We start from the raw sequence: 72089 nt of genomic DNA on the forward strand, positions 1-72089 counted from the left end.
GTGGGTTGCCATGCCCTCCTCCAGGGGATCTTCCAGACCCAGGGATTGAATTACTCTTTCCTGTCTCTTACATTGGCAAGCAGGATCCTTACCACCAGGGAAGCCCTGAGGCATTTTACAGGGTGGGAATTAAAGGAATACAAACTCCCTCTTTGGGCTTCTCTGGTGGTTCAGACGGGAAGAATCCACCTGCAATGTGAGAGACCTGGGTTCAGTCCCTGCGTTGGGAAGATCCCCTGGAGGAGGGCATGGCAACCCACTCCAGTATTCTGGCCTGGAGAATCCCTATGAACAGAGGAACCTAGCAGGCTATAAGTCCATGGGGTCACAGAGTCAGACACGACTGAGCAACTAAGCACAAAGTCCCTCTTTCATCTAATTTCCTATGGGAGTCTCTGGTGAGTAAACCCAAATGCAAGCCAGCAATCAGGGGAAATATTTATGTGGCTCATCTTAGGCTAGACTGTACATACCCATTCTCTGAAAAGGCTGGTGGCTTGTCTGTCATTTCTTCAGTGTATTGTAGTGAAAACTGAATTTACAACTTCCTTGAAATTAGGTCTAGCCTGCAAGGAGATCCAACTAGTCAATCACAAAGGAAATCAGTCCTGAATATTCACTGGAAGGACTGGTGCTGAAGCTGAAACTCCAATACTTTGGCCACCTGATGCGAAGAACTGACTCATTTGAAAAGACCCTGATAAAAGATGCTGGGAAAGATTGAGGGCAGGAGGAGAAGGGTACAACAGAGGATGAGATGGTTGGGTGGCATCACCAACTTGATGGACGTGAGTTTGAGTAAGCTCTGGGAGTTGGTGATGGCCAAGGGAAGCCTGGCATGCTGCAGTCCATGGGGTTGCAGAGTTGGACACGACTGAGCGACTGAACTGAAATTAAGAGTCCTCTTGCTTATTTAACTTATATGCAGAGTACATAATGAGAAACGCTAGGCTGGAAGAAGCACAAGCTGGAATCAAGATTGCCGGGAGAGATATCAATAACCTCAGATATGCAGATGACACCACCCTTATGGCAGAAAGTGAAGAGGAACTAAAAAGCCTCTTGATGAAAGAGGAGAGTGAAAGTTTGCTTAAAGTTCAACATTCAGAAAACCAAGATCATGGCATCTGGTCCCATCACTTCATGGGAAATAGATGGAGAAACAGTGGCTGACTATTTTTTGGGGCTCCAAAATCACTGCAGATGGTGATTGCAGCCATGAAATTAAGACGCTTACTCCTTGGAAGGAAAGTTATGACCAACCTAGATAGCATATTCAAAAGCAGAGACGTTACTTTGCCAACAAAGGTCCGTCTAGTCAAGGCTATGGTTTTTCCACTAGTCATGTATGGATGTGAGAGTTGGACTGTGAAGAAAGCTGAACGCTAAAGAATTGATGCTTTTGATCTGTGGTGTTGGAGAAGACTCTTGAGAGTCCCTTGAACTGCAAGGAGATCCAACCAGTCCATTCTAAAGATCAGTCCTGGGTGTTCTTTGGAAGGAATGATGCTAAAGCTGAAACTCCAGTAGTTTGACCACCTCATGCAGAGTTGACTCATTGGAAAAGACTCTGATGCTGGGAGGGATTCGGGGGCAGGAGTTAGAAGGGGACGACAGAGGATGAGATGGCTGGATGGCGTCTCCAACTCGATGGACCCAAGTTTGAGTGAACTCTGGGAGTTGGTGATGGACAGGGAGGCCTGGCGTGCTGTGATTCATGCGGTCGCAGAGTCGGACATGACCAAGCCACTGAACTGAACTTGTTCTTTTCTAAAGCTATTATGGCAGTTTGCCTTTCCACATGCATTTTACAATCAGCTTTTGTCATAAAGCTTGCTGGGGTTGACTGGAAGGAAACAGGGAACCTATAGATGAAATTGGGGAATGGACAAGAGAGCTGTAGTACATGGATTGGAAGACTGTATCTTCAGGCCTGATTTCTCTCATCAGCGTATCTTGCAGTTTTCAGCATACAAGTCTTGCACATACCTTGTTACACCAGTCTTTTGGGTGTACGGGTGAGGATGTTGGGTACAGCTTTGTCTGCTTTTCTCCAATTATTTAGGTCTTTTTTCTTTCATCAGAATTTCTAGTACTCAGAATACAAATTCCATTCACTAATTTTTGGGGGCAGGTTCTGAACAATTCTAGGGGGTAATCACTGGCAGTTCTCCAACAGACTGTGGACCAACATCTCTCTCCTTTCTCCTTTCCTGTTCCGTTTGCTTAGGCTATGAAAAGTTAAATGCAAATGGTGAGACAGCCTTAGGGCTGGACAAAGGTGCTCTCAGATTTTATTGAACTGGGCTCAGAGGAGTAGTGCTGAGTCTTCTTGCTTTTCAGAATGAGTCATTCAACTAAAAATGACTTCAAGATTGAACAGCTGCTGCTAAAGACACACCACACACATTTGGAGTTCCAGTGGGCTTTTATTGAGATAAATTAACAAATCAAGATTTTATCCACCATCTTTTAAATTCAGCAGAGACTCTGGTCAATATATGTGTACATACAACATAAGACATTCCAACAAAAACACAGCCCTACTGGAACATTTGCCAATTAACAGAAAGCCAATTTTCCCATTCCCCAGATGGTTTCAAAATTGAGTCCCCACTGTTCACTTTTCAGTGGAACTGGTCCCTTGTGGCTAGGGACACTGGAATTCTATCCTGTTTTTACTAAACAAAAAATAACTTTTCTTCATTTTAATCTTGTTTCAAAAAAGGGAATAGTGACTTTGTTTTCTCCAAGCACCCCTCCCCAACCACCACTGGTTAAAATACAGTAGACTGTATCTTAATAGCCCAACCCTACCCCCTCCCTTGCCCTGCCCAGTACTGTCTACTGGAGAATTTAAATACACTTCTGTTGGAATCTGTCAGCTATGGAGGGGCACAGTCCAGGTGCCAGGCTAGCTCCCTCTGACCTCATGAACCTTTGGACACTTAACTCTTTACCCCAAAGATGAGTTTTTAGATCAGAAAGAAGTGGGTTTTCTTTGGAAGTTAAAAAACGAAACAAAACCCAAAAAACTAAAGGTATGAAGTACAACTACAGGCTCAAAAGGTCCACTAAAGTTCACCAAGAAGTTGACTACATCAGCTCCCATGAGGCCAAAAACTTTTGGCTTGACAAAGGTATTCTGACAGAAAAATGATTCCACAACAGCTTAAGATACACAGAATGCTGGGAAAAGTAGCAAATAAAAACATGGCTTAATTCCCAAGGATTTATTTCATCTTTTTGTTACTCATCTATAAGGTCAGGAGTGTGACTAAAGGCAGTTTCTGATGAGGTCATGAGCTTCCAAAGTGTTTCTAAATCCTTAGTGCAGATACCCTCCCTTTTGGGGCAAAGTAACCTCCCTCCCACCCTATTAAAAAATAAAAAAGAAAATAATTAAACCAAGTGATCAGAATGAGATGTTTTGGTTCCAACAATGTACACTCAAGGCTTTGTGCTGAGTTGTCTGGTTCTAATCCAAGCATGATGGTATCAAACACAAAGCACAAGGCAAAGGAAAGATGCTCCCATCTCATTCTGAAAACAAATATTGATAACCAATTGCCTCCCCCCTCCCCCCGCCCCTTGGGGCCAACCTATATTATGATGCTGGGACCAACTTGAAAATAATTTAGAGATTATATTTAGGTTTCTCTCCCCCTTACTTATTCCCATGGAAGATCATTTTAGAATAAATTTATTCCATTCCATTCCTAAGGGAAAAGGCAAAGTTACTCCATTGGAATGTAAGGAAGAGAGAGACAGCAAGCTGTGTAACAGTCCATAACTCATTACACGACTATATAAACCACTGGTTAAACCAGGAGCTGATTGTAATTTAAATATTAAAAATAAGGGGAGTAGTTTTTATCCAAATGAACCACCGGAAAAATATTACCATTACTTGAACACCCAATACTAATAAAATCAACTAATAGTAACAATGCTCCTTATTTTAAGGGGGAATTGAAGAAAAAAAAAAAAAAAGACTAGGCTTTGACCTAGTTCGTAGAGCATCTTTCCATTTAACAGTTCCTATTCAAGAGTCAAGCACCAAAACTGGACAGCTGCCTGTATAAGACTGTGTCCAATAGTGGTGTCCCAAATAGTTTTAAGTGCCACTCGTCATCAGAGGCTGTACTTCAGTAAAACTTTCAATTTAAAGTCTGTGCTTTTAGAGGGACCCATAGGCGCGTGGCACCAGGCAGAGCGCAGTCTGAGGATGGCGAAAGACTGCGCTGTCTGTTTAGTTACCCACTCTCTCTAGCGAGACACAGAATCGCTTATGAACTTTCCTTGTTTTTCTTCTACAATGAATGATCCCTCTTATCTCGCCAGAGATGGGGGGGGGGGGGGAAGAGAGCTGCATCAGTACAAGGGCAAGATTTTTTGGTCAAAAGTTGATGCCTTTTAAGTTCCCTCCCCCCACCCCTCCCTGGGAAAAGGTTACTTTCTTAATTAGGCCTTGCATTTAGTAACCTACATTGGCTGGAGACACAGTGTGGCTTGGGATACCAGATAAATGAGTTATTATTTTTTGGGTTTGTACTGTGCAGCTCTTGCTACAATTTTTAAGGAGTTAGGGCTATGTCTTATCAGGAGGCATCTGCAGGATTTTGATCCTCAAGGAATTTTGGAATTACAAATAATTTTGCTTAGAACTAGGCAGAGTCAAAAAAGCAACTTTGAATAACTGACTTCTTTATCCAGATGAGTTAAGCATGAAAGTTTATGTAAGACATATCCTGGAATATTTTAGGGTTTTAAAAGACAATGACAAATGGAAACCAATTTTTTTTTAATTTTTTCTTTTTTTCTTTTTTTTAATCCTAGATGCCTCCTGATTGACCTAGTATACTGGGTTAAAAGGGAATTAAAAACATTAAAAAAAAAGTTCACTGGTATTGATTCATCTCACTCCTTTTGCCTGGAGATCAGGCCAAACATCAAGCATGTTGGGAGGGGCACAATTTAAAGCAACACTATTGACTGTAAAGCATTTGCCAGCAATTTACAATGCAAAATGACAGATAATTCTTGTCACAAAGCAAGAGGATGGCAAGCAGCTTTCTGTAGCATGAAAGTTAACAGCTCTCAGGGGTCGCCCGTTCCTGCAAGTTTATGTATCAAGGTGGGCAGAGGGCAACACATAAAAGTACAGGAGGTGATCCACAGAAAGTAAGCCCCAGAACTGCTAAAATTACCAAAGCTGGTACTGGCTAATATTCTGAAATGCAAATCCATGCTTTATACATATACTGCTCAAAGACACTGCCGCTCAATCATATCCCCACACTGCAAGGCAAATTCTTTGTCCCCTTTTGCAGAGCTTGAAAAGTTTCTCAAACTTTTAAAAAAGGCTGGCGGGGAACAGTATCAGAGAGAACGTCTCAAAAAAAATAACATCTTGAATTATAGGTTTCTGAAGCTTCCTTGCTCTCTCTGTCAGGCCTACTCCAAAGGTACTATATGAGACAGTGTGGCAGCAGTGAACCCCCAACTTCTGGGTCTCTTTTCCAATGTAGGATTCCTGTAGAGGTCTGCTCTCTACAGTAAGAAGCCAAAATACTTTTTAGATTTAGTGTTGCGGAAAACTGAGCCCCTCTCATCTTTAGCTGCTCCCATAATCACTCTAATCCCCTTAATCCCAGCAACCTTCATCCAAAAAAAAAATATATATATATGTATATATATATATATATGAACCCAGAAAAAAAACCTATTTACAAAGTTTATACAAGTATACACACCCAATTTTCTATGGGACACGCTCTGCCACAGAGGAAAGAGGGTCAAAGGCTCTGACACGTCTACACATCAAGTGCCATAACCGCTAATGGAGGCGTATGTAAACCAGTCTTTAGTGTTCTGCTATAGAGCACAAAAGGCTTGTCATATGGCTCCTGCGATGATAGACTGCTCTTTCCTTTGGGAGCGATGATGTTGCATCTACTCAGCCCAGAAGAAATTTTCACTTGGGATTGTTTTTTTTTGTTAAATACATGTATTTACAGTGCGGATGAACTGCAGTTGCATATCAACTCCTCCACATAAAGAAAAAGAAAATGATGTTTAACATTACTAATACGTTTCATCTTCCAGCCCTGGGCTTGAGTATCGGGTAGAAAGGGAAGAGAGAGACTTCAACTTGAAACCAAAATGAAAAGACAAAAATTTTTAAAAGAAAGAAAAAAGAAAAAAAAATACTATTGTTGATTCCTTGGGCTGTGTCTAAAAGATGATATTCTGAATGGTCTCATAGCATAAGGCACTTCGCACAAATAAGTAATAAGCTCTTCAGGCTTAAAAACGGATGAGTAACCAGGGAGAAGTTGAAATGCACTCAAGAGTCAGCTGTTGGAGAATTCTGAAATCGTAGACAAGCTTGTGTTCATCAAGGTTCTTCTCTTTTTAGGGTTTCTCCCCTTCTTTCTCTTCCTTCTTTGTCCCCCCTTCCCCAGAAAAATTTTTTAAAAACCAGCAGTTAGTGCAACTAATGTTCAGTCAGCACACAGTGCAAACAAGTGGAACAAAAAAGGTAAATTCCTTTTCAGCTTTTCTCTTCACCAGTTTAAAAAAAGAAGAAATGTCTGAGCTCTCAAGTCTTCATAGTTCCAAAATAAAAGAAGATGAAAAACCCACAAAGAGAAGAGCATTCCCCCCAAAATCGATGTGTCACAGATCCAAACGAGCCTTCCATAGTTTGTCAAAGCCTACAGAAAACAGAAACCTAAAATTACCGCTGGTAAGCCATATAAACTAGGACACACACACAGGACACACACACGTGATGCACACGTGAAGCAGGCGCTCACAAATCCATCCCAAATGCTCTCCATAACAGCTTCTACTGAGCCTCTTTACACACTATACCATCAGCTCAGGATTAAGGAATTTCCGCTAGACATCCCAGAGACAGAATGAAATCCTAAAAGTACTGGTAGCAGGCAGTAGTCATCTGCAACAATTTTAAAAAGTTTTTTAAAATCCTGTATGAACTCAACAGCCTGTCAGTGTACTAGCATACATGAGCTAGTTTTTGTCCAAGAGTTGTGTGTTTGACAAGTAAATTAGGATAAAAAGGTTAAAGTGAAGAGTTAATCTGGAGACTCTAAAAATAATGGGTAAAATGTTCACTGCTAATTTGGAAACTATCATCTCTGAAATCAGATTTTCCTTACAGGAATATTGGCTGTTTTGGAGGGTTTTTTCCTATGTTAATTAAGCCTTGTTTTAAGCATTTCTTCCAGAGTCCTATAGTCAACAAAAGATGAAAAGGTGGATGCACGGGAGACCAGTGGCCATTTAAAGTAAGGCAGTTATCCTCACAACCTGATTATACCTTTAGCAATAAGGTTTTACAGATAATTGAACCTATTTAGGTACCCACTAGAAATTAAGAGTGAATGCTAATAGATGACTGAGTGATAAAGAGCAAAAATATTTTCATGTTCAAAATTGCTAATTCTTTTTTGCTTCTATTATTTTAGAAGTCTGAATTTGTCTTAAGTACTGTTCACATATATTACTTAGGAAGATGGCATTCAAGAACTGCATTTATGGATTCGCCAATAAGATCACTTCAACTGAGATACTTCCTGTTTACTGCCATTTATGTCAAGAAGTATTTCACCTTTTATTGCTAATTGTATATGGTAGGACATCACATTCCCCCTGGGGGAAAGAGGACCTTAATCTCCTTCCTTTAAACATTATGCTTACTTGGCTATTTTGTCAGGTACACACTTGCTTGTTAAGCTTTCTCATCTTCTACAGGCTCGCTGTGGTATTCTGCCACATACAGGCTCTTGTCAATGTTGCTCGGGATAGGTTTGATTTCTGTTCCCAGCTGCTCCTCAATACTTTTCAGGTTGAAGCGATCATCATATGTGATCAAGTTGATGGCTAAGCCAAGATGACCAAAGCGACCTAAGAAAAAACAATTCTAATTAATGAGTTAAATATGAGAGTCAATGTGCAAGCACTAGTCTGTAAGTGGCAAATCCACATAGGATTAATGTTTTTATTTAGTGCCACTCATTATTCACAGCCTAAAGTAACAGTGTCAAAAGTTGCCAAAATACACAGTATAAAATACAAACAGCAGAGTTACAAAAGTAAGGCTCTAATTTGTAAATCTTAAATTAGGCATCAGGTTATTTTAACTTAAAAAAAAAAATGTTCTGGAAGAATCAGAAATTGATATATCAAAAACCAAGTTTAAATTCACTATTTTAATTGCTACCACACTCTACTTCACAAAAGGAACAAAATTTAGTGATTAAACGTCTCAAAAGACTTCCACAAAGAACATCTTCCTTTTCCTCACCTGATCTTCCAATACGATGGAGATAGGTCTCTGCCAGCTTTGGGAAGTCAAAGTTTATTACCACATTCACAGCTTGTATATCAATACCTCGGGTAAACAAATCTTTAAAACAAAAACAAAGCTCCATTATATCCTTCAATTTGGTGTCATAATACTCTTTAACATTTCTAAAGGAACCTAAGCTTCACTCACTTCAAGCAGTAATTCAAAAGCATCTGTAAATTATTGGCATTATTTCTCATGCACATTAACCATAAGCAGGTTTCTGTTCACAGGTTACCTTTTCCCAGTGTTGTATCAAAGTTTTAAAAACTGCTCTGAGGTAACACAGTGCAAATCAAGGATGACTGAAAAAGCTTATACACTCACAAACGAACTCCCAAGTACAATTTTCTTCACTCTATTTTTAAGTATTTAATCCAAAGTTAATAAATTATTTTTAAAGTTCACTGCATAAGGGAGAATACTTTAAAAAAGAGGCAATCTACCAGCAGTAATTTATACTTTGTTCAGAATTCTTTCATCCCATTCTGCTGAATGATTTATAACAGGTCTGAGGTAAGCTAATATGCAAGACTATCCCTTCTACTTTTTTCCAGTCCCACAATTATGCTAATTTAGGCTTTGACAAATACATGCAGACACAACTCCAATAAGTTCAATAAGCTAATAACTAGATTTCCCTGCACTTCTCAGCTCCACACGTCAAAATAACCCATGATGGTCAAACAAGTATTTCTAATATACTGGTTTGAATTTGTAACTTGTTATTTTCAACTGTCTCCAGACAAAATTTAAAATTGACATTCAAAGTCCTCTGCTCTATATTCTGGTTGTAACACATTTCAAAACTTCGACTATACCAACCTCACCCACTATACTTCTTTAAACTATCTTCTTAGCGATCTCTAGATTACTTTTTATGCCAGGCCCCTAACGAAATATTTCTTCTTATCCAAGTCTAAAACTCATCTATAGACTATAAATTACAATTCCATATCTTCTCAAATCACCTCAGCTAGTTATTTCCCTCTCCTATGAAAATTTAGGGTTATTTAATGTATATACCTCACACTTGCAAATTCCTTTACTCCCTTGGAGATCGAGCCCAAAGCCCATTTTTGTCAAATTTTACTGCCACATAGCCACGGCCATTTGTTAAATATACTGCCACTGAGGTAGAACAGCAGAGTCAAGTTACTTGTAACAGAGACCACATAGTATGCAAAGTCTAAGATATTTACTACATGGACTTAACAGAAAAAGTTTGCAGGCCCAGCCCGAGGTTCTTAATGTCATCTTTTTATCTCCGATTAAACAACTACTACTTGAGAGGGGTGGTACTTTGTATGTATTTATACATGTTACACATAAATGTTCAGTACTTATTTAATGATGTATTTGCCCACAGTTCTGAAAAATGAGCAAGAAGCAAGCACTGGCACTTCAAAAACTTATCTGAGGGCAGCCTCAGCAAGTTAATGCTTAAAATAAAACCATGTAACCACAGCAGTAATTCGTAACAATATGAGTTCTGTAAGTACTACGAATTCTTTCTAGGGGAAGAAAAAGTATTTTTCATTCTCAAATTAGGAAATGGTTAATGGCAAATGGCACCCTTCTACTTGTCTGTACAGTTGACCCTTGAACAAATCAGGAGTTAGGGTCTCAGTTGAAAGTCTGCATATAACTTTACCGTCAGCCCTCAGAACCCATGCATTTCTGTATTTATCTCTGTGTATAGCTCAAAAATTAAAAAACAAAAAACTAGGTTCTTCCCTCTATCCAGAAACCTAGTTTAGATTATAAACCTAGTAGCAATACTAAGACTATATTCCCAGTGTACAGACAGGAGGCTACTGAATCCAACTGTCCACATGCACCCCCAGTCTGCTTTTCTTTATGTAGTGAAATACACCAGAGCACAAACTAGTCTGATTCTGGCAAAATAAAGACCATGATAAACTTTCAAAACATAGTTTCTTAACATAATTCATTCTGCATATGCTAAATAGAACTCATTCCTACATGCTACAACTATTCAGAAAATACACAAACTCCAAAACTGGTTTAATAGGCAGAGATTAGGTAGGAGTGCCAAAATAAGTGTTCTGCAGTTTCAGGTACAGAACCTGACTTCAAAAGTTTTAACTACAAAAAAAAAAAAAGTTACCTACAGCTCATTCTCAACTTCAGAAATTCTAGAAATGGTAGGAGAGGGAGCTGACTATGTAAGCAGCTTCACTGCAGGACAGGACAGAGAAAGAACACAACTAGGAAGAAAAACAATGGGTAAAGGAATAGAAAATACCTACCAGTGCAAACAAGATTGCGGCATAAGCCATTTCGAAAATCATGAAACACACGATTTCGATGTTCCTAGGAATAAAGCAATGCGTTTATTTGATTACAACTCACACAAGCCTCCAAATTTCCATCATTTTTTACTCCTACCCAAGCAGTTTCTTTATATCCAAATTTGTTTTTATGAATGAGAAAGGAGGCATATTCAATATACATTAAAAAAAGGTAGGAAAAAAAAAGTCTCCCATGGGAATTAATAAGCAACAAATATAAATGTATTCATATTATCTCAATTCTTAAAGGTATTCTTTTTTTTTGCAGGAGTGGGTTTTAAGTGACAATTTTCACTGTATTTACTTCTAAAATGTTTCAAAGATGCCACAAGTTTAGCTTAACTGAAACATCTACTACTTATCTTTTCAGTTATTATATATAAAAGCGAAAAATAACTACTTTTCAGTTAAATAAAAAGGAAAACACACTAAACTCAAGCAAAATCAAGGAATCTACCACCTGGCAAACTGGTCTTTCTTTTCAATGCAATGTTCTTCCACTCTGAAATATTCTCTTCAATTTTATACATCATTTCCTGTGATAATTTTAAAATTAGGTGCCTATATGATGGCACCTGATCCATGACAATAAGCTTCTTTGAAAACCATACGTGAGCTGGTTAAGTTCTTAACCTGTCAGACTACAGAAACTGCTTTCCTATCATGAAATTTCACAATGTTAGCACAAACACAATATGTTGATAGTTTTGAATTTATTTTCTGTTAAATCAAGTTCTGAAACAGATTCCATCCTTTTTCTAAAGGCAAACAATAAAGAGAAAAAGATGAACCTGAGAAGGTACACAGATAAACTAGAACTTTCTACAAACCTTCCAAAACTGTGGCTGATAGTCACACTAAAGTGGCATCTGAAATGCAGTATGACTGAAGACTAAATTTTAAATAGTTTAATGTTGCTAGTGGTTACTGTACTAAACACTAGCCCAAATCCAAGATTATGGGGAAGGAAGGGAATAAAATCTCACATTTCTATTATGCTTGGCAACTGACAAACTATTCATTCATACACAATCTCTATCTTCCTAAAACCTTGTGAAGTTAAGGGTACATACGATTACCCCTGTTTATAGTTAGGAAACCTTACCCCAGAGAAGTTAAAATGAAGGGTCCTTTGCCTACTGAACAGTAATTTATTCTTAAACTCAGGGCACTTGGAAGAGCATTAAAACAAAATTCAAGAAATATTCAGAAAAAGCTTTTAAAAAAATCTATGCAAGTACAAGTTTTACACTCACCTGCCTCATTTTAGCATGGATATAGAAGCAAGAATAACCCAGTTGAGAAATCTTCTTGGCTAGCAATTCAACTCTCTGAGAGGAGTTACAGAAAATAATCGACTGGTTTATCTGAAGCTGAGCACAGGAGAGAGAGAGAAAAAAAAAAGACATTAGAAAATAAAATATTGACAAACAAATGTTGAAAACACTAAGAATTATAATCTCATGACACAGGAGATGCAAAACTATAAAAATCTTAAGTGCTATGCATTTAGTAGTAGTTGCAGTTAAGCACAGTTAATATATGACCACTCCTTCCAGGGGAAATAGAGGGTTAGGTTCCTGTGAGGAACTCATAACTTTTTTCATCAATGGGTCAACAGATAATCTGGTTTTATGCATGTTACTGAGTTTTTTCGGGCTGCACCACATGGCTTGCAGGATCCTAGTTCCCTAACCAAGGATCTACCCAGATCCCCTGTATTGAGAGTGTGGAGTCTTAGCCACCTGACCACCAGGGAACTCACCCCACGTGTTACTGTTTTTTTAAAGACACCTTATTTACTCATGGCCAACATCACTGGATAACTCAGGTCTTTATGAAGTTTATCTAATACATCATCTCTTCTTAGGAGCACTGGACAACAAACATGTCAGCACTATGCCTAAGAGCCATTTAAAACAGTGGAATCAAGAAAAAAACACAAAAAAAGTGGGGAATGTGGCATTAGACTGTGAAAAGGGTGTTCATTTCTGAGCTCAAACAAGAGGGCAGGGATAAACAGCATGAAGTCTCAAATTTTTCACATGCGTCTTCAAAGAGCATTTGAGTACTGACTTCAGGGTGACAAGAAAATTCTGGCAAGTAGGCAAACTTGCAAAAACAGATCTACTTACAACAGAACAATTATAATTACTGAGAATAATGGGATTACCTGTAATTAAGGTCAAATTATTTTAGAATCAAATTAAAAGTGCCTATGACCTGTCAATCATATAGTATTAGCTTCAGATTAACAACTGAAACTACCTTTTAGGAAAAACCAAGGACTTTTTTTTTCCTGCACTGAAAATGGTGAGAAAACTGATACAACTGTTTTATTGAGGTTAAGGAATGGATAACATTCAGCAGTTGAAGTTTAACTGGCTCACCCTGGAGAAAAGTGTGTTGAGGCAGTGTACTTTTTGGCGCTCAGTTACATATGCGTAGTACTGGGTTACTCCCTTCAAAGTTAGTTCCTCCATCAGGTTAATCTCATAGGGTTTCTGCAAATGGGAATTCTGAAGGGGAAAAAAAAAAAGTCTCATAGTTAAAGCAGAGTTTATTTCTTTAAATAAACTTTAACTCAAAATATATCCTCATACATGTCTGTCTGATAAACTCTTAATTGAAGGGATGCGGCTCTCTTTAAAATATATAATCTGTCTTTACCATAAAATGGGAGATCTAATGTCCAGATATACAGCTAAGTTATTACTATTTTGTACTTTAAATATAAGATTATGCTGTAATCAATTTATCTAGCATCAATGGCTATGTCAGACACCAGCTTAATGAACAAATAAAAATCAAAATACTTCGGTATCTTAAAACTTGAACCCAGCATAAAATATACACCAGTAATATAATTATGGATAAAGGTATACTCATGGCCAACAGGAAGGTACTGCTTCTAAGTACAGATTTATACTCACCATGAACTTCTGTACACTAAGAGGGAAAGTAGCAGAATATAATAAAATCTGTCTGTTTTTAGGTAGCGTGAGAATAATATCCTCCATTATCTGCACAAAATCCTGTGACAGCAACTTATCTGCCTGCAGTACAAAGAGAAGATGATCTTAAACACAATGAAATCATGTCTAAGGTTTTTTGTTAATAAGGAATCAATCATTCCAGCAAGAGAGTTCACAGAATGTTCCTGGCTATAAACACTATATAGTCCAAAGGCACCAAGACACATTCAGTGATACAAAAAAAGGGAAAGTCTGTAATACTGATCTAAGGGAAAAAAAATCCTAGACAGACATAATCCTTATTCTCATAAAAAATTTTAATGTGATTTCCATTAAAGAGACATTATGGTATAATAGTTAGAAGTACAGGCTACATCATTAAACTACCTGTATTTAAAACTTGTCAGGGATACAGTTTTTTGAGGCAGAAGGAGGGTGTGTTTCCCTTTGCCTGGCAAATAATAAAAGCTATCCTCTTCTACTTCACCCCCTCACACACACAAACAAAAAACTTGCTTCCTTCGCTATTATCTATGTTGGGAGGTTTCTTAACTTCTATTTCAGTTTCCACAATTTAAAAATCAAGATGTCTTCTTATTGTAGGAATTACTTTATAGGATAACTACCTTATAGGATTGTTGTAAAAATTCAATGAAAAAACATGTAAAGCACTTAGTGCTAACACAGTCACTAATAAATGTGCTCTCTCATTACTCAAAGATAAAAACCTGTTTCAAATTAGACCAAGAGGAAACGGATCCAGTTATCTTAAAACAGACCAAATAGGAAAATAACTTCATTTCAAAACATCAACACTGGGGGGTGTGGGGGTGCTCAAGGAGAGAAGCCTGGAGCCTGATGTACAGCAAAAACAATGTAACACTGTAAAGCTATTATCTTTCAATTAAAAATTTAAAAACCCAAAACATCAACACTGATTGAATATACATATAAAACACTTGCTTGCTAGGTCCCAAGAATGCAGAGCTAAGTTCTCAAAAGGCACTTATAGTCTGGTGAGAGAACACATATAACAGAGACAAAAAACCAAACAATACCAAATTGAGTATGTTAAATGAGGGGTTTTTAAGATGCCTTTTTTTTAACATGCTTTTTAAGATCAATCACAGAATGAAGACAGATGTAGAATGGCCTTGGCTTTGAGGTTATTCAATGACTTCTCAGTGCAAAATAAAAATAAACTATCTGACTTCCCTAAGAAAAAGACACAAGGCTGAATCATTCCTATAAACACCTATCACCTATTGCTTTTAAAAGGCAAAACATGTTTTAGAAGCAAGTTATTTTGAACAAACCAACAAGAGTAATGAATTTACTAGAAGGTCTTAAACACAAAGAGGTTATCCTTCATTCATTGGCAGTTATAAACAAAGCCAAATCAGTACAGAATGGTATGTTTCCAAATGAAAAAAATGTTACCTCATCCAATACTATCATCTGGACATGATCAACTTTTGCTACACCTTTCTTGATAAGATCCAGGATTCTTCCAGGGGTAGCTATCACCACATGCACTACACAAGATTAGAAAACATGTATTTTCGTTAATTTTAGTTGGGGCAAAAAGGATACAGTAAAGGTTTATCACATACATAGTGTATCAGAAACACTGCTGTAGGAATAATACAAAGAGGCCAAGATGTATTTTAGAATATGGATTTCCATCTCATCTTCAGTTGGCTAGAGAATACCAGTTAGTTTCACCTCTGCATGCAGTGGGCTACAGCTTTCCAATTCACCTGTTCCAAATAAGGAACATAGTTTTTTGTCTGAGGGAAACCCCCAGGGAAAAACAAAAAGTATGCCGAACTTTTGATATAGCTGCTGCTGCTAAGTCACTTCAGTCGTGATACAGCAGCTTGCCTCTAATCTATTAATAGATCAATGGTCTGCAGAAGACTGTAACAGGATCAAGTAAGATGATCATTTTTAATTAACAAGGCAGTATAAAGAATACAGTAATTAAACTAATCAAGTAACAATCATATATAAAATCCTGACTAAAATTCAATGTATAACTAAATGGATTTCAACTCTTGCTGTTTTCTTTTTTTCACTAAATAATGTTATCATGGAGAACTCTTCATGAAAATGAATACAGATCAGCTGCACTCTTTAATGGCTATGTGGCATTCCATTCAGTCTATATCCCAATATATTTAGCCAAATTTCCCTGATATTGTTCCAGTTTTTCGGTACTACAAACCACACTGTAGTGGACAACCTTGCATTTGTCCAATCATTTCTTCAAAAAAAGATCATTAAAAACATACATGTATAATTTTGAAACATAATGCCAAATTGCCCACCATAGAGATTTTATCAATCTATACCCCTATGTTGCAAGACAACAAATTTCTTCACAAATGCATATTCAGTTCAGTTCAGTCACTCAGTCGTGTCCGACTCTTGGCGACCCCATGAATTGCAGCACGCCAGGCCTCCCTGTCCATCACCAACTCCTGGAGTTCACTCAAACTCATGTCCATCGAGTCAGTGATGCCATCCAGCCATCTCATCCTCTGTCATCCCCTTCTCCTGCCCCCAATCCCTCCCAGCATCAGAGTCTTTTCCAATGAGTCAACTCTTAGCATGAGGTGGCCAAAGTATTGGAGTTTCAGCTTTAGCATCATTCCTTCCAAAGAAATCCCAGGGCTGATCTCCTTCAGAATGGATTGGTTGGATCTCCTTGCAATCCAAGGGACTCTCAAGAGTCTTCTCCAACACCACAGTACAAAAGCATCAATTCTTCGGCGCTCAGCCTTCTTCACAGTCCAACTCTCACATCCATATATGACCACTGGAAAAACCATAGCCTTGACTAGACGGACCTTAGTCGACAAAGTAATGTCTCTGCTTTTGAATATGCTATCTAGGTTGGTCATAACTTTTCTTCCAAGGAGTAAGCGTCTTTTAATTTCATGGCTGCAGTCACCATCTGCAGTGATTTTGGATTACTAATTAGCCTTTCCAATCTTAATTAATCTTGTCAATCAGATAGGTACAATATCAATTTACTGTTTTTATATGCAATTTAAAAAATTACTAGTAAGGTTAAATATCCTTCTAATGACTAAAATAATTTTTTTCTTCTTGACTGAAATGGTCATTTCCTTTATTCATTTTTCTACTGCAATGTTTGTTCCCTATTTTAAAAACAATTTTAATAAATTACTGAAACACTTGTGTGTCAAATTACAGACAGCAAGCCAGCTTGTATCCAATCATTTCTTACCTGTATCATCAAGCCTCATTATGTCATCCCGTAAATTGGTTCCTCCTGTGGTTGCCATCACTTTGGCCCCTCCCATGTGTTTGCTGACCTGGATGCAAATTTGACTGACCTGTAGAGCAAGTTCTCTAGTGGGAACAATCACCATTGCTGGAAAATATCAACAAACAGAAAAAAGGAGAGAGGAGGGGGGAAAAGCCATATTTTAAGAGTTTAAGAAGCTATAGAAATATTGCCCCTTGTAATCAAGACACTCAAATGAATAAATTTCAAAAAAAGAAACTATTATAGTGTACCAGATTTAGACTTCTCCTCAGTAACAATGCTATACAATTCTTCTACTCTTCCTGGTTACAAAGCCTTAAAGGGTTCTTTGAGTTGGCAATTATTAACTCAAAATTTGTTAGTATTTTAGTAAGAGATCACTAGTCAAAATGCCCAAATAGGAAACTCCTGCTGCCCAGTTCTACTTATATCATATGAACATAATAGGAAGATGGCAGAAATAATTATAGATCAAGAAACCATGGGGAGAAAAAAACTGAAAACTTTACAAAAAGCTTTAGAGGTGAAAACATAGATCTACTGGGTACAGTTACGGAAATGTGTCTCTTCCATACTACTTAAGATTTTAAAATCCCCAAGCCACAAGGCTTCAGAGAGAAAAAGTTCCTGCTTTTACAAGGAACTCTGCAGACACAGCTGTCACAAGAAACATTCTAGTTCCAGTTCCATAGTTTTAAGTATCTATTTCAGACAATTTAATTTTCCCTATCTACAGGACAATAATTCTTATTTTGCCTATCTCACTGGAATGTTGTAGTAACTGTATAATATGCAAAATAACCTTAAAAACTAGAAATCTCTTTTTAAAAGTTAGGAATCATTTTTACAAGACAACTAGGCCATAAGCTGTGAAAAGGGTAAATACTAATTTCATATGATTTAAGTTCCAACTGAGAAAAGATGGTAATATCTTCTATACAGCTCCAAGATTTAAATCAGCATTTATAGTTTAAACCAACCTTGTATATTGTCCTTTTTCAGGTCTAGCCGTTCAAGTAAGGGAATGAGGTAGGCACCGCTCTTGCCTGTTCCGTTTTTTGCTCTAGCTAAAATATCCCTACCAGATAAAGCAATGGGAATGCTCTCCTCCTAGAAGAGATGGAACAATGCATATTACTTGTGAATAAAATCAGTACATAGGCGAGTTCTTCTCTAAAACACACTGAAAGTATACAAAGTTCCTTGGTATTGAAGTATTTTACAAAAGACCAAATAAATTAGCAGTACCAGTCAACATCACCATTAGTATCAACTTACATTTATCAGAACTACTCATAAAATACACACTAAATTTAGTAATAAAAACCTTTGAGTTTGTATGTGTGAGCATCAACAACAGAAAAAGAGGAGGAACTTGGGCTGACACAATAAACACACAGGGGAAAATAAGCGAAGGACATTTTGCAATTAAAAACAAAGAAAAAACAGCACAAACAATATTCAAAAGAAGGACTATATGATATTCTGAGACTAGTAAACCAACTTGACCACAGTGAAAAATTGTAGGTTGGACAATTTTATTTCTACATAAACAGGACTCAGATGGAAAAGTTTAGTCTTGGGTCCTATCTTTTTTTAAAATTGTATTACATAATGACCAATGTCTGTCTCGCAGCCAACTTCTGTCCTGAGATGTGCCCTGACTTCTTGTTTTCAAATCTGGCTTACTCGTGTGTTTTGCAGACATGAGTGTTTTGCAGAAGATAATATTTCTTATTAGGGCAAATTTCCTAGACAATACCAAAGGATTCTCAACAATTACTAAATATTAAATATACATACACAGAGAGAAATTAAAAAAGGTAAAACAGGTATGAACAGAGGAAGCAGAACACTTCTATTTCTAAAACTAAAAAATTTTAATTTCTACAACTATAAAATTAGAAAAATAAATTAGGAAAAATATTCACAATCACTGTAATTAGCTCTTTCTATGCTTGAGCTAATGACCAAAACAAATATCTCTAGCAATTTAAAACTGTTACTGGAGAAATACCCAAGTCATAAGCATCATGACTTTCATTTCCTACCATGACACTTATTTTAGAACCCCAATCATAGGGGTCAGATGGGTTCCATATAATCAGAATAACTAACACTGTTGCCAGAACAACTGTGAAAATAGTTCAGTGACAATACTCTGTTAATTTACTCCGACAGCCAGCACTGAACAGTCTGCTTATTATGTAGGGTGAAGCAGGTCAAAGAAGAAAGCCTTGGTTTGACCCTCTGGTCTTAAATCCTTCCTTGCTTGACCACATGTGTTACTCAGCCGTGTCTGACTCTCTGTGACACTGTGGACTGTAGCCCGCCAGGCTCCTCTGTCCACAGGATTTTTCAGGCGCGAACACTGGAGTAGGGTGCCATTTCCTCCTCCAGGGATCCATGTCTCCTACAGCTCCTGCTTTGCAGGGAGATTCTTTATCCCTTGAGCCACAACTCTGAGTCAACTCTATTAATCTTCAGTTGTCCCGAAGGCCAATTATCACATGGGTTCAATCTCTATTATGGTTTTTGAACAGGTTACCAGTATACAACTCAGTCTGACAGCAGAAAAAGACTTTAGTCTCTCAGTGACTTCCTGAGTCAGGTCCTTTAAAAGGATAAGATACCTCAGTGAAGTCAGACAGGACAGAATTAGATTGGGGGTATCCTAATTCCTTTTTGGGGTTTACATTATGGCTTAAAGGCCACTGACTTCTGTTTCTCTGCTCTTTGACAGGACTTATGTTCCACAGAAACAGAAACTGTTTAAGGATAGGCCTACAACAAAGTAAGCTAGCTAGCCTGTAAGTTAAGATGCACTGTACTTTGTCTCATATGGTGGCTATTATGATTAGCAGTCAGAGAATTCAGTATATTCACTGTCTCTTATCACTGTTTGCTAGGAAGATTAAACAATCCGAAGTGAGGAAATTCAAGCCAGATTCAGACAGCTTTGAAACTCAAGAGAAGTCATGGGGAACTGCCAGGGAGAAGGAGGAAGGAAGCTAAAAATTTTAAAAACTTACTGTGATGGGTACTACACTTAGATACTTAATGTTAATTATATCCTTTCAAGTTAGGTTACTTTTTGTCTTACAAATGGCAAAATGGGTCCTCAATATTGTTTTGCACAAGGTGATTAAGCAAGAAATGCTAGAATCAGGATTTGAACTTAGGTCTGCAAATAAGAGAAACTGGAACCTCATACACTACTAAGTAGAATATATAGCCATTTTGGGAAATAGTCTGGCAGTTCCTCAAAAAGATAAAAAATTACCATATGAACCAGCAATTCTACTCCTAGGTATATACCCAAGAGAAATGAAAATACCTCCACAAAAAATTCTACATACATCAGTGTTCAAAAAGGCATTATTCATAATAGCTAACAGTGGAAACAACTCTACCAACTGAAGAATGGATAAACCAAATGTGGTATAGCCATACAGTGGAATATTATTCAGCAATAGAAAGGAATAAAGTACTGACACATGCTACAATATGGATGAATCCTAAAATATGCTAAGTCAAAAAGCCACAGCTGAGTCACAAACAGCATGTATTTTATAATCCCATTTATATAAAATTGTCTAGACTAGGTCAATCCATACAGACAGAAAGTTGATTAGTGGTTGCTTAGAGCGAGGAGGGGTTCTGGTGGCTCAGAGGTTAAAGCATCTGCCCGCAATGTGGGGGACCTGGGTTCGATCCCTGGATCAGGAAGATCCCCTGGAGAAGGAAATGGCAACCCACTCCAGTATTCTTGCCTGGAGAATCCCATGGATGGAGGAGCCTGGTGGGCTACGGTCCACGGGGTCGCAAAGAGTCGGACACGACTAAGTGACTTCACTTTCACTTTCAGAGCAAGGAGAAGAAGGGTAACTACTAAGTTTCTTTTTGATGAAAATGTTCTAAAACTGACTGTAGTAATTGGCTGCACAACTGAATAAAAAAAAACCCACTGAACTGCATTACTTAAAATGTGTAAACTTGTATTTCTGTGACCAATACCCTAAGGCAAAAAACAAGCAAACAAAACACCACCAGAACACAAAAACCCAAAATTAAAAAAATCCCACGAACTTAAAGGTATGTCTGATTCTGACACTTTAGCTCTCCAAAGTCCGTGTTCCAGTTCCACTGTAAGGTCTAGGGACTGAGCCACTATGTATTTATTGTGCTTTAATAACCCTAGCATCCATTTCCCTTTCTTTGCTGTTGGTTCAGCCACCCAGTCCTGCTCAACTCTCTGTGACCCCACTGACTGCAGCACACCAGGCCTCCCTATCCCTCACCATCTCCCTAAGCTTGCCGGAGCTCATTCCATTGCATCGGTGATGCCTCCGGCCATCTCATCCTCTTGACACCCCCTTCTCTTTCTGCCTTCAAGCTTTCCCAACATCAGGGACTTTTCCAATGAGCTGGCTGTTCGCATCAGATGACCAAAATACTGGAGCTGCAGCTTCAGCATTCAGGGCTTCTCTGGCGGCTCAGATGGTAAAGAATCTCCCTGCAGTGCTGGAAACCAGGTTTCGATCCCCGGGTTGGGAAGATCCCCTGGAAAAGGGAATGGTTACCCACTCCAGTGCTCTTGCTTGGAGAATTCCATGGACAGAGGAACCTGGCAGGCTAGTCCATGGGGTCTCACACGACTGAAAGACCAACACTTTCCCTTTCTTAGTAGCACCCTAAACTTTTTTCTGAGGAACTGCGTTCTCTCCAGTCCCTGATGGATAGTCTAGCCAACTTCCGCAGCTAAATGGAGACACCAACTGCTTTTTAATTCCTAGGGTCAGTTGAACTTAAATCTTGGTTTCAGAGAGAACAAAATGGATACTGCGGAGGCAGTTATGATTAAGGTATCTACTGCTCCCTAGAAAAAAAAGGAGATGGAAGACAGTAATTTCAAAAATAGTTATCTCCAGCCTAAGGAATATACTCCAGTTTTACCACAGTATCTAATGAAGACATGCATTTTTGAGAATTTAGGAAAACAATTCTTTTAGCCATAGTAAATTCGTGTTAGCAGGAGGAATGAATTACAAAAGAATTAAGAATGTTCTAATTCTTAACTATAAATTTGATAAATGACTAACTAGACTTGGTTAATGAAATAATTCCTCAAAATAATGAGATTCCCAACTTGATATGAAATTTGGTTGCCAACAGAAGTTAACTTCTGTTTTTCTCTCAATAATTAACTACCTGCTATTCCATCACCTTCTTATCTATAAAGTCCTCAAAAGTTGTGCCTAAAGTCTGGAAATAGCAAGAGCTGTCATCTTTCAATCATCTCCAAGTTAATATAAGGTTTTGCAATGTTTAACAGAATAAAACAGTAGACTCCTAGGTACGCCAAAAAAGCCTGTTACTATAGAGCTATGCCTTTAAAATGGCATGGTTATGTTACTGTGCATAGCATTCAGACCTAGAACTAGAGTCACAGATGGCTGTACCAAAGAAAGATGTGTGGAACCAATCTGTAGTGTATCTGGTTCCAGTTTGTTGGTGTAAAGTTATATACTCTCAAAAGAAGATTTTAAGTGCCTAATTTTCCAATAATCTTATACCATACCCAAAGTGCAACCAAGTTTCATCTCTAAAGGAGGTGACACCCATCAAGAGGCTTTTATATTTGGAGGGGGAAAAAAATGCCCGGATAACATGGTAAAACTAAGTACTACATAAGACAACAGACACATTTTGGCAGGGGGGTGGGGGGTGGGGTGGAAACAATGACAAGAAAATAAGTAAGGAGAAAAGGTAGATAAAAACAGTAGAAGAATGCCAGTCATGAGGCTGGATTTCACTAGAGAATCTCTTATTACTTAAGTCCTAATATTTATGGTTTGTTACACCGAGTCTAAGAAACATGTTATCTTTTATTTTCCATGGATTCTCAGACAAAGCAATACTACAGGAAAAGTCAATGTGAATGGCAGTCTCAGGTATATATAATACCTTAGATTCATACTGTGCTTGCTATTTCAAAATACACTTTGTAGCACTACAGATTCATTTCTATCATTGCAATCAAGTGAGTCACACAAATATTTTTGTTTCCCAGGGCATACAAAAATTACGCTTACACTATACTCTAGTCCATTCAGTGTGCAGTAGCCTTGTGTAAAAAAACAACATACATACCTTAATTTAAAAATACTTTAAAAATACTAACCATTATCTGACAACACAGGGTTGTCACAAACCTTCAATTTGTTTAAAAAACAAAAAGACAAATGCAGTATCTACAAAATACAATAAAGCAAAGCACAGTAAAACGAGGTATGTCTGTACATTACATTTGGTCCTCACAAAAAAAATCCTGTGAGGGAGTTAATTTCTAATTTACAGAAAGCCATATGGTAGACTGGTTAAATGGCTGGAGAGTTACTTGCCTATATGCTATATCAAACAGGATGCAAATAACAAAGTGAATTTAAAATTTTAATACAAAGGTGTGAAACATGAGATATTAAGGGTCCATCAAGAATTAAGTCTGCTAAATGAGCCATATTTTTTGATATACTACATAAAATAAAAACCTGTAACATTTATTGAGCATTTATCACTTATTAGCCACTGTACTAAGGATACTAACATGAGTTGCCTCACTTCATCTTTACAACAACCCTATGGTATACACTGCTGTATCAACTTTATAGGCTAGAAAGCTGAGGCTTAGAGACATCTCAAATAATCAACTTGGAAAGCAGCAGAGCTGGATTCAACCTGGGCAACCTGAATGCAAAGCTAGTACTTTCAAACAGTTCTCTAGACCAAGTTCACCTACAGACATCTGTTAATCATAATTTCATCAAAACAATACAACTGAGGGCCTATTAGCTGCCACACACCCTGCTAAGAGTTACAAAGTGGAATGATTCAGTAGGAAAGTAACCCATAAAACTTTTCATTCCTACAGATAAAACAGATTAACAGGAGCTACATTATAAAAAAGCAAATTCCGAAATATTTTTGGTCTCTGCACTCAGACTGCCTAATGAGGTATAACTTTATCTTCATACTTTTTCCAACCACAACAAAATTCTTCCAGCCTGTCCACAAAGGCACTCTCATTCCTAGGCAATCACTATTCTAGTTCTCCACTTGGAACATGGATCATTTCTTCCAGGTTGTTCCATTTCTCCTAATGTCTACATATATGTGCCCATTATACCACACTGAAATTACCTGTGTAATTAGCAGTCCTTTCCATCAGACTCTGAGTGCAGAAACCCTATTTATCTTGTTCATCGTAACACCCTCAGGGTCTAACACTTTCTAAGTCACTTGACACATAGTTGTTCAATGAAAAAGTGCTCAATGATGTCACAGAGTTTGTCCTGAGTACAGCTTGGATTTGATAGCTTCAACTTATGTGAAGACAAAAGACACATCAAATTTGTATATAGGTCTACATACATGTGTGTGTATATACATATATTTCCTTGTTCTTTCCACTGAAAGAGTACACCTAGTGTTTAGATCTTGGTCTCTAATGCTATTCCCAACTAACTGGAATCCGAGTTCTTTGGAGAAAACAGCTGATTCTGAGGCTGGGGAAGCGTAGCTGTACTGATAAGCTTGGCATCATGATATACCACCAAAAAGGAAGTGCTCAAGAAAAATGAAGGGGGAAGGAAAGGTAAAAAGATAGAGCACAGAGTTCAGTGACACTATTCTGTATGATACTATAATGGTGGATACATGTCTTTATACATTTATTCAAACCCACAGAATGCACAATATCAACAACGAACCCTATTGTAAACTACGGACTTTGATAATGTCAACACAGGTTCATTAGTTTTAACAAAAACTGCTCTTGTGGGGAATGCTGATAATCAGGGAACCTATGCATGAATGTCAGCAGGAATTTATGAAAAATCTCTTATGCTCAATTGCTATAAACTTAAAACTGCTTTACAAAATAGTTTATCAGAGGAAAAAATGAAAGAGGCACATTACAAAAACAAAGGAACTGGCTTGAAGGAGCTCACACTGGCCAAATATGGGACAATTCAAGCACAAAATACCATTTAATAGAAAAGGAATTTATAAGTAACACTGATAATATACAGATACATCAAGGAGGAATTAGGGGGAAATTTTGATGAACAGTATATCGGCATTGCCTTAAATGGTCCCCACAGACTGTTTTTAAGTTTCAAGGGGAGGGGGCAGGGCCAGAATTATGTAATATAAAAATCAAGATACCATTTGAAAGGGTAATCAAAATTAAAATCACCCTTGGAATAAATGAACACTGTAACTCCAAAAGTGACTTTTGCAGTATTCTGGCTAAGAATGCATAACTTGAATCAAATCACATGGAAACAGGAGACAAACTCAAAATGAAAAATGTTCTACTGGAATAAAAAAAGGAAGGGAATTCTATTTTTAACACGTCAATGTCATAAAAGACACCCCCCACCCCCCAAAAAAGAGAGCATGGGAAACTCACTACTAAAAGAGATATAACAATTACATGCAATATCTGATCCTAGGATGGGTCCTGTACAGAAGAAAAAAAAATACTTTAAGACAAAATTTGGGACCTAATTAAAAATCACACTACAAATGACAGATGAGTTAGAAATACTGCATTAAACTGACTGAACATAATTCTACTATGCTTATTCAAGAGAATATCCCTATTCTTAGGAAATATATAGTGAAACATTTAGAGACGAAGTGCCATGATTTTATAACTTACCCTTTTAAGGTTCAGAAAGTGTGTGTTCATGTACAAGCATACATACATGTGCACACACACTGGAGAGCAATACTGGTTCACTAAACCATCAAAAAGTAAGCGACACTTAATTCATAACATTACATAGGAGGTAAAAAGGGGAAATATACCTGAATAGGAGATGGCTTTTCCCAGCCCATTTCAAAAATTCCCATCAGCAACTCCCGTTTCAAACAGTAATCTTCAAACTCATTTCCTTTTGTGGAGGTCACATCCTGGTCAAACAAAAACATCAAAAGAATGAAGTACAACTGTGTTCCTTTAGTAATTACCATGTTTAAGAAAGTGTCTGAGAGACTAACTTTTTATCCTATTTAAAAATATATATGCAGATTAGTTCTCTGTCCTAATCTACAGTTCAAGTATTTCAAAAAAACAGCCACTCTAACACAAATCAGCCATTTAAAAACTATGTCTTAGGGAAAGAACAGCCACCCTGTGGTCATTTTCTTCCAGGGAGTGATGGAATACTGTTATTTCTAAATAAGTACCATGCTGTGAACTGTAAACCACAAGATGTAAAGTCAAAACCTAGTTCTACCATGCACTGCCTACAAACATCCTAGTCTAAACCAGAGTTTTTCTAGCCCAGCACCACTGACATTTGGGCCAGAATATTGTTTGCTCTAAGGGGGCTGTCCTGTAGCATATCCTCACCTGTGATAACTTATTGCTAAATGCTTCCGAGGGGACAAAAATCACCCTTGGTTGACACTGCTGGGCTAAGAGAACTAACCTCTCAACTTCAGTTTTTCATCCACAAACAAAATGTGGATAAAACCTAACCTGAATCTTATTGTACTTCCAGAAATAAAAGAGACTTTTGAGAAAATGCCATGAAAACTATGTGTTCCACAAGTGAGATAAGATACACATATGTATAAACACATTTAATATGGATACACATTATTACCAATTCCTCCAAATAGTGGAAATTTTTGGCAATTAATCATATATAAGCTATACAATTTCAACCACTTAAACTTACTTAAGAGTAAACATACAGTGCCTACTGTCATCATCAAGTAACTACTTCACTTTTAAGAGTTTCCACATCATTTTTCCACTTGAATGTTACAACCAACTTACCGAAGTTTTGATTCTTAGATCCTTTGGAGGGAGTTTTAAAGTCTTTTTCCAGTCATCACCAGGTCTAGAGAGAATACAATAAAGTTGAAGTATCAGAGTTCACTGCATTACTATTCTAAAATACAAAGGTAATTCATCTTGATGATAATTTCTAAAAAGCACACTAATGTATTGCCATTTACTTAAGAATACAGGTAACAACAGAGATAAACAACTCTAGGAAAAATCCTCTTTCTTACAAAGCACAACAATCTAGGGAGAACTTAAAAAATCAAGAATGGAAGGAAAAAAGATATCCATCCTCTTTAAGAGAAGCATGTTGTATACAGTTCAACTGTTTTCAAAACTGGTAACCCATGTGTTTTGTCTGACCTAAACAGTACTGCTTCATTTAAAGTTGCCAACGTTAAAAAACTAGGATATTTTGTATAAAGTTGATTCTGGATTTTCTTGTGGGGGGGGGAAGCTTTAGCAGCAACACTGGTTCCAAATTTCTGCATAGCAACAGTTTGATAGGCATTAGTAACTGGAGTTTAAAATCAAGCACCTGATGCCTTTAAATAGGTCAAGTCCCCTCTCATCTGGCAATCCCCTATGCTGCTGCTGCTGCTAAGTCGCTTCAGTAGTGTCCGACTCTGTGCGACCCCACAGACAGCAGCTCACCAGGCTCCACGGTCCCTGGGATTCTCCAGGCAAGAACAATGGAGTGGGTTGCCATTTCCTTCTCCAACACATGAAAGTAAAAAGCGAAAGTGAAGTCGCTCAGCCGTGTCCAACTCTTAGCAACCCCCATGGACTGCAGCCTACCAGGCTCCTCTGTCCACGGGATTTTCCAGGCAAAAGTACTGGAGTGGGTTGCCATTGCCTTCTCTGGCAGTCCCCTATAGGCATCTGATTTTGTAGCTCCCGGTGACTAGTTAAAACCAAAGAATCTATAAGGTTTCAGACTTCAGTTCAAGCCTTGACTCTTCTATGTATCAGTTCTGTGACCCTGCAACAGTTACTTTTCTAAATCTCCATTCTTTCATATATAAAGAGATAAAAATTATATAAAATAGCTTCTATAAAGCATGCAGCACAGTGCCTGGAAAAATTAGCTGTTAATAAAAAACATCTCTCAATCTTCTTTAATGGGGATGCTTGAAACCATGAAAGAAAATAACAAAGAAAACATAAAAAATTTTCTTTTTGGTCATGTAAAAACTTCAAGTAATATAATATCCAAAGCATCTAACAGAAAAAAAAACTGTCAATAAAGCAGACAATGCTTTCAACTGTCTTTTAAATTTTCACTGATTTAATGATAACAGCTCAAAATTAAAGCCCCCCCCCAAACATCTCGAGTATTCATTCAGGAAGATAAGGACGTATTTTACTTAAAGCTTCATCCCACATAATCCAAGATACTCTATCACAGGAAACTATTTGCCACCAAATCCAAGAGTTCTAAAGCCTTTCACCCCAGTCTATAATACCACACCAAAGTCTCTGAGCATTTTCAGTTGAACATCCTAGTAGGACAGCTTGTCACATTGTCAAATTCACTAAACAGTGGATAAAGATGCAGACGATACAACGCAAAATCTTCCCACAAAAAAAATCATCATCTTAGAAAGTTAAAAATTTTTTAATGAGAGATTAACTAACAGAGACAGGTATTAACTATCTCTGAGACATGGGATCTAGGAGTCTTCACAGAAGAGATGGTATTTCAACTGAAATTTAAAGAGTCACAGAATTGGAAAAAAGCTATTTATCTAAGAAGAGCAAAAAAAAAAAAAAAAAAGGCAAAATCCACTGCAGTCTCAAATCAGTTTAAGCAGAAAATGCTCTCAAAATGGAATAATGCAGCTTTATGTTTCAAATTAAAAGTAGACTAACTGTTGCTAGTATATTCATATTTTGTCAAGACAAACTGCAATTTAGAAAACATTTTTTATTTCTAATTATTCACCTCAAAAATAATAATATGCATTAATGTCAATTCTCCCAGTGACCAAATGAATTCTGTTGAAAATTTGGGCTATTTTTCTTTAGTAAATGCTTCTTTTAAGCATGGAAAAGACTTTGATTTTAATAAAACACACTTTTGAGTTTCATCACATTTCTACAGGTTAAATCAACTTACACAGCTAGATTCTTAACAAACACAAATACCAAATGGGTCAAGATTCTTAATTTTCTATTAAACTGATTCTTTGGAATCATAGTCACCATTCACATACTTTAAAGTGTACACTTAAAGAGAACAGCCTGCTGCTGCTGCTAAGTCGCTTCAGTCTGTCCAACCCTGTGCGACCCCACAGATGGCAGCCCACCAGGCTCTCCCATCCCTGGGATTCTCTAGGCAAGAATACTGGAGTGGGTTGCCATTTCCTTCTCCAATGCATGAAAGTGAAAAGTCAAAGTGAAGCCGATCAGTTGAGATGACAGCCTAAATGCTTTCAAATTTAAAAGAAAAATATTCCGTAGTAAAATAAGGCTCTTAGTTTTTAAAAGTCTTCAAAGAGGTTTGGGACTATTCAGAGATGTGTTCCAAACTGTTTGAAGTCCTGAGTTCCCTATGATATAAACTGCTAATTATTTTGTGTAGGTGTAAAAGGAGAAAGCGTATTTTAAAAATAAATAGAATAGGACAGAAAAGCAAAGCGTCATAGACTAAAAAAAAAGTTATGGATAAATTTTCTGAGTACCTCTGAAGTTCAGAAAGCTGGACAGGTCTTTAAGATTGGCTTTAACTGCCATTCAAACTAGGATAAAGTCAAGTTATCACACTAGAAAAAAAGCCATACTGGCAAAAACAAGATGAATTTGAGCTCATTATGAAAAAAATTAATATATATTATCCGTGCCTATGTTTGTTACTTAACAAACCTGAATTAATTACGACAGAGAGACATTCTTCTATCACAAATACCTACTGACCATAAACAGTCAACTGTCCTCTATTCAAATCAAAATGGTTAAACTAAAATGGTATACATAAAGTAGTCAACAACAAAGTAGCGAAATATATCTCCTTGGTCCCCCAAGTGTGTTTATTATTTATTCTAACACTTACTTAATAGTGGTGGTCATACTCTGTGCTTGCTGCTGAGTGCCATTATTGATTGCGTTGGTGTTTTTCAGCTGGTTCATCTGTTGCTGAGTCTGTGTGCCCCCTCCTCCAGGGCCACCACTGGGCTTCACAGGACCCCTCAGCTGACCATTTTGACTGGACAGACCCATTATAACAGGGTTCTCTGTTCTGGCCGTGCTCATGCTGTATTAATTTTAAAGATGTCTCTTTCAAACTTCAAAACTTTTGAAAGTCAGTAGAGAAACTGTAATAACAGTTTATTAGGCTCTCCAAAACGAAGAGATAAATATAAGTCTTGCTCAATATATGAGTCCTTTATTGCAATGCAGGCAAGCACCTGTAAGTCTCTGAACGGTAAGCAGCAATAACTTGCTCTCATGCAGGAATCAACTCTTTATTTTTTAAAAAGCCCTCTAACAAGGTTGAGTTATGTATCTGAATCTCACTTCAATCTGAAACAAAGAAAAAAAGTTAAATCAGCAAACAGTAAATTTTGAAGAAAAAAAAAACACCCCTTTGTTGTTTCCATTTGAAGAACTCCTTTATAAGCACTCTCTTCTTTTAAAGAATTAAGGATACAGCTGCATGTAGATCAAATCACTATCCAGGATAGGAAAGAGGGGGGAAAAAAATGAATTGCTTCAAAAACCAAACCTGCACTGAGACAGATCTCATTTAAACTGTCAGTTCAAACCAACCCAGAAAATATCAGGTAGAACAATACTGTGATTAAATTAGCATTAGCTGTCAGATGATAATCTCTTCCCTTCAGTTTCCTCCCGGAAGAATTCTCTAAAGTCCCTGCCACCTCTAAAAGTCAATGATTCATTACAATCAATTGCATTACAACTCAATGAAGAATGGCACAGCTTAATTAATGTAAATCTACAAAGGAACAAGGCAAAACCATTCATTCATTTTTTTTTCTGTTTCTGACAACTGAGAATCCTTGAAGAGTTGAGCTTTTGATTTCACTTTGTGCTTTCAGAAAAGCATTATGTATGCCCTTATGAATTTCAACCAAAGAAGTTAAACCTGAAGAAACTACACTTTCTTTCTCCCCCTAAGTTTTTGCCCTTTAAAAACAATAACTAAAGCAGTCAAGGGACATAAATACGTCTACATGTCAAAATCTTCTGTTCAAAAAACAGCCAAGAAAACCTTTAGCTATCTTACTTAAGTCTGACTACTACAGAAATGTTACATTTTAAAATATAACTCTTTCAAGTATGTCTCAACTTGAAGTAGCAGTTTAATTAAAAAAAAAAAAAAAACCCAACACCCCACAAAAAGGAAATTGTTATTCAGTCACAAAGTCTCACTCAACTGTCTGCGACCCCACGGACCCCATGGACTGCAGTATGCCAGGCTTCCCTGTCCTTGACTACCTCCCAGAGTTTGCACAAACTCATGTCCATTGAATCGGTGACGCTATCCAACCATCTCACCCTCTGTCACCCCCCCACCTCCTGCCCTCAATCTTTCCCAGCATTAGGGTCTTTTCCAATGAGGAAATTACCTGTGCTTTAAAAAAACACACACAAATCTGTGAAAGAATAAAGACATTACTAACTTTTTAATCAAACTTTCTAGGACACCCAGAGTACTGATTAAGTTATTTTAAAAATTATTCCCCAAATAAAATTATGTTTTTTTAAAAGTAAGACCTTAATTTCACAACTGCGGGTGGGAGGGAATAAAGGCCTACTCTGGTGTGTTAACACCTTTATATTTCTTACCGAAAATACAGTAGCTAATTAATTACTGTTCCTTCTGCCATACACCAAAGCTTCTCAAACAATACAAATTTTACATTCTTTGATGTCTTTTTTTAAATTGAAAATAAAGTTGCTCAAAAGCAAATCCTTATTATCACATACACAAAGCTGTATATTTTGAAGTCATGCAGAAACTGACTGACCTCTTAAGCAGGGTAGTTAACAGCCACCTAATTTCAGTTCAAGGTAGTAGGTGGTTTCCTGTATTGACAGGTTTATATATGATCAGCGATATCACCTATTTCACACCTGAAGATTACTTATTTGCAAAGCACTAAGAGGATGAAGAGGGCAACTTCTAAAGATTAAATGGTAATATTACTGTCCATCATGCACATAAGACCTCGTATCTCCCTAGAGCCAAAATGTGACTATGTGAGAACTGCTCCCCTCTTAATTAAGCTGCACTGCAGCTTTACGTCTCAGGAAAAGAAATATTCCTCCTACCCATTCCCAATTTAGATTTCCAAGTTGTATTTCTACATTTTCAAAAATACGAACGAAACAGAGACTAGTTGGGAGGGAACCCTAGCTGAGTTAATTACAGCACTTCCCAGACCGTAGTTAGCGATTGACAGTTTCACACCCAAAACAGTCTCGTCATCTCCAAAAAGACCTTTTGTTTGCAAATGCAGCGCAGTTTCTCTAAGCTCGGTCTGCCAGTTGGAGTGACTGTTCTATTTTGAAGGGGCAAGGGGACTGAGAAAGAGAAAGGGGAGTGAGTGATAAAGGAAAGAAGCTAATGATTTTGATTTGCAAGCAAATAACTTGTTTCCCTCCCCTTCATATCCCCCTCCAAAACCCCTACACACTTCAAGTCAGCTCCCTGGGCCCATAAACACAAAAGGGTTGGGGCCCTGCAATCGCATCTGCGCAACCAGAGCAGAGAACCAGCTCCCCAGCTAGGAAACAATAGGGACTCCCCCAAAAGAGAAACCTTTAAGTCCGACAGCCCCTTCTTTCCTCCGACATTCGGAGGCTCCATAATCACCCCGTTATCGACCTGCAAGGCCTTACTCCGTCAAGCAGTCGGTCCTCTTCCAAACTGAGCCCTCCGCTACAGCATATCCCTGCCGCCCCCTATAGGGCCGCCTCGTACCCTATAACCTCCACCATCTCCCTAAGTCCTTGCCGCCCCCTACGGTCCCACCCTCCCTCGTCACCCACAAAGCTCCTCTGAGGAATTCTCCCGCTCTTCCTCCGGACCCCGCCGGGCACAACACTGCTCTATGCTACTCCTCCCGGCGTCCCCACCCCACAGCTGGCGCCCGCCGCCCGCCTTCCTCCCTAAGGCCCGGCCAGGCCTCAGGCCTCCGCCTCAGAGCGCCCCCCACGCCAGCCTGGGGGCTTCCTGCAGCCCCTGCGACACGGCAGACCGCCACCCCTCCACCTCACCCCTCTCCCCGCGGCTCAGGCCCGAGTCCTACCACCGAGGCCACTCCCGCTCGGCACCCTCGGTCCTTTATTGTTGACTCGAAGCTCCCAAAATGGCGGCGGCTCCTTCCTCCTCGGAAACCTCCGCCCGCCCCCACCCGGCCCCTCGCTTCTGCCTCCTCCCGCCCCCGCCCCGCCCCCGCTCGGGGGGCCGCTCAGGCCGGCCTGCCTTCGCCCGCCCGCTCGCTTCCCCGGCCGGCCAGCCCTACCTCCGCCGCTGCCCGCTCTCAAGGCGCCGCCGAAGCCGCCGCCCGGACTGAGCTAACTCGGCTCCCCCGCCCCCTCCGTCGCCGACTGCCCCCCCACCCGTTCTCCGCATGGCGGCCGCCGCGGCTCCTCCTCCGCGCAAGATGGCGAGCGCCCAGCTGCCGCTGCTGCACCCGTCGCGGCTCCTCGGCCTCCGTTGCTTCGCGTCAGGAGAAATCCGGGCCGAGGAGCCTTCCTCAGGAGAAAATGGAGGGCAGTGTTTTTCCACCAACGGGGAGTCTGCGGGGGCTGAAATGGAGGGGAAGTTGAAAGGGAAATATGGATCCCTTCAAAGAGAAAGGAGAACTGCCTTTTCCACAGCTAAGGAGAAATGATCCGGGAATGGTGGGTGGGAAGAGTACCCCCCCCCCCAAAGTGGAAGTCGAGGGCTTGGGACCCGAGGAGGATCTGCTTATTCCTGACCAAGGACCCGGTAGCGATTCGGGGACGAGACAGCTGACCTGACATCTCTCGCGGGCCAGGGAGGCTGCTGCAGGTCCAAGGGGGCCGCGTCCGAGCCCCTGCGGGGCGCGCCTCCATCCAGGAACGCGCGGAACCAGTGGTCCGGAGGCGCCGGCACGCACCCGGGTGTGGGGACAGGAAAGGGGACCTGCCGGGACGGGTGCAGCAGGGAGAACCCCGGGGAGAGCGCGGGGCGGGGGCCAGGGGGCGCTGTGCGCGGGGCGGGCGGGGGCAGGGGTGGAGAAGGCTGTGGGAAAGTTGGGCGAGGGTGGGGTGCTGGGTAGCTGGGGTGCGACCGGGGCAGGAACCCAGAAAGCGAGCCTCGGAGAGGGAAGTGGGAGACTAGAGCAGCGATCCCCGCTTTCTCAGCACTAAAAGGCAATCCTCAAAGAGAGGGAACCAGGGAGGCCGAGCCTCCCCAGAAGGAAGGAAACGCTGCTAGAGTCAGTTATGATGGGAATAGGAGTTCTGTACGGAAATGAACTAGAAGACCAAGCGTAATTCTTTCCCCAGCCCGACCCTCATCAGAAAGATATTTATGTATTTGTTCCCATAATTACTTTTCATATTCTAATGTCTCCGTTTATCCTTAGCCGAAATAACAGGAATGCAATCTTGTTCCAGGTAAAACAAAAATCGGAAGCTAGCAAGTTGGCTAGGTTAAAGGAATAATAAAAACCTGGGTCTCACTCTCAACTGAGAGACAATATACCAGGCAATGACCAGACCATAGGTTGACAACAGAACTCCGACCCACAACCTCTGCTGCAACCAACACGCGAAGCCAAACCACGACCTCTGCAGTGATCAGCTCAGAATGAGCCAGACTCGGTCATTGACTGCCAGCTTCCCTACTTTTTGCCTGTGTTTCCAACTCTGGACCAATTAGAGAAAGCCAAATATGTTCCCCTAAACCAATCACGTTAGACTCCCCGCTTCTAGTTAGCCCGCCTCCAGCTTTCCCCGAGTTAACCTCCAATCAGAGCAAACCCTGAAGCTTTCACCCATCCCCATCCGCCCCTTTATTTTTAACTGTCGGCGTTTGAGTCCCCAGCTAAGTGAAGGTGGCTGGCTCTCACTGTAGCAAGCTTTGAGTAAATAACTTGTTCTCATTGGTGGTCATTTTTATTTCCACACAGCCGAAAAAGAGGTGTTAAAGAAATGTGAAAAGGCTGTTCTTGAGATTTTTTTTTAACGGACCTTTAACAGTTTTTTTTTTTTTTTAATTCTAAATTTGTAACATGTGGTCGCCCACCCAGCTTTTAAAAAACCCACTCATTTAAAGGAAATAACCAGCATCTTGTGTCCACACCGGAGAGAGAATGGCTAAGTGGTTGTTTAATAAAATGTTGAGGTCTGAGGCCCCACTGTCTTGCCATGTAGCAGGAATGTGAAGTGGAGGAGGACAAGAAGTGAGTAGGAGGGAGAGGAGCCTAGGGATTTAAAACAGGCCACAGCCTACTCCGGTCTCTTTCCCTAGACCTCTCAAAAAATGAGACCAGCCAAAGGAAAGGGGTTTGTATTCCCACATAAATTTCTTACCTTCAAAGGGGCCCTGGCTCAGGTCATGATGAAAACCAAAGGGTAGAAGGCAACCAAGAGTAGAACATGAAATAGCTGCCTGTTCTCACCTAGGAATCCTGCCAGGGCTAACACCTTTAAAGATTCTGCATGATGTTTTTATAAGATCTCCTTCCATCTGAGTTATTTATGTCAGCCCTTTTCAGTTCTCTGTGAGAAGCATGGATGGTATAGAATTAAATTATGAAACCTTAGATCTTTTCTCTGTTCAGTTTACTGATTGATGGATCCAATTCAAGTAGCTTAATACCTTTTTTCTCTCTAATTCAAACAGATTAACAAGAATGATAGAAAATATGACACCTCACACACATTATGAAATTTATATTTAAAAATATTATATAAATCCAACCCTTTGAGTATATATTGAGTATAATATATTGGGGGATCTGTGGTAAATATGGTTTACCGAGGGTGTGCTATCCCCAGTGAGGTCACCTAATAAAATGTTTCCCAAAATGTATTGGTCATTTTTATTTTGTTTGTAGTCACTCTCACTTCCCCCTACTTTTTTCAACTATGAAGCTGTAAGCTGAAGTGTTAGGCCTGGATTGTTGGCTGGCTCCTGGAGAATCTGTCTGTAGGAATGATATCTTAAAAAAAGAAGATCCACAAATAGAATTGAGGTTTTCAGTATCTCCATTTGAAACAACAGGATGTGTGTGTGTGTGTGTGTATAAGAATGAGATGCAACTGAAAAATACTACCTGGAATTCAATCATAGTAATGGGCCCTCCCAGCGAATACTGTTTGCCAGCTTTACATCCTGTCCTTGACTATTTACTGAAAAATAACAAAAAAATTTCAACTGTAATTTATAATATTTAGAACATAGAATTCTAAGTAATCTAAACCTGGAATATATATATCTATGATACTATCCTAAAAACCCCAATGCTTTCAACAGGCTAAAATGGGTTTCATACTTTTGCTTTCTGTAAGATTTTTTTAAGGAAGCATGATGGTTTTTTTAAAAAACTCAAACTATAAGCAAATGTATTCATTACCTAGAAGAAAAAAGGTTCACCCACATCACAGCCTAAAGAAAATGACTATGTCACACCTGGCTAAGCTTTCTAGTACAGCATTTTCCTTCCTTCACGATTTGAATTAAAATGTTCTGATTTTCCAAAAGAAAGTTCAAAAAAGTTCTTTTCCAATTTTGCTTGAGCAACATCTAATAATTACTAACCAAGGCTAATGAACCCAAAGAGCCAAGTACCATTTTCTTTGGACTTTAGAACTGGTAAAATTTGCCTCTTTGATTTATACACCAGAAGAAAATGAAGTAGCATCAGCCTACCGAGAGCTTAGTAAAGATAGCCTCAGAGAAGTGCAAGTTGCATGCCATGGGTACTTATTCATGTCTGACTCTGCAACCCCATGGACTATAGCCCGCCAGGCTCCTCAGTCCATGGGACTTTCCAGGCAAGAACAGTGGAGTGGCTTGCCATTTCCTCCTCCAGGAGATCTTCCCAATCTGGGGATTGAACCATGTCTCCTGCTTTGGCAGGCGGATTCTTTACCACTGAGCCACCAGGTAAGCCCTGGGGCAAGTACTACACTGAAGTTAATGCCTATAAAGCGGACATCGTTAATCACTGAGAGAGCACACCGGACACACTTTGTTGGAATAAATGTTCCACTTCCAGAGTAAACTCAAGTTGAAAAGTAGGAAAGCAGTATTGCAAACAAGGAGGAAAGTGAGTGCCTTAAATACATTTCCCCCAAACTACCACATTTGATCTGCAGAATTTTATTCCTTTTGACAGATAACATCTCCCCCTTCCCTGGGTACCACAACCAGCTAGCTCAACTCACCTGTGTCTTCTGACCTCCTCAGGTCCCAGGATTATTTATGTTCTGGTCATCACTAAGAGAACTCTAGCTGTAAATTTTGCCTCTTCAGTTTTCTTTACTTACACCAGCAACTTTAACTTTCATTAATTTGAGAATAATGTGTGGCTGGAAAGATTCTAAAATCTGGAAACTGATTATTTAGGTATAAATTTAATTTGGTTTACTCAGATCAAGAAAGAACTGACACTGTCCCCATCTGTGATGCCTTGGTATTCTCAGGTACTTTCTGAGTTAGCTTGGAGCAGTTGCTAACCGGTGATGTTGATGGGGACCCTGGCAATCCCATGGAATTGTTGCTATGTGCATGGTGCCTCCTTTGTACCCAGGACCTTGTAACAACATTATATTTCTGAATAACCTTCTCTGCCGCAATAGTTACAATCATGACAAAGTGCCTGGGCCTGATTTCCTGCCTCTAGTCACTTTGCAGAGCCTTCTATTGATCCTTGAAAATAGAACTATGATCTTAGGTATGAGTCCTGGGAAGATAGTTTAGGGCTGAGGGCTAGGCAGTCTGCAGCCCTGAATACCATGGCTAGGTAAAGTCACATCTGTGGCTTCCAGGACAAGACAGGGAACAAAGGAATAAAAAGTATTTCTGTGCAGAGGTTTCCTCAGTGAACATCCTAGCTCTTTACCTGCTTGATGAATTTTGAAGTTATTCTTTATCATGTCAACCGCCTCCTGAATAACCCCTTGCATGTATGTGTTCATGCCCAGTCGCTTCCGTAGTGTCCAACTCTTTGCGACCCTATAGGCTGTAGCCCACCAGGCTCCTCTGTCCATGGAGCTCTCCAGGCAAGAACACTGGAGTGGGTTGCCATGCCCTCTTCCAGGGGGTCTTCCTAACCCAGGGATCAAACCTGCGACTCCTGTATTGCAGGTGGATTCTTTACCACTGAGCTGCCACGGAGGCCTGGTGAATAATCCCTTGCTATCTCCCAGTACCTTTTCACCACATGGCGTCTACATTCTCTCAAAAGATTAGGCCTGTCAGTGTGCCTCTCCAGTCTGATTTCCCACTCTCTCTCCAATTGCCTCTATTGCTCTGGTCTCCTCAGGACCCATTCCCTCACCTTCCATTGTTTCCCTCAGAAACCCCCTCACCTCTTTTCCTCAGAGCCAATCTCAAGCCCATTCAAACCAGTAGATTCCCACAGGCTCCTATCTTCCCTCCTTTCTACTTCCTGCCCAATCAGAGCTCGGGTTCTAGAGTCAGTCAGATCTGGGTTCAAATTCCGATTCTGCCGCTTGTTAACTCCATAAACTTGGGAAACTTTCTTAACATCAGAGCTCCAGTATCCCCAATTATAAAATGGGGAAAATAGGACTTAGAGCTGCGGTGAGTGCTCAGTCAAGTCTGGCTCTTTGTGACCCCATAGACTGTAGCCTACCAGGCTCCTCAGTCCATGGGATTTCCCAGGCAAGAATAATGGAATGGGTTGTCATTTTCTCCTCCAGAGCATCTTCCTGACACAGGGACTGAAACCGTGTCTCTTGCATCTCCTCCTTTGGCAGGTAGATTCTTTACCACTGAGCCAACTGGGAAGTCCTAGGACCTAGAGCTATGTGAGACTAAATAAGGATTTGCATGTGCTGTGCTGTGCTTAGCAGTGTCCCACTCTGAGACCCCACGGACTGTAGTCCATCAGGCTCCTCTGCCCGTGGGATTTTCCAGGCAAGCATACTGGAGTGGATTGCCACTTCCTTTTCCAAAGAACTTGTAAAAGTTGCTTTATTTTTGTAGTTGGTAGATAGCACTCAAAAACCAATTATGTGGTGTTGCTATTATTGGTTTATCGACTTTCATCTGAACCTCAGCTTTTTCTGTTATATTAGGCAATCTGTAGTGGGCCCATCAGTTCTTTTTCCCCGGCCTCTATTCTCCTTCAGTTTGGTGCCTTACCAACCTCAGTAAACAAGAGCCATGCTCTGGTTTCACAGCTTCTGCTAGGGGAGTGTTGGTGCTAGAGAGAGCCCTGAAACCAAGCTAATTGGCTCAACAACAAATTCTTGCTTCCACACATCAGCTGAGCCCTTTCTGAGGCCCTAAAAACTCTCTCTGGTAGTTCGCAATCAGGGCTAATCATTAGTGTCAACACAAGCACTTTTGTAAACATGGGTGTCTGGGTCCCACTCAGAGGAATTAAATCAGAACCCTTGGAGCAGTATAATTTTTTGTTTGAAAGTTCCCAGGAAGAGTATAATGTACAGTCAAGGATGAGAATCGCTGTTGGGCAAATTTTCTCCCACAGCAGCATTCCAAACTTTTTCTTCTATGCATAAGCTCACCTTAAAATCAAAGACGTTCTATAGACGCTTCATTGACTTTCCACCTCCCACAACAGACTTCTGTTGATTCTGTCTTGGAGGATAAAGTATCACATTTCCTATCTCTAGACTCTCTTAACTGTCACATCTTTGTTGTTTTTGCTATTTAGTTGCTCAGCTGCATCCTACTCTTGGGACCCCAGGGACTGTAGCCCGACAGGCTCCTCTGTCCGTGGGATTCCCCAGGCAAGAATACTGGAGTGGGTTGCCATGTCCTTCTCTAGGGAATCTTCCCAATCCAGAAATTCAACCTGCCTCTCTTGCATTTTTAGGTGAATTCTCGACCACTAAGCCACCAGGGAAACCCCTCTTCACATCTATCTCTTTTAAAATAAAATATACCAATGGCAACTGCCTTCATTTAAAAAAAAAATTATTTATTTGGCTGCACTGGGTCTTAGTTGCAGCATGTGGGATCTAGTTCCCTGATCAGGGATCAAACCCAGACCCCCTGCTTTGGGAGCACAATTTTAAGCACTGGACCGTGGTTCTTCCTCTTAACTTGAACCTGAATTCCTGTCCAGGTTTTTCTTGATTCTAAACAACAAACAAAAATAGTCTTCCTCACTTCCATTACTTGAGTGAGAGGAGGGAGAAGCTAGCATTTACCTCGGGGCTGACATCATCCAGTTATGAAATCCTACCTGTTCTTGCTCTTGGGTATCACTTCCATCTCTCCTCTTCCATTATTACTGCCACTGTCCCAATCTAGGAGTTTTTTCTCTTGCTGGGATTATTTCAATAGCTACCCGGATTTCTTGCTTTAACCTCTTTCCCTTGCTAACCCACCTTATACACTAGCACCAGGGTAATTTTTCCAGTTATATCAATGTTCTATTCAAGCCTCTTTAGTGATTCTCTATTACCTACAGAATAAAATTTAAATCCCCTCCTTTCTTTTCACACTAAGTAGGGAGCCTCTGGAACCTCCTCACTCTAAACCTCATGAATGTGAGGCTAGTCCTACTGACTTGCAGGTCCCTGCTGAGGTTAGACTCTACTTGAGATTTTTTTTTTTTTTGTCTTTCAATTTCTCGATTCTTCTCATCATTCAAATTTCAGCTTAAATGTTATTGCCTCTGAGATGAACATGACTTTTTTTTTTTTTTTTTTTTTGTCTGTGCCATGAGGCTTAGAGGGTTTTAGTTTCCCGAGACCAGGGTTGGAACCCAGGCCCTTGGCAATGCAAGCACAGAGCCCTAATCACTGGAACGACAGGGAATTCCACTGACCGTGACTTTATAAATAGTCTGCTTCCCCACCCTGGCTTTCCTGGTGGCTCAATGGTAAAGAATCCGCCTGCAAGAGACATGGGTTCAATCCCTGGGCCAAGAAGATGCCCTGGAGAAGGAAATGGCCACCCACTCCAGGATTCTTGCCTGGGAAATCCCAAGGACAGAGGAGCTTGGCGGGCTACAGTCCATGGGGTCACAAAAGAGTCAAGCACGACTCAGTGACTAAGCAGCAACCTCCCCCCCTCACTCTTTACCACATTAAGCTGCCTAAAATTATTTTGTTTGCCTGTTTATTGCCTGTGCCCTCCCAAGCAGCAAGCCCAACTCAGCCCATTTCTGGTTTCACTGATTCATCCCAATTGCTCTTTTGTGCTGGCCACCACTTCAAGCTCTTTCCCTGCTGAGATAATGCAACCTGGATTGTTCAGAGTAGTCTGTGTTTAATGCCTGGATTGCTCCACAGTAATTATTAATAGTGTTTCTGTTTTTTCTCAGTAATATTCCAATTTGGACAATAAATTATACAACCACTGTTACTTATAGCCTTGTGCCATAGCCTTTTGTGCGTGTGTGCTGTCGCGTCAGTTGTGTTCGACTCTGTGATGCTATGGACTGTAGCCCACCAGGCTCCTCAGTCCATGGAATTCTCCAGGCTAGAATATTGGAGTAGGTTGCCATGCCCTCCAGGGGATCTTCCCGACCCAGGAATAGAGCCTGTAGCTCCTGCATTGCAGGTGGATTCTTTACAGCTGAGCCACGGGGAAAGTCTTCATAGCCATTTGTACATATGTCTTATTTCTAAGCTCACTGAGTACAGGAAGCAAGTCACGTTCCTGTGTCTTTCATCAATAACACATAGTAAAGTATTTTGTATAAATATAGTAGAAAGTGGCACCCCACTCCAGTACTCTTGCCTGGAAAATCCCATGGATGGAGGAGCCCGGTGGGCCGCAGTCCATGGGGTTGCTAAGAGTCGGACACGACTGAACGACTTCACTTTCACTTTTCACTTTCATGCATTGGAGAAGGAAATGGCAATCCACTCCAGTATTCTTGCCTGGAGAATCCCAGGAACGGGGGAGCCTAGCAGGCTGCCGTCTATACAGCAGAGTCGTACAGAGTCGGACACGACTGAAGCAACTTAGCAGCAGTAGAAAGTTCAGCAAGTGCTTGTTAAATAAGACTGGCTGATACATTAAAATATCACGTATGTGAAGAGTCTAGCAAAATAGCTAACGCATTCTAAGTGTGTTAGGTTAAAACAAAAAAGATCAATATATGTTGCTTTCCTTTGCCCCGTGTCTCCCAAGCTCTTTGTGGACAGGCTGTGCCACATAATTTAGTATCCAATTACACACTAGCTAGTTTGCTTTTATTGAGTTTGTGTGTGTGTGTGTGCGGTCGTATTTCTTCTACTAGATTGGAAACTCTTTGAAGGCAAGCATCATTGTCTTATAATTCTCTATCCCACGTAGCAAAACTAGTTCATGTTTATAAACTTGTTGATCGCTGAGATTCTCCACACTCATTGGCTGGTAATTTGTAGGAAAGAGTGGAATGATGACCATGGTAAGAAGGTATCAGTTTAGGTCCCAACAATCAGAGGCAACAGGGTTGAAGACCACCTTCCCTCTTTGTAGATGATGCCTCTTGTGTTCTTCCAGCCAACAAACGTAGGAGGAGTAGGAAATCCTATTCCTAAGGATTTCAGTGACATTTTCCGAGTATGGGTTCAAAAGAGCAGGTAGTAGTTATGCAAAAGTATGGTTGTCTTTTGAAAGTAGGGGAAGAATGAAAACTATGCATAGTGTTGAGTACCAGCTGGGATGGAGCTCCTCAGCTATTTAACCTCCCTAAACCTGTTTTCTCATCTGGAAAATCAGGATAATACCTCTGCCTCTGGGGTGGTTGTGAGAAGAGTACATGAGAAATATCACATTAAATGCTTAGCAGAGGGCCTAACTTATTGCAAGCCTCAGTAAACAATAGCTATTTTTATAGTGGGTGATCTAGGTAGCTAAAGGTTTCGATGCTAAAGGTGGGGTAGCTAAAAATATAATTGCTATCGAATTTTTAGTTGAATCTTGTTTCTAGTGTCAGTGACAGCTGTAATTCTTTACCTGTTTATTCATTCAACTATTTATTCTTTTGTTCATTTATTCACTGTTCATTCGTTTTTTCTATGCCAGACACCAGGATTCCCTGGTGGCTCAGACAGTAAAGTGTCTGTCCACAATGCAGGAGACCCAGGTTTGATCCCCTGGTCTGGGAGATCCCCTGGAGAAGGAAATGGCAATCCACTCCAGTACTCTTGCCTAGAAAATTCCACGGATGGAGGAGCCTGGTGGGCTACAGTCCATGGGGTCGCAAAGAGTTGGACACGACTGAGCAACTTCACTTTCTTTCATGCCAGATCCACAATAAATGTTTATTAAATATTGTTGAATAGGGTGATGTGAAGAAAGAAATCAGAGAAGGCAATGGCACCCCACTCCAGTACTCTTGCCTGGAAAATCCCATGGACTGAGGAGCCTGGTAGGCTGCAGTCCATGGGGTCGCTAAGAGTCGGGCACGACTAAGTGACTTCCCTTTCACTTTTCACTTTCATGCATTGGAGAAGGAAATGGCAACCCACTCCAGTATTCTTGCCTGGAGAATCCCAGGGACAGAGGAGCTTGGTGGGCTGCTGTCTATGGGGTCGCACAGAGTCGGACACGACTGAAGTGACTTAGCAGCAGAAGTAAGAAATAGGTGAGGAAGATTAAGAGGTACAAACTTCCAGTTACAAAATAAAAGAGTTGTGAGTGTGAAACGTTCAGTGTGGGGAATATAATCGATAACTATGTTCTTTGTAAGGTGACACATGGTAACTAAACTTATTGTGATCATTTTGAAATGTGTAGAAATACCAAATAACTATGCTGTGTAATAGAATGAACATAGTCTTGTAGATCAATTATACTTCAAAAACAGACAAACAATTAGGATTGATATATGTACACCACTATCTATAAAACAGATAACTAATGAGAACCTTTTATGTAGCACAAACAACTTTACTTGGTGCTTTGTAGTGACCTAAATGGGAAAGAACTCTGAAAAAGAGGGGATATATGTATACATTAGCTGATTCACTTTGCTGTCCACCAGAAATTGACACAGTGGTGTAAAGCAACTATAGTCAAATAAAAAACAAACAAATAAACCCATAGTGAAAAAAGATCAGATTGGTGGTTACCAGAGAGGCAAGTTGGGGCAGGAGGAATTGGATGAAGGCAATCAAAAGGTATAGACTTCCATGCATAACATAAATAATTACTAGGAATGTAGTGTACAATATGATAAATATAATCAACACAGCTGTATAGTGTACAAGAAAATGGTTAAGAGAGAAAATCCTAAGCGTTCTCATCACAAGAAAAAATTTTGTTTCTATTTCTTTTATTTTATATCTGTATGCAATGATGGATGGTCACTAAACATTTCATGATGTATGTAAGTCAAATCATTATTCTGTATTCCTTAAACTTATTCAGTGCTGGATGTCAATTATAAATAATCATAAATGAAGCTGGAAGGAAAAAAATTCAGTTACAGCTAAAAATGTTGACTTATTTGTTGCCTTGCAAATAGCTGAGAAAAGAAGAGAAGCTAACAACAAAGGAGAAAAGGAAAGATACACCCATCTACAGACAGAGTTCTAAAGAATAGCAAGGAAAGATAAGTAAGTCGTATTAATCAAACAATGCAAAAAAAAAAAAATAGAGGAAAATAACAGAATGGAAAAGACTAGAGATCTCTTCAAGAAAATTAGAGATACCAAGGGAACATTTCATGCAAAGATGAAATATCCAATAAAGGACAGAAACGGTACAGACCTAACAGAAGAAGAAGATATTAAGAAGAGATGGCGATGGCAAGAGTACACAGAACCATACAGAAGAGTTCTTAATGACCCAGATAACCACGATGGTGTAATCACTCACCCAGAGCCAGATATCCTGGAGTGGGAAGTCAAGTGGGCCTTAGGGAAGCATCACTATGAACAAAGCTAGTTCAAATCCTAAAAGCTATTTCAAATCCTAAAAGATGATGCTGTTAAAGTGCTGTACTCTATACGCCAGCAAATTTGGAAAACTCAGCAGTGGCCAGAAGACTGAGAAAGGTCAGATTTCATTCCAATTCCAAAGAAAGGCAATTCCAAAGAATGTTCCAACTACCACACAATTGTATTCATCTAGTGTCAGACTTTATTTTTTTGGGCTCCAAAATCACTGCAGATGGTGATTGCAGCCATGAAATTAAAAGACGCTCACTCCTGGGAAGAAAAGTTATGACCAACCTAGATAGTATGTTCAAAAGCAGAGACATTACTTTGCTGACTAAGGTCCGTCTAGTCAAGGCTATGGTTTTTCCTGTGGTCATGTATGGATGTGAGAGTTGGACTGTGAAGAAGGCTGAGCACCGAAGAATTGATGCTTTTGAACTGTGGTGTTGGAGAAGATTCTTGAGAGTCCCTTTGACTGCAAGGAGATCCAACCAGTCCATTCTAGAGGAGATCAGCCCTGGGATTTCTTTGGAAGGAATGATGCTAAAGCTGAAACTCCAGTACTTTGGCCTCCTCATGCAAAGAGTTGACTCATTGGAAAAGACTCTGATTCTGGAAGGGATTGGGGGCAGGAGGAGAAGGGGACGACAGAGGATGAGATGGCTGGATGGCATCACGGACTCGATGCATGTGAGTCTGAGTGAACTCCGGGAGATGGTGATGGACAGGGAGGCCTGGCGTGCTGCAGTTCATGGGGTCTCAAAGAGTCGGACACGACTGAGCGACTGAACTGAACTAACATGCTTAGCAAGGTCATGCTCAAAATTCTCCAAGCTAGGTTTCAACTGTACATGAACCAAGAACTTCTAGATGTTCAAGCTCGATTTAGCAAAGGCAGAAGAACCAGAGATCAAATTGCTAACATCTGTTGGATCATAGAAAAAGAATTCCAGAGAAACATCTGCTTCATTGACTAGGCTAAAGCCTTTGACTGTATGGATCCCAACAAACTGTGGAAAATTCTTAAAGAGATGGGAATACCAGATCAGCTTACCTTCTTCTTGAGAAATCTGTATGTAGGTCAAGGAGCAGCAGTCAGAACTGGACGTTGAACAACGAATTGGTTCAAAATTAGGAAAGGAGTATGTCAAGGCTATATTTTGTCACTCTGCTTATTTAACTGATATGCAGAGTATATCATGTGAAATCCCAGGCTGGATCAAGCACAGACTGGAATCAAGATTGCCAGGAGAAATATCAACAACCTCAGATATGCAATGACACCACCCTTATGGTAGTAAGCAAAGAGGAACTAAAGAGCCTCTTGATGAAAGTGAAAGAGGAGAGTGAAAAAGCTGGCTTAAAACTCAACATTCAGAAAACTAAGATCATGGCATCTGGTCCCATCACTTCATGGCAAATAGATGGGGAAACAGTGGAAACAGTGAGAGTCTTTATTTTCTTGGCCTCCAAAATCACTGCAGATGGTAACTGCAGCCTTGAAATTAAAAGACACTTGTTCCTTGGAAGAAAAGCTATGACAAACCTAGACAGTGTATTAAAAAGCAGTTTAATACAGTTTAAAACTTAATTAAAGCAGTTTAATTTTGCTGACAAAATTCTGTATAGTCAAAGCTATGGTTTTTCCTGTAGTCGTGTCTGGATGTGAGAGTTGGACCATAAAGAAGGTTGAGCACTGAAGAATTGATGCTTTCAAACTGTGGTGCTGGAGAAGACTCTGGAGAGTCCCTTGGACTGCAAGGAGATCAAACCAGTTAATCCTAAAGGAAATCAATCCTGAATATTTATTGGAAGGACTGATGATGAAGCTGAAGCTCTAGTATTTTGGCCACCTGATGTGAAGAGCTGACTCATTAGAAAAGACTCGGATGCTGGGAAAGATTGAAGGTAGGAGGAGAAAGTGAAAGTGAAGTCGCTCACTCGAGTCCAACTCTTTGCGACCCCGTGGACTGTAGACCACCAGGCTCCTCTATCCATGGAATTTTCCATGCAAGAGTACTGGAGTGGGTTGCCATTTTCTTCTCCAGGGGATCTTCCTTAAACCTGAGTCTCCTGCACTGCAGGCAGATGCTTTACTGTCTGAGCTACCAGGGTGCTGACTAGGAGGAGAAGGGAATGGCAGAGGATGAGATGGTTGGATGGCATCACTGACTCAATTGATATGAGTTTGAGTTAGCTCTGGGAGATAAGGAAGGACAAGGAAGCCTGGCATGTTGCAGTCCGTGAGGTCACAAAGAGTTGTACACGACTGAGCAGCTGAACAATGACAACAAAAAATTTTGAATAAAGAACAGAGTAATAAGTAACATGAGGAGATGATGACATTTTGGGAGATATGCTCTCAATGTTATCTCTGGATGAACATAAAATGTCCTGTGACTAAGGTCAGGGTGCTGGTTGCTGAAAGTGCAAAACCAGTGACTTCACCTAAGGGAACACAAAATATGTAACATTCCTTCAAGTCTTCTAACCTGTTACTGACTGGCAGCAGATGACTGCTTCCTGTGTGTGTGCCTGCTCAGTCGCTTCAGTTTTGTCCTTTGCGACCCTATGGAGTGTAACCTACAAGGCTCCTCTGTCCATAGGATTCTCCAGGCAAGAATACTGGAGTGGGTTGCCATGCCTTTCTCCAGAAGATCTTCCCAACCCAGGTTTCAAACTTGGATTTTCTGCATTGCAGGTGGATTCTTTACTGCTGGGCCACTGGGGCAGCCTGACTGCGTGCTACTTTGTGCAAAAACTCAAGGTTGCAGAGGTCAGTCCTCAGTTTCCCTTCTCTACCTCTAGACTCATCTTCCACAGAATCTAGCCTTACATCTCCCCTGACATCCCTTCCTTCTGATGCTCCAGGCAGAGTGAAGCACTCCCACTTTGGTGCCACCATTGTACAAATTTCTATTACTGTGCACATCTCTTGGTATCAGAGATAACTTGGTTGTAGATTCACAAGTACTGGGTCTATCTATGCCTCATTCTTTATATGTCCAACACCTGACATAAGGCCTGACATTTGATAGGTGCTCAGTAAATGTTCACTGAATGGGCTCTTGAGCAAACTAAGCTGTACGTTCCCTTTAGTCTCCTTTTCAAAAAGCATCCTTCCAAAGGAATTACATAGTATCTCAATTTCTACTTCCTCATCCTAGATCTTTTCCTGATGTCTTATATCCAATGCATCGCCAAGTCCTATGGGTTCAATCTCTAAAATATTTCCTGAATCTGTCTGTTCCTTATTACCCCGTTGCCTCCAATATCAACCAGACAGAACTGTTTCCCACTGGCCTGTTTCCTGCTGTTGTGTCCTAAGCTGGGCTCCCTACTTACCTCTTCTTGTCTTATCCCAATCTATTGTCCACACATCCTCAGTGATATTTTTCATGTAAATGACAGCATCAGCACCTTGCATTGTCAATAGCTTCCCAACATGCTGAGAATACACTCCCATTTCCCTTCCCTGGTCTGCAAGGGCCTATATTATCCAAGTCCTACCTATCCTTCCTATTTCAGCTCCTGCAACTCTTCCTTGTTGCTCATTCTACTCCAGCCACAGTGGCCCTTGGAAATTCTTAACGTCAGCAAACTCTTTCCCACCTCAAGACCTACTGTTTTCTCTAACAGAAGCACTTCTCCTCTCTCCTTACACAGCTGGCTTCTTGTTGTTCTTCAAGCAAATGTCATTCCTCAAAGATCCTCCTGAACACACATACCATCGTGTCCTCTATTACAGGATCTTGTTTATTTTCTTCATAATTCTTATCAGAGTTCTAATTATTATATTTCATCATGATGACTTGGTTTGGGGAGGTGTTTGTTTGTTTGTCTCTGTCTGCATGGCATGTAAGATCTTAGTTTCCTGACCGTGGATGGAACCCTTGCCCCCAGCAGTGGAAACACGAAATCTTAAAAAGTGGACCGCCAGGGAAGTCCACCATGATTACTTGTTTACTGTTTGTCTTCCCTATTAGAATATAGGTGAGCTTGGAACACAACGTATATTTTATTCCCCACTGTATCCCAAGTGCTTAGTACAGTCCCTGGAGCAAAGAATATACCAAACATGTACAAGTGAATACATGAATGAGTGCCCTCACTATTTTAAGTGCAAACTGTCTAGCTTTTCTTTTAACTTGCAAATAGGTATAAGACTCCTCAGACTAAAGGCTAAAGATTTACCCTTGACTTTCTCTTCCCCTTGCAGCTGCAGCCTGTTGCTTCTTCGCTTACTTGACCAAAGAGTGGATTGTCTGTCTAGACCTCATCCACTCCCACTCTGTGAAACAGCTCTCACTAGTACCATGAATGACCTCTTTGTTTTTAAATCCACAGACATACGCTCCACTTCTCAGCCTACTTGACCTTTCTACAGCCACACTTCCTCAATTTGGTTCCACAGAACACTGTTCCCTGGAGTGGGTCTAATGAAAAAGTGTGTTCCTGTTCCTCCTATTAAACACCTTTATAGCATCCTGTGCTTCAACTCTGTAGCATTTAGCTCACTTGCAGTTAATTTGTTTAATTAGTTAATATCTGACTTTTCTGAGAAATGCATGTTCTTAAGGGCAGGGACCCTCATCTGATTTTTACTGAATAGACCCATATTCTAGCATGTAAAAGATGTTTGTTGAATTGAATGAACAAATGAATATGTTGCCCTCAGGGGAAATCACAATGTGAATATATTAAATGTAAAATCCTACACAGAAGAAATTTGTTCAAATCTATTTAGATCAGGATTTTCCGAACTCAGTTGCCCATAGCTCTCTTTGTTCTCTCACACTCCCAGTAGAATACCAGCAAACATCCTGGGGGAATTTATAAAACACACATGGGAACATGTTACTCTCCAGTGTTACATTTTGTTGGATAATCACTGTTTCTCCATATCTTCCTCACCTGACTCCCAAGGACTCCACTTTTCCTGATTCTCTTTTTTTCCTTCGCAGATGATCTCACCCATCATGAGGTCACCAGGCATTTAGTGTGTTGTTAACCACCAATTGTATAACCCCCAGGCCTGTGTCCCATCTAGTGACTAGATATATCTATCCTGGCTGCCTCACTAGCCTTTCATCCTGTGTCTAACCCCTGCAACCTCCCTGGCCTTTTTGTATTGTATACCTTGGTTAATGGTATCGTCATTCATCTAAGACGGAAACCTAGAGGTCTAAATTAAATTGATCAACTTTATTTCAGAAATATTGTTTATAACTTGGGCTTCTCTGGTGGCTCAGGTGGTAAAGAATCCACCTGCAATGCAGGAGACCTGGGTTCCATCCCTGGGTTGGGAAGATCCCCTGGAGAAAGGCAACCCACTCCAGTATTCTTGCATGGAGAATCCCTAAGGACAGAGGAGCCTGGCAGACTACAGTCCATGGAGTCCCAAAGAGTTGGACCTGATTGAGTGACTAAGCACAGAACAGCCTATGTAGAAATACTGAGACACTTCTGGGGATAGAACAATAAAACAATAAACAGGTAATTATAATTATGTGTGATAAGTGCTATTATAGAGGAAGTAGACAGAGTTCCCTGAAAGAGTCAGCAGGAGGGGGCACATAACTGGCAGGGTTTTCCAAAAGAAATTAAGTTTAAACTGAGACAGAGATATGAGTCAGAATTAGCCAGATGAATGGGGAGGGGAGAATGAGAAGTGCACACACAAAGCCTGGAGGCAAGACACAGTTCGGCACATTTGAAATAAAAATAGTTCCCATTGGCAAGAGAACAGAGCTATGGGGAAAGATGAGGCTGGAGAGAGGTGGGCAGGGCCAGATCATGCAGGTCTTATAGGTCAGATAGAGTTTGTAGTTTACCTGAGGGCAATGGAGAAATCATTTAAGCAGGGAATCAGAAGCTCAAATGCCTTCAGGGGAAGGCAGGTGGCCTAAATCAATGTCCTAGAGGAAGCAATGGGGCCCACAAAGACTCTCAGAGTGCACACTCCTCTGAAAGCACCCAACTTTGAATTTTAAAACTGTGACCTGGGCAAGAGCCACAATCACACTTTTTTTCTTTTTTAATTATTTATTTAGCTGTGCCAAGTTTTAGTTGCAGCATGTGGGATCTGTAATTGCAATATATGGGCTCTTAGTTGTGACATGTGAAATCTAGTTCCCTGACCAGGGATAGAATCCGGGCCCCCTGCATTGGGAGGGCAGAGTCTTAGCCACTGGACCACCAGGGAAGTCCCCGCATTTGTCTTTAAGAAAAAGAAATTAGACGCATGGAATGAAGCTAGGCAAGAGGCAGGAAGACCAGAAGGCAGTCCAAGTGAGAAATGAAGGTTTGAGTGGGAATCAAGTGTGGAGGGAGAGAAGTGGTAGGTTCTAGAGATATTTAGGAAGAAGAATCACCAGGCCTTAGGATAAATTTGATCTGTGGCTAAGGGATGATGAATTTTATAATTTTATATTTTATGTCATGACAAGAAAAATTTATACAAAATTTTTCTTTGCCCATTTGAGCTTCCTCCTTTCCCTTTGGTATGTATTGTGTATCTGCATTAACTAGATCTCCTTAGGAGATAACATCTTTCTTGATCTCATCAAGGGTCACAACTCCTCAGGAGATATCCTTCCTTCTTACTTAAATATTATAGCCACAACGACCCATAATCTGGATTGTGTATGCTGCCAATAATACATCACTTAATATAATAGAGCCCTCTGTCTCAAAAACTGATATAACTGTATTTTGACCTTTAATGGGCTGAACTGTTCTAAGCACTTTCTGAGAAGCTGTTCCCAAGTTATACTTTGGCTCAAATAATTATTCATCAACAGGGAGAAATCAAGATTTGTTTATTACTGTTGTTGCTTATTGCAATGAGGATTCTATAGGACAGTGAAAGAGATGGCAAATAGGTCAATGGTAAGAACAGCCAAATGGAAAGAAACACAAAGAACTAAAAAGACGAGGGGTTAAAAGAAGATGCAATTTTAAAAAAATTGTATTTGGGCTTTTGACCTTGATACTGAGTCATGAAGGCAAATTAAAAGCCTGAAAGTTCAAACTGGAGTTCCAGTAAGCAATGCCAGATTAAACATGCATTTAATTCCACTTCCTTTCGAAACTCTACTAAAATGACAGAAAAGAGACTGAAAAAAAAAAAAAACATTGCTTAAGAACAAAGAGAACAAGAGAGGAGAGGAACGTTGACCGAATTAGCAGAACCAGGGAAGTGGCTTCCTATACTGACAGAGAAAGCCAAGAAGCAACTTGGATTTCCACGCCACAACTTGCAAAGGCTCAGGAACTGATGACATCGGTACCTCTCGAAGTTGCGGAGAGGAGGGACTATGAACAGGAGATGGATTGAGAGTCTGGTTAAAATGCTGTTAGACATCCAGAATCGCTCACTGACCCCAAATGGCTGGGCAACCTCTCTTCTCTTCCCTCATTCCAACAGAAAGCTGGAGATCTAGTTTCTGGAGCAGGTAAAAGAGACACGACCCTAAAGATACAGCCTTTAGCCGTTCCTCGAAGAAATAGACCTGCAAGATCAGTAAAGTACCCAGAAGATAAGCAAAACACTCCCCTCTACCCACCCACCCCCACTTAGACAACCAAGAATCACTAGATATCTGAGAATGCCCTCTTATATGAAGATGAGACCAGAACAAATAGAGAAAAACTACTTACAGAAAACAGACTAGGTAGAAACCAGCCTCCTGTCTTCCTCTCTTCTATGCCCCTTCACTAATTTAGTCCCAACACCGTGGGAATGAGCAGATAGAGATCTATGAGGGGTTGGGAGAAGTGGTATTAAAGCAGGGCGAGCAGGACTTCTGTGGGGTGGAGACAGTGGTCAGGACACTGGCAGCCAGGTACAGGCTGGTGAAGCCTAAGTAGAGTGACAAGGACTCCACAGAGGTATCGAGCCCAAGTAGGGTAAAGGGAATATTTGCAGAGGGCATGGGAGTGGCAGCAGCAGCTGCCTGCCAGGGTTTTAGAGGTCAGATGAGTCAGACAGGCCATCAAGCATTGAGGCTGCTGTTGCTGCTGCTGCTAAGTCATGTCCAACTGTTTGAGACCCCATAGACTGCAGCCTGCCAGGTTCTTCCTCCATCCATGGGATTTCCTAGGGAAGAATACTGGAGTGGGTTGCCATTTCCTTCTCCAGGGGATCTTTCCAACCCAGGGATCAAACCTAAGTCTCTTGCATCTCCTGTACTGGCAGGCAGATTCTTTACCAACTGCACCACTTGGGAAACCCAAAGCATTGAGGGGTAGGTGGCAATAGGCCCAAGCTTGGTGTCAGAGCCTGGGCAGGGCAAGTCCAGGAGAGGTAGGGGCAGCCATACAGTTTGGGAGATCAGAGTTTGAGCAGAGTCAGGAGTTATGTCCATAGCCAGTGTGATATGTTAGAGCCAAAAGGGAGGGAAGACAACATGTGAATGAGGTGGGGGCTGGATATGACAGTGGCCCCAAACAGGTTATGGGTATCTAAGTAGAATAAGAATGACTGTGATCCGGGAAAGGCAAGTGTCTGCAAGTGGAGTTCTGGATACACATATTTTCTAGCTTTATCTGCTGAGAGAGAGCTTGGAAACAACAATGTGTGCATACGTGCATGCTCAGTCACTTCAGTAGTGTCCGACTCTTTGGCTGGCAACCCTATGGACCTCTGTCCATGAGATTCTCCAGGCAAGAATACTGGAGTGGGTTGCCGTGCCCTCCTCCAGGGGATCTTCCTGACCCAGGGATCAAACTTGTGTTTCTTATGTCCGCAGCATTGGCAGGCAGGTTCTTTACCACTAACACCACCCGGGAAGCCCGGAAACAACAATACTCCAATGGCAATTAACACCTCTACTGCCCAAATCCTGGTGTCTAAATACCATCCTCAACTAAAAGAAACCTGGGACCCCTGAGGAAATGATTGATTCCAGAGTTGAGATAGGGAAAGTACAAGATACACCTGGACCGTCTTTCTGTGTCAGAAATAGAGATTCTTAAAGAATAATGCAGACAAAGCAAAAGAACATAAAGGGGGCTTGATGGGGACTCTCATTAACAAAATCTGAGCATCAAATAAATAATGACAATCAAATTGAATAAAATAGGAATCTATATGTCCATACTGATATAAAAATGAATAAATAAGTGAATGGGTAGAAGAGAAAAATTTTCCTTACTTTTAGAATGACAACTAATAAATTAAAAGGAATAATAAAGTGAAAAATCACCATTTGGCAACCATCATAGTAAAGATTCATTAAGCCAAAGAAACTAATGAGTAAAAGTTTGAAGAGGAACAGTATATATACACAGTCTCAAAGTACCTCTGCACAAAATGTTTACTAAATTACATGGGGCAGAAGAGTAACTTCACACGGAGAAACCTAGCAGATACCACTTTAATCAGGTGATCAAAACAATCTCAATAATGGGACACATTAAAACCGGTTATTACCTGGGTACTAACTGATGTGTGTGTGTATGTGTGTGTGTGTGTGTGTGTGTGTGTGGTTAGTTGTGTCCACTCTTTGTGACCCCATGGCCTGCAGCCTGCCAGGCTCCTCTGTCCACGGGATTTTTCCCAGCAAGAATACTGGACAGGGTTGCCATTTCTTCCTCCAGTACTGGTGGCACCAGTGGTAAAGAACCTGCCTGCAGGAGATGCAAGAGACATGGGTTCTATCCCTGGGTCAGGAAGATCCCCTGGAGAAGGGAATGGCAACCCACTCCAGTATCCTAGCCTGGAAAAATCCCAAGGACAGAGGAGCCTGGCAGGCTGCAGTCCATGAGGTCGCAAAGACTGGACACGACTGAGCGCGCAGGTACAGGCCTCCAGTGTCACCTGATAGGAGGCAATAAGGACACATCATCCCTTCATGATGTTCTTGCTCCCCAAAAGCATAACCTGAATTCAGTCATGAGGAAACTCCTGCAGCGGGACATTCTACCAAGTAAGTGACCTGTAAAAAAATCGTCGAGATCACGAAAGCCAAAGAAACAGCGGAATGCCTGTTTTAGACGGAAAGAAACTAGAGAGATATGACAATAAATGCAGTGTATGGTCCTGGATTGGATCCTCTGTTATAAAAGGCAGCGTTGGGACGACTGGAGAAATTTACTGGGGTCTGTGGATTAGATGGCAGTCATGTATCAGTATTAATGTGTTGATTCTAATGATATTGTTAGGTAGATCTTGTTTGAGGAAATACTCAAGTACTGGGAATGATGGGTATGACACCCATCATCGGCAATTTACCCATGTTGGCAATTTACCCTCAAATGATTTAAGAAAAATTTTCTTTAAACCATTCTTGAGGGGACTTCCCTGGTGGTCTAGTTGTTAGGACTCCTGGCTTCCACTTAGGGGTCATGGGTTTGATTCCTGGTTGGGGAACTAAGATTCCACCTGCTGCATGACACAACAAAAAACCAAAACCAAACAACCCGTTCTTGTCTTTTTTTGAAAATTTAGACTTTTCTTACAATAAAAAGAGAAATTAAATTTAAAATATATCACTAATATCCTCAGAGAAATAAGTAGCTATCAAATTAATGAAACAAGAACAGACACTATGAAAAGAAATGCTCAAACAAAACAGAACTCTTGCAAATTAAAAATAAGGGTGCCCTGGCACACTTCCGGGCGCCCAGACTCTGTCATTGGGTCCAGCCCGGGGTTTCTAATCGTGAGTGAGGCAGCATGTTGAGATGCAGGTTGGAAAACCCGGACACTCAAAGCAGACAACTGCAAGATGCTGTTACAAATGTGGAGAAACATTTTGGAGAGCTGTGCCAAATCTTTGCTGCTTATGTGCAGAAAACTGCCAGACTGCGAGACAAAGCTGACCTCCTGGTGAATGAAATCAACGTATATGCCTCTACTGAGACCCTGCATTTAAAGCAGGGCCTGAAAAACTTTGCTGACAACCTTGCCAAACGTCAGGATTATTGACAAGCTGAGGTTGAAAGACTTGAAGCCGAACTAATTGAACCTTTGAAAGCTTATGGAACCATTGTAAAAATGAAGTGAGATGATCTCAAAGCAACATTAATAGCAAGGAATTGAGAAGTTAAACAATTTACTCAGTTGGAAAGAACACATCAGAGAAACCCATCTGATCGACATGTTATTTCGCAGGCAGAAACTGAATTACGAAGAGCTAAAATGGATGTTCTAACTGTTGCATCCTGACCTGCATATAGGTTTCTCAAGAGGCAGGTCAGGTGGTCTGGTATTCCCATCTCTTGAAGAATTTTCCACAGTTTAGTATGATCCACACAGTCAAAGGCTTTGGCATAGTCAATAAAGCAGAAATAGATGTTTTTCTGGAATTCTCTTGCTTTTTTGGTGATCCAGCAGATGTTGGCAATTTGATCTCTGGTTCCTCTGCCTTTTCTAAAACCAGCTTGAACATCTGGAAGTTCACAGTTCACATATTGCTGAAGCCTGGCTTGGAGAATTTTGAGCATTGCTTTACTAGCATGTGAGATGAGTGCAATTGTGCGGTAGTTTGAGCATTCTTTAGTGTTGCCTTTCTTTGGGATTGGAATGAAAACTGACCTTTTCCAGTCCTGTGGCCACTGCTGAGTTTTCCCAATTTGCTGGCATATTGAGTGCAGCACTTTCACAGCATCATCTTTCAGGATTTGAAACAGCTCAACTGGAATTCCATCACCTCCACTAGCTTTGTTCGTAGTGATGCTTTCTAAGGCCCACTTGACTTCACATTCCAGGATGTCTGGCTCTAGGTGAGTGATCATACCATCGTGGTTATCTTGGCTGTGAAGATCTTTTTTGTACAGTTCTTCTGTGTTTTCTTGCCACCTCTTCTTAATATCTTCTGCTTCTGTTAGGTCCATACCATTTCTGTCCTTTATTGAGCCCATCTTTGCATGAAATGTTCCCTTGGTATCTCTAATTTTCTTAAAGAGATCTCTAGTCTTTCCCATTCTGTTGTTTTCCTCTATTTCTTTGCACTGATCACTGAGGAAGGCTTTATTACCTCTTCTTGCTATTCTTTGGAACTCTGCATTCAGATGCTTATATCGTTCCTCTTCCCCTTTGCTTTTCGCTTCCCTTCTTTCACAGCTATTTGTAAGGCCTCCCCAGACAGCCATTTTGCTTTTTTGCATTTCTTTTCCATGGGGATGGTCTCCTATACAATGTCACGAACGTCAGTCCATAGTTCATCAGGCAATCTATCAGATCTAGTCCCTTAAATCTATTTCTCACTTCCACGGTATAATCATAAGGGATTTGATTTAGGTCATACCTGAATGGTCTAGTGGTTATTGTCACCCTGCTTATTTAACTTATATGCAGAGTACATCATGAGGAATGCTGGGCTGGAAGAAACACAAGCTGGAACCAAGATTGCCGGGAGAAATATCAATAACTTCAGATATGTGGATGACACCACCCTTATGGCAGAAAGTAAAGAGGAACTAAAAAGCCTCTTGGTGAGAGAGAAAGAGGAGAGTGAAAAAGTTGGCTTAAAGCTCAACATTCAGAAAACGAAGATCATGGCATCTGGTCCCATCACTTCATGGGAAATAGATGGGGAAACAGTGGAGACAGTATCAGACTTTATTGTTTGGGCTCCAAAATCACTGCAGATGGTGACTGCAGCCATGAAATTAAAAGGCATTTACTCCTTGGAAGGAAAAGTTATGACCAACCTAGATAGCATATTGAAAAGCAGAGACATTACTTTGCCAACAAAGGTCTGTCTAGTTAAGGCTATGGTTTTTCCAGTGGTCATGTATGGATGTGAGAGTTGGACTGTGAAGAAAGCTGAGCGCTGAAGAATTGATGTTTTTGAACTGTGGTGTTGGAGAAGACTCTTGAGAGTTCCTTGGACTGCAAGGAGATCCAACCAGTCCATTCTAAAGGAGATCAGTCCTGGGTGTTCATTGGAAGGAATGATGCTAAAGCTGAAACTCCAATACTCTGGCCACAACATGCAAAGAGTTGACTCATTGGAAAAAACTCTAATGCTGGGAAAGATTGGGGGCAGGAGGAGAAGGGGACGACAGAGAATGAGATGGCTGGATGGCATCACCAACTCGATGGACATGAGTTTGAGTGAACTCCAGGAGATGGTGATGGACAGGGAGACCTGGCGTGCTGTGATTCATGGGGTCGCAAAGAGTCAGACACGACTGAGCGACTGAACGGAACTGAACTGACAATGGATGTCAGGAACAACTCGTCATCTGGAGGAAATTACTGACAATTTTGAAAAGCAGAAAATAAAGGATATAAAGACTGTATTTTCAGAATTTATCACTATCGAAATGTTACTTCACAGAAAAGCTTTAGAGGTCTACACTGCTGCCTACCAAAATATACAAAAGATTGTTGAAGAAGGTTAGAGGTTTTCTGACATTCTCTATATCCACGAGATTATTCATCCCATTTAGATATTGTCAGAGCAAATTCAAAGTTACCTCTTCGGAGATCACTGTCATCTAAGTGTGTATCTGGAACAGGACAGGTATTGACCTCTCCACTAAGAAACGGTCAACAAACAGAAGATGATGATGAAGAGGATGAAGATTTAGATGTTATAGAAGACGAAAATTAAATTTCTTAAGTAAACTTTGCATTTCTATTTTCATCTTAAATGACCTGAAATCCAGAATTACTAAAATTGTAAAGCATAATACTGGCCTCATACGTTAGACCTCAAAATTAAATGCTATTGGAAATTTAGAAATTATTAAAGGAAATTTATGCCAACCAAAAAAAAAAATATGATAGCAGAACTTTTTTGTCTACTTACAAACTGTCACGATAGTAAGATATTGCACACTTATTGACTACATTCCCCACACTGCACATTTCATGGCTGTAACTCATTTATTTTACAACTGGAAGTTTGTACCTTCTAATCTCCCTCAGCTATTTCTTCCCTCCCCCCACCCTCTTCAACTCTGGCAACTACCTGTTTATTTTGTGACTGTTTCTAGTTTGTTATGCTTGTTCATTTGTTTTGCTTTTTAGATTCCACATATAAGTAAAATCATACAGTGTTCGTCTTTGTCTGATAACAGAAATTAAAAAAAATACGTAACAGAAAGCTTGCAAGACAAATTTGAGGAAATCTTACAGAAAAAATTATAAAGATAGATAATAAAGGGGTTAAAAAGCAAAAACAAAACAAGCCCCATAATAATTGGGTTAGACCAGGGGATACAACTTCTGAATAATAGGTACTCGAGAAAGAGAACAGAGAAATCAGAGGGGAGGAAGTTATTAGATGAACAGTTAAAGAATTGAAAGATGTTACTTTCCACATTGAAATGTCCCACCTAGAGCCAGCACAGTGAGTGAAAACAGACCCACAACGAGAAACATAACTTCTTCAGCGTACACCGGAAAATCTGGGATAAAGAGAAGAACAGATACGAGAAAGGAAACAAAACTAATTAAACATAGAGAAAGACTTAGGAATCCAAATGATTTGAGACCTATTAGCAGCCACACAGAACTCGAAGGCAGTGAAGAGATATCTTTAAGATTCTGGGGAAAAGTTACTTACAGCCTAGAACCCCGCAGTATAGCCCAGCTATCCATGTTGTAGGAAAGCAAAGACATTTTCAAGCATGCAAAGTCTTCTAAAATTAATTTCCCAACTACAGGAAATGGTGGCTGTATTTAGGAAGTTTTCGAGGGATATATTTCACCAAAATGAAGAAATAAACCAAGGAGGAAAACATGGGTTGAAGACACAGCTCAGAAAAAAGTGAAGGGAATCTGAGGATGAGGGTGAAAAGAAGTCCTGGGCCGACACTGCGCACTTGGGGCCGCAACAACCAGTCCAGACTGGAGTGGGCCCAGTGACTGCCGGAGAGGTGTTGCCAAAACGAAAGCACTAGAACATCCAAAGCACTTAATGTATTGAGCGAGGATTTCATAGTTGGGGGGATGTTTGGGGCTGAATTAATATGTACCTAGAAAACTAAGCATTCAAACAAATAAACCAAAAAGATAATTATTAATTTCCAGGAAGCAAAAAGTTTTGCAAGAAAGGAACACTAATATGACATTATATGACTCATTTATGAGCAGTATTTACAAAGCTGTAATGACTTAATAAGGCTTCCCAGGTGGCTCAGTGGTAAAGAATCCGCCTGCAACACTGGAGAGGTGAGTTCGATCCCTGTGTTGGGAAGATCGCCTGGAGAAGGAAATTAGGCAACACATTTCAGTATTCTTGCCTGGAAAATTCCATGGACAGAGGAGCCTGGCAGGCTACAATCCATGGGGTCGCACAACTTAGTGACTAAACAGCAATGACAATGACTTCATAATCTTAATAATAACCAAAACTATGATATAATTACATTAGGGTCTGTGTTGCTGCTCTCAGCCTTTCTTTAGTTGGGAGGGGTGGGGGCCACTCTCTAGTTGTGGTCCATAGACTTAATTGCCCCTCAGCATGTGGGATCTTCCCAGACCAGGGGTTGAGCCTGTGTCCCCTGCATTGACGAGCAGATTCTTAACCACTGGACAGTCAGGGAAGTCCCTGAGGGAAGTCCTTGAGAGTCTTTGCATTTGAAAATCTGTCCCCCAAGCAGTCCTGGAGCTCCTACTGACTGGATTCTTTCACTGAATGGTGGAAGTCTCTGAGCTGTGAGTTGTAGCGGATGGAGTCAGGCTGCAGCAAATCTGTCCAGAAGCATTGAATGTTTAGACCCCATGATATCTTACTTGAGGGCCCTTTCTCAGAGCATACTTTCCCTGTTTTATATACAATTTTAACACATTTGGTTACTAGGAATTTAATATAACCGAAAAAAAAAAAAAAGAACACTAGATTAAGAAATGTGAGACCTGGGTTGAGATTCTCTTTCTAGTTATAATGACGTGTATTAATTTGTGAGCTAAATCATAAGTTTCTCAATCTGTAAAACCAATAATAATATTCCTATTATCTCAAAGTGTTGATGGGAAGTTTGTGTTTGTCAGAACTCTTTTAGTTACAAATGACAGAAACTCAGAAGCCCAACTCAGACCAATTTAAACACAACAAAGATAAATGAAAAATGGGTATGTATGGTGGAGTGAGCTCATGCAAGCTCAGAAGTCTAGGATTCAGATGTTTAGATGATATTGTTGTAGGTCTATGTCCCTCCATCTCCCAGCTATTTTTCTGTATGTTAGGATCTTGGCAGTAAGATAGATGGGCAGCTCCAGGTTTAGCCGATTTTATAGCATTAAGATAATCTTCAGAAGTACTGTTTTCTTGACAAATCTGACAAAAATCCAAGCACAGATTTGATAGGCCCAGTTTGGGTCATGTGTCCATCTTTGAACCAGTCTTTGGCGAGGGAGATGGAATATTCTGATTGATCAGGCCCGACCCTAGCGCTATTGACAGACAATGATGTCAACTGCAAAGGTCCCATAAGCATTTTGCAACTGCTAAAGTGTAGTGCAAATATAAGTAGCATTTATCATCTGCTGATAATAGATTAGAAACTGTATTAGAAGGGAAGACAGTCTGTCATAAATAAGCTCTACCCTAAGAGAAAAGAGAAGTGGGAGCCAATAGCAGGGAAACTGATAAGAAAAACGATTAAAATCCTACGTGAAAACTTTAGACGTGCAGTATTCTGAGACATTTGGTGTACAAATTGCTTTATAATCTTTACCCTATTGTTATCAGTTTAGCAAATTTTTATGTATGTTGAAAAATTAGTGCTTGCCTATGTGTTTAACTTGTCCATCTACAGTGACTTTTCTTGAAGTTTCCAGATAGCTGGTGATTTAACAGGGACTCTGTCCTAGAGAAAAGTTAATCTCATGGGGAAGATTGTGTAGATTTATTACATGGCAGTGCAGAATGAGAACTAAATCAGTCTTTTACACAATAAATTCTACACAAAAATGAAGTTTTCACTTCCACTCTCAAAGACAGAATATTGAATTGGGTGGGTCTATTGAAATAAGACAATACTCATGTTTTCACGTTAAGCTTGCTTGGCCAGATCTGTTGAGCTAAAAATATGCTCACTTTACCTACGTATAGTATGTAAATACATCTCTCTCTGGAGATCTGGGTTTAATCTTTTGAGTTCTCTTTTGCAGTTTCCTTTTTAGCAGAGTGTAGTTGGTGGGACCTGCCCCCTGGCAGCACAAAGCACAAGGTTTTTCTTGGATTTTCATATCAACAGTGCTTATCACAGAAGATGACATGTTTCACCCTTTCTCCCATATAACACACAGCTCTGACATTAGATTCACCTGTTGCTACAGGACATTCTAGGAGCTTCTGTTCAGTCAGATCTCCTCCCCAGCTGATCTATATGTCAACCCATTAGGAAAGAAGGTATATATCATGTAATGTCTGTGATCACAGCTTGTCCCAAGTTATGACTTTATTAGGAAGAAGAAGAAGGAGAATGAGAAGGAGAAAGAATGGTTGATACATAGTTCATTTATGAACTTTTCAGATTTTCATCGCTCCCCTCAATCCATTTCCTCTAATCCTTTTTTTTTTTTAATTGGAGTATCATTGCTTTACAATGTTGTGTTGGTTTCTGCTGCACAGCAAAATGAATCAGCCACATGGATACATATATGCCCTCTTCCTTGGATTTCCTTCCCATTTAGGTCAACACAGAGCAATGAGTAGAGTTCCCTATGCTGTATAGTCTGTTCTCATTAGTTACCTATTTTATACATCAGTTCAGTTCAGTCGCTCAGTCATGTCTGACTCTTTGCGACCCCATGAACTGCAGCATGCCAGGCCTCCTTGTCCATTACCAACTCCTGAAGTTTACTCAAACTCATGTCCATTGAGTTGGTGATGCCGTCCAGCCATCTCATCCTCTGTCGTCCCCTTCTCCTCCTGCCCTCAATCTTTCCCAGCATCAGGGTCTTTTCCAATGAGTCAGCTCTTCGCATGAGGTGGCCAAAGTACTGGAGTTTCAGCTTTAGCATCAGTCCTTCCGATGAACACTCAGGACTGGTCTCCTTTAGGATGGACTGGTTGGACTTCCTTGCAGTCCAAGGGACTCTCAAGAGTCTTCTCCAGCACCACAGTTCAAAAGCATCAATTCTTTGGCACTCAGCCTTCTTCACAGTCCAACTCTCACATCCATACATGACCACTGGAAAAACCATAGCCTTAACTAGACAGACCTTTGTTGGCAAAGTAATGTCTCTGCTTTTCAATATGCTGTCTAGGTGGGTCATAACTTTCCTTCCAAGGAGCAAGCGTCTTTTAATTTCATGGCTGCAGTCACCATCTGCAGTGATTTTGGAGCCCCAAAAAATAGTCTGACACTGTTTCCCCATCTATTTCCCATGAAGTGATGGGACCAGATGCCATGATCTTCGTTTTCTGAATGTTGAGCTTTAAGCCAACTTTTTCACTCTCCTCTATTGTAGTGTATATATGTCAATCCCAATCTGCCAATGCATCCCTCTCACCCACCCCCATTTCCTCTAATTCTTAATTTTATCTAGGTCATTCATTGTTTTGGATCACTATTTTGTACCAATTTGTATGTGCCTCGCCATGCTCAGTAGCTCAGGCGTGTCCTACTCTTTGCAATCCCGTGAACTATAGCCACCAGGCTCTTCTGCCTATGGAAGTTTCCAGGCAAGAATAATGGAGTGGGTTGCCATTTCCTACTCCAGTGGATCTTCCCAACCCAGGGATCAAACCGGCATCTCCTGCATTGGCAGGTAGAGTCTTTACCACTGGGAAGCCCACCAATTTGTATACATATCACTAATTCCTTAAACCTCTGTGCTGTTCATCTTCTTATAAAAATGGATTGCTATTTACTTACACAGTTTTAATAGAAAGCAAAGTGTCAATACCCAAAGTATTCATAATTCTAATCTATTTAGCGCCACAAAAAAAAAAATGTAAGTCTTTGCAGGAGGCAATCCCATTGGTGAGAGGTTAGTTTCCACAAAGAATGTATAACTTGGGAGGCAAATAGTTATCACACACTCAAGAGTGCTATCACACCAGGAGAGGGAGATTAGGAGAGAAATTTAAGGGGGCAAAGAGAAAGGGGATAGGTGGGTTGGCAGAAAAAGGTGATGGTTAATTGCAGAGTTATGGGAAGTGGCCATGAGGGAGAAAGCAGAGGGATAGAGCTCAGGGTGGAATTCAGCAGTCCAACTAGGGGAAAACAGTTATGTTTGTTTATGTTTCCATGGCAACCAAGGTACCTTAGAAACAGGAAATAGGCCAGGTAGAGAAATAAAGAGAAGTGCAAATCCCCAAATCACAACATCCTTAATTGGTTGCAGATTTTCTTTGTGTTAGCTTTACAGAGATCACTTGTTTTTAGATTTCATATTTAATTTTTTTCCTGCAAGATACCTATTTGTTTGGGGGAAGTTAAGAGCTACCTCTGAAGAAAGGGGCTTGTATACTGATTTCATTTCCATTCAGTCCTGGAATTTTAAAAAAATAGATATTATTCAAAATGGAGATGACTGGAACACTCTTCTTCATATTTTTAACTTCCTTCTTGTAACAGGTCAGGAAAAGTCCTCTAAAAAGTCTATCCAGACCAGAGAAAAGTTGGTCATGGCCATGCGACTGCTGACGTGTTAGCATAAGTATATCTTGTCAACTCAGAGTTAAACTGTAATCCCCTAGTGCTGTGCTCAGTAGCTCAGTCATGTCCAACTCTTTGAAACCCCCTGGAATGTATAGACCAACAGGCTCCCCTGTCCATGGAATTTTCCAGGCAAGAATGCTGGAGTGGGTTGCCATTTCTTTCTCCAGGGGATCTTCCTGACCCAGGGATCGAAACTGCATCTCCTGCATTGGCAGGAGATGGATTTTTTTACCGCTGTGTCACCTGGGAACCCCGATCTCCTAGTAAGGGACTATATATTTACAGGTGGCCTACACTCTTTCCATGCTCATCCGTCCCTTCACATTGACACTGGAATTATCTTACATATACTGCTTAATGGCCTTCCTTTGCCTACAGAATATAGGACTAAACTCTTTAAATGCATTCGAAACCCTCCTCAATCTCCTTGATATTCTCATCTCTGATTATATTCTTCATCGTTCTTCTCCATCAACTTATTTTCCAAGTCTCAGTTCAAAGCCACCACCTCCATGAAGGGGCTTCCCTCGTAGCTCAATCGGTAAAAATCCTCTTGCAATGCAGGAGACCCGGGTTTGATTCCTGGGTTGGGAAGATTCGCTGGAGAAGGAAATGGCAACCCACTTCAGTATTCTTGCCTGGAGAATCCCGTGGACAGAGGAGCCTGACAGGCTACATTCCATGGGGTCACAAGAGTCAGACAGGACTTAGCAACTAAACCACAACTAAAAATAAATGTTTAGTTGTTTTCATGTCTGTTTTTTCCTTTAGCATAGCAGTTCTCTGAAGGCTGCTTCCAATCTTTTTTAAAAAAATAAATCCTTATATATTTATTTTTGGTTGCACTGGGTCTTCATTGCTGCACTTGAGCTTTCTTTAATTGTGGCAAGGTGGGGCTACTCTTGGATGTGGTGCATGGGCTTCTCATTGCAGTAGCTTTTCTTTTGTGGAGCACAAGCTCCAGGGCATGTAGTTTTAGTCGTTGTGGCCCACGGATCTAGTTGCCCTGAGATATGTGGGATCTTCCTAGAGTAGGGATTGAACTTGTGTCCTCTGGATTGGCAGGCAGGTTCTTAACCACTGGATTACCAGGGAAGCCCACAATTTAAAAATCTGTTAATATCATTCTTCCATCATTCCTCCATACCTATCATTCATTCATTTAATTAACAAATATTTACTGATCACCTAATCTGTGCCAAAGAGTCTGAATGAGTAATTCTCCTTTTATAATAATAATGGCAATAATTAAGAAGAGAATAATGGTTAATGTTCACCGAGCGCTTACTATTGTATCATGTGCTGTGAGAAGTTTTATACTTTTTGTTTTGAACCAATTATAGACTCACAGAAAGCTGAAGCAGTAGAATATAGATTACTATTTGCTCTTCATTCAGCTTCCCCTATGGTAATATCTCATAGAATTGTAGCACAATATGAAAACCAGGCAATTGACCTGGAACAATATTTTAAACTAGACTCTGGATCTTATTCAGCTTTTGCCATGTTTTAGCATGCATCCTTTCACATGTTTGTAGTTCTATGCAATTTTTAAACCATGTAGATTCATGGAACCACCACCGCAGTCAAGATAAAGAACCGTTCTACCACCACAACAGATGAGCTCTTACTTCATACTTGTGAGCAACGCACACACCATCCCTGACCCAACAGCCATCAACCATCTCTCGCTCTCTACAGTTTCGTCATTTCAAGAATGTTATTATCAATGGAATCATATAGTGATTGACTTTTTTTCGTATTTTATGTTTTTTAATTTTTTAATGAAATATAGTTGATTTGCAATGCTGTGTTAGCTTCGGGTGTACAGCAAAATGATTCAGATGGGTAGATAGATTTCCTTTTTTAACTTAACTTTTTAAATTAATTTAATTGGAGGATAATTACAGTATTGTGGTGGTTTTTGCCATACATCGACATGCATCAGCCACAGGTGTGCATTGTGTCCCCCCATCCTGAACACCCTCCCACCTCCCTCCCCACCCTATCCCTCTGGGTTGTCCCAGAACACCAGCTTTGAGTGCCCTGCTTCATGCATCGAACTTGGCACTGGTTGTCTATTTTACATATGGTGATATACATGTTTCAATACTCTTCTCTATAATCATCCCACCCTCGCCTTCTCCCACATAGTCCAAAAGTCTGTTCTTTACATCTGTGTCTCTTTTGTGTATAGGGTCGTTGTTACCATCTTTCTAAATTCCATATATATGTGTTAATATACTGTATTAGCGTTTCTCTTTCTGACTCACTTCACTCTGTATAATAGGCTCCAGTTTCATCCACCTCATTAGAACTGACTAAAATGTGTTCTTTTTTTTATAGCTGAGTAATATTCCATTGTGTATATGTATCACAACTTCCTTATCCATTTGTCTGCTGATGGACATCTAGGTTGCTTCCATGTCCTAGCTATTGTAAACAGTGCTGCAGTGAACATTGGGGTACATGTGCCTCTTTCAATTCTGGTTTCCTCATTGTGTATGCCCAGCAGTGGGATTGCTGGGTCCTATGGCTATAGATAGATTCCTTTTCCAATTATTTTCCATTATAAGCTATTACCAGCATAACCTCGAATTCCCTGTGCCATACAGTAGGCCCTTGTTGGTATCCATTTTATACACTGTAGTACTCTGCTCAGTCAGTGAATCGGGTCTGACTCTTTGTGACCCCATAGACTGTAGCCCATCAGGCTCCTCTGTTCATGGAGTTTCCCAGGCAAGAATATTGGAGTAGGTTGCCATATGCTTCTCCAGGGGATCCTTCTGACTCAGGAGTCAAACCTGCGTCTCCTGCATTGACAGGCAGATTCTTTTCCACTGAGCCACCTAGGAAGCCCATATATGCTAATATGTATCTGTTAATCCCAAACTCCTAATTTTTCCCTCCTCTCCTCCACTTTCCCCTTTGGTAAATATAAGTTCACTTGCTAAGTCTTTGAATTGGTTTCTGTTTGTAAATAAGCTCATTTCTATCCATTTTTTTAGATTCCGTATGTAAGTGATATCATATATTCGTCTTTGTCTGACTTAGCATTGTAATCTCCAGGTCCATCCATGTTGCTGCAAATGGCATTATTTCATTCTTTTTTTATGGCTGAGTAGCACACACATGTACATTTCACATCTTCTTTTTCCACTTGTTTGTTGATGGACGCTTAGGTTACTTGCTTGTCTTGGCTACTGTAAACTGTGCTGCTATGAACACTGGGGTACTTGTATCTTTTTTCTCTTTCGGCTGCTGCTGGCTCTAGTTGCAGCATGTGAACTTAGTTGTGGTATACGGGATCTAGTTCCCTAGCCAGGGATCCGTCCCACGTCCCCTGCACTGGGAGTGCAGAGTCTTAGCTGCTGGGCCATCAGGGAAGTCCCCATGTGTCTTCTCTAACTAGGGTTTTTTCTTTTCCAGATAGCATATTTACATTTAAATTCATGATCAATTTTGAATTAACTTTTGTATAAGATTTGAGATTTAGGTCAAGGTTCTTCTTTTTCTTTCTTTGGCCTATAGATATTCAATTTCTCCAGCACCACTTATTGAAAAGGACATTCTTTCTCTATTGAATTGTTTTGTCCCTTTGTGAAAATTCAGTTGGGCATAGTTGTGTGGGTCTATTCCTAGGTCTTTTGGTCTGTTCCATTTATCTATGTGTCCATAAGCCTTAACATAAGATGGTGATTCCTCCCACTTGACTCTTTCAAAATTGTTTTAACTGTTCTAGCTTCTTGGCCTCCTCATATAAATTTTATTTTATTTATTTATTTGTTTTAGAGAAATATTGTATTTAGTGTTGAAATTTAGCGTCTCCAGCACCGGGCTTGGAGTTGTAGAAGCAGGGGTGGGTAGGTAATCTCCATGGAGCCTCATGTGTCAAAGAGAATGAGGAGGGTTTTTTCAAACAGAAAAACCCCATAACCTCAGTCAAGGCAAAGCCCAGAATGGCATAACAGAAGAGCTGCTGCTTCAGAAACAGGTTTCTGGCATAGCCAATGCTCAAGCTGCCAAACACTGTTCCAAAGCCGGCCCCTGAACCAGCCGCACCAGTTATGGCAGCCACACCACCAGTAAACTTAGCCGCTGTGTCAACGTCTCGTCTAGCCAACTTCCGCTTGGCCACCTGGATTGGGACACTGTTGTAGGAAGGCTGTTCAAATGGGACTTCTGGCCTCCTCAGGAAGAAGTCAGACACAGGACTCGTTAGACCTGGTACAAGAGCGGATCAGAGTAGGAGGAATAAGTGGTGCCCTGGTGGTCTGCACTTTCTTAGTCTCTCGGCTTTACCTCTGGCTTCCTTGGTGGCTCAGATGATAAAGCATCTGCCTGCAACGCGGGAGACCGGCGGTCAATCCCTGGGTCAGGAAGATTCCCTGGAGAAGGAAATGGCAGTCCACTCCACTATTCTTGCCTGGGGAATTCCATGGACAGAGGAGCCTGGTGGGCTACAGTTCATGAAGTCACAGAGTCAGACACAACTTAGCAACTTCAGCTTTAGCTCTAGGACTCCATATAAATTTTAGGTTAAACTTGTCTGTACCTACAAAATAAATCTTGCTTGGATCTCGAATTTTAACATTTTTAAGTGTTTTCTTCATTTATTTTGTTTTTCTAAAATTTCTATTCATTACTTATTCTATTGTATGCCACACAGATGGTCAGAATATTTCGATTTTCTTGCATTTTTAAGAGCTAGGACAAGCCCACTTTTGGAATAGTGGTCACCAAGCTGTTTCTATACATGATATTTACATGTGTTCTTTAAACTTCATAGTAACTCTAAGAAAACGATATACTAGTACTTCCTCCATTTGACAGATGAGAGAAATGAAGCATGAATAGAAGAAATAGTTTGTCCAATATCTCATAGCTGGCAAGTGGTGGAACTAGGATTTGAACCTAAGCAGTCTAACTCTAGAACACACACTCATCCTCTGTGTGTATTTCTTTTCTTTGAAAGTAACTATTTCATTCAAAACATTTTAAAAATATTTCCTTTTATTTATTTATCTGGCTGCGCCAGGTCTTAGTTGCAGCATGCAGGATCTTTTCAGTTGTAGCAAGTAAACTCTTAGTTTCAGCATGTGGGATCTAGTTCTCTGAGGAAGGACTGAACCCAGGCCCCCAGTACTGGGAGTCTTAGGCACTGGATCACCAAGGAAATCCCAAAAGAGTTTAATTGAGTGCTTATTATGTGCCAGGGACTGTTCTGTGTGCTAGGGCTATAGCAGCCATGAGTATAATAAAATAAGGCAGTGAATATAACAAAATTCCTGGCCTCATAAGGCTTCTTTCCTAAGGAAGGGTAGAAACCATGGCATGAATGCAATAATTATTTTATTACAGGATTACTTTATTATTGTGTCTATAGTAGGGGCATGAAAAAGTGAAAGTTAGTCACATAGTCATTTCTGACTCTTTTCGATCCCTGCCCTGCTCCTCTGTCCATGGAATTCTTCAGCAAGAGTATTGGAGTGGGTTGCCATTTCCTTCTCCAGGGGATCTTCCCAACCCAGGGATTGAACCCGACTCTCCTGCATTGCAGGCAGATTCTTTACCAACTGAGCCACTAGGGAAGCCCATATTAGGGGCATAGCCATGCTTAGATACAGGGGCTGGGATCTCACCCTAAAGATACGCGTATTCATTGAATCAGGCTTCCCTGATGGCTCAACGGGTAAAGAATCCATCTGCAATGCAGGAGACACAGGAGATGCAGGTTCAGTTCTGGGTGGGGACAATCCCCTGGAGAAGGCAATGGCAACCACTCCAGTATTCTTGCCTGAAAAATCCCATGGAAGAGAAGCCTGGTGGACTGCAGTCCTAACGCGACTGAACACACACACACACGTTCGATGAATCACTCATTGCAGTCCTACCAATTTTCTGGGGTCGGGAAAATCCCTCATTTGGGAAACAGAAACTGACTAGAGGACCCAGGGGGATAGTAAGCTAAGCCACCAAGGTGACACAACTGTCTAGACATTAGCCCTTGTGTGGTGGGAAATAAAAGCACACCTGCTCCCAGTGAGTGTTCAGGGGACAGAGGAAACAGGAACATATGCAAAGTGCTTGGGTATTTGCCCAGTCTGAGTGGGTTACAGATCATTCAGACCAGGCTCATGAGTTAGCTAGAAAAGGGTCAGGAAATCAGACTCTTCTACACTATTTTCTAAACATCATTTTATTGAGATATACTGTATACATAGAAAAGTGCAGAAGTAATAAGTGAGTGAATGAATTCACCTCAGTGAATTTCCACCCCTGTAACCAGAACCTAAATCAGTGAGAGAGAGCATGACTAGCCCTCCAGGGCTAGTTACCTGTGCCCTTTGTCGTCACTAGTTCCAGTGACAATGACTTGATTGCAAACACCCCAGATTTCTCTGTTTGGGAAATGTAGATAAACAGAACCGCACAGCAGATCCTCTTTTGTGCCTGCTTTAACTCTCAACACTGTTGGGGAGATTCACGCATTTTTTTACCTCAAGTTGAAGTTTGTTTGTTGTGCTGTGTAGTATTCCGTTGCATAAAGATACCCTAACTATCTATTCTACTTCTCAGGAACATTTAGGTTGTTTCCAATATTTGGCTATTACACATAATACTGCTGTTATCGTCCTAGTACATGGTTTTAGTGAACAAATATACACAAAAAATGCACTTTGGGCACATTCCTAGGAATGAACCTGCTGAGTCTTTGCCTGTATATGATTGTGATCGGCTTTAGTAAATACCACCAATTGTCCGAAGTCATGACGATGCTTCATATTGTTTTCAAGAATGTCCTTTTGTTCTTTATCTTTTTCAATCCATTTTTTATTTTTGGCAGCACTCGCTCTTCATTGCTGTGTGCCGGCTTTCTGTCGTTGTGGTAAGCAGGAGCTGGTTTCAATGTGTGGCTTCTCATTGCAGTAGCTTCTCTTGTGGAGCAGGGGTTCTAGGGCGAGCAGGCTGCAGTAGCTACAAATCCCTGGCTCTGGAGCACAGGCGCAATAGCTGTGGCGCATGCGCTCATTTGCTCCACAGCACGTGGGTTCTTCCCGAGCTACGGATTGAACCTGTGTTTCCTGTATTGGTAGGTGGATTCTTAACCACTGAGCCATCAGGAAGCCCCTCCCATACTTTTTTTAAATAGAGTATTTTGTTGAGTACTCCGGCTGATTTCATAAATACTCAAAAGATTTATAATCTATGCTTGGGCCAGAAGGTTAGAGAGGAAACAGCAAAGACGCAGGAAAACTGATAGACAACAAGGTCCTACTGATAGCACAGAAACAAACACGACATTGTGAATCAACTATAGTTCAATTAAAAAGAAAGAAGACAAAGGAAACTTGAAGGAGGGGGAACCTGGGACAGAGTCAAGACCCTGGTCAGCCAGTTCTTCTATCTAGATATTTTCTCTCAAGAGCTAAGCTTCAAGGGTTCTGGTTTATTTTAATAAACCACAATGTTCCCTTACATAGTTGAAATGCTTGCCGATGAAAATTAGTTAAATTGCCCCATTATTTCTTTAGGTTAAATAATGAAACTCTGAGCTTAGGTGAAAAGAGAACTTGTATGTTTTCCGACATAACAGATGTTCAGTAAATATGTGGGTGAATAATCAAATAATTAAACA

The 72089-nt window shown here is 40.5% G+C and overlaps 1 protein-coding gene and 1 pseudogene across 10 annotated transcripts; one reads left to right on the plus strand and one right to left on the minus strand.

Moving 5' to 3' along the window:
- Window positions 1-4952: 4952 nt before the first annotated feature.
- DDX6 (DEAD-box helicase 6) lies at window positions 4953-34204 on the minus strand. 10 transcript variants are annotated; one of them, XM_069554166.1, is made up of 15 exons: window positions 33817-34204; window positions 33416-33604; window positions 29880-30349; window positions 26819-26882; window positions 25840-25944; window positions 17946-18075; window positions 16924-17070; window positions 15108-15202; window positions 13626-13748; window positions 13083-13211; window positions 11949-12065; window positions 10651-10714; window positions 8336-8437; window positions 7729-7935; window positions 4953-6719 (listed from the first exon to the last, which is right to left on the minus strand). In XM_069554166.1, exons 3-14 carry the CDS (start codon window positions 30077-30079, stop codon window positions 7760-7762), a joined length of 1452 nt encoding a protein of 483 aa, XP_069410267.1. In that variant the 5' UTR covers window positions 30080-30349; window positions 33416-33604; window positions 33817-34204; the 3' UTR covers window positions 4953-6719; window positions 7729-7759. The 10 variants fall into 10 exon arrangements, with proteins under 10 accessions (XP_069410267.1, XP_069410265.1, XP_069410263.1 ...); XM_069554172.1 differs by having other exon boundaries at window positions 5991-6719; window positions 7753-7935; window positions 33817-33996; XM_069554164.1 differs by lacking the exon at window positions 33416-33604 and having other exon boundaries at window positions 33817-34190.
- Window positions 34205-55553: 21349 nt separating this feature from the next.
- On the plus strand, window positions 55554-58440 carry LOC138421233 (CBY1-interacting BAR domain-containing protein 1-like; annotated as a pseudogene).
- The last annotated feature ends 13649 nt before the right edge of the window (window positions 58441-72089 follow it).

The sequence above is a fragment of the Ovis canadensis genome, chromosome 15 (genome assembly GCF_042477335.2).
Source record: "Ovis canadensis isolate MfBH-ARS-UI-01 breed Bighorn chromosome 15, ARS-UI_OviCan_v2, whole genome shotgun sequence".
Classification (NCBI taxonomy): Eukaryota; Metazoa; Chordata; class Mammalia; order Artiodactyla; family Bovidae; genus Ovis; species Ovis canadensis.

Excerpts from the sequence above, each read along its gene's own strand:
- DDX6 (XM_069554166.1), bottom strand. The coding sequence starts at position 30,079 with ATGAGCACGGCCAGAACAGAGAACCCTGTTATAATGGGTCTGTCCAGT. Across the intron at positions 25,945-26,818 it reads ATCTAAGAATCAAAACTTCG|GATGTGACCTCCACAAAAGG; the intron begins GTAAGTTGGTTG and ends TTGTTTGACCAG. Across the intron at positions 8,438-10,650 it reads CCGCAATCTTGTTTGCACTG|ATTTGTTTACCCGAGGTATT; the intron begins GTAGGTATTTTC and ends TTTGTTTTAAAG.